Below are 72,089 nucleotides of genomic sequence, written 5' to 3' on the forward strand. Positions count from 1 at the left end.
TAAGAAGTCAAATTACCAGATTTAGATGAATAATCATTGGAGTAATTGGATAGTACAGAAACAATCTATTTACTCGAGCTTCTACAATTGTAAATCAATGAATTAGTTGAGATAGTTGGTCTTGTTTATTGATTCAATGAGCAGCAAATATATAATACAATGTCTGACTTCTCCTAAGCCTAGTCGAATACCACCAGCTAAAGCATGGGCAAGAAGATATATATGGGAAATAATATCCTAGAGAATCAAACTATATCCTAGATAATCAATCAAGTATTCACAAATCAAATACACTCCCAAATATTTTCCTAAAATATATCATTTTAATTAGAAACTACATTAAAAATTAAAAAAAAAAAATGCAATGAAATTAAATTGGGTGAAATTAAAGATACCTTGGGTGAGTAATGGGGAGGTTTTAGTTTTCTGAGAAGCAATTGTAGAACAAGTAAAATAGTAGGTTGAAATTGAAGCTGCCACCATTTTTGTGATTTATGGGTGCTTGGAAGAGTGAGTGTGTTGAAGATGGAGAAAGGTAATGATGTTTTTCGTATCCCAATGTACACCTTAGCTCTTTTTTTTTAGTTTTCATTTTTTTTTTTAGTTTTCATTTTTAATTGAAAAAAGGGGGAAACCAGGAATAGGCAATGGCCATTGGTATTCTTACCTACTATTGTGGGTTGAGTACTCTTTTCACACAAAAACAAACTTTAGTACTCTTTGTGCAACTTTCCCCAAACATTAGTACTCTCAATTGTATATAACTCGAAGTATATAGGGTAGTTTCATTGTCATTTTTCTTGTATATCATTGCGTTGTACATCATAGGAATTGAAGAATCAAACAAGATGAGTGGTCATCATCTTGAGAAATGGCGCCAGGCGGTTAAATTGGTGTTATGATATACATATAAGCTTAATTTCGGAGACTCTCTTCCAACGAGGGCTTGTGTTCAACTTAATAAAGTTTATCATGTTTTGTTTCTACTTCACACATTAGTTTATTGGTACTTGATAAGGGCAATAATATAGTTGAAATTCGATACCATGATTTGGGTATCACCTCTTAAGAATTTAACCAACTAAACTAGTTAACATATACACTAATACACGAACATCCCTTACATTCCACACATAATGAATTGTATCCGTTGTATAATACTCTGTGCATGTACTCGTATAACTTAATTTTGTGATGACGTTTACACAGAAAAAAATAGAGCGGCAGACTAGATCGCGAATATAAGTCATTTTGTTAGTGATAACATGCACATACAACACATCTTTGTACTTTTTTTTTCAAACACATTACTCTTTGTACTTCATTCCTTATCTTTGTACACTATTAAATCCTTTGATGTGTTAGGAATTCCCCTCGTGAGGGAGGAAGGGCCTGTTCTCATTGACTGAACTCAGCTGAACTGAACTGAACTAAACTGAACTCAGCTGAACTGAACTGAACTGAACTGAACTCAGCTGAACTGAACTGAACTAAACTGAACTCAGCTGAACTGAACTGAACTGAACTGAACTCAGCTGAACTGAACTGAACTGAACTGAACTCAGCTGAACTGAACTGAAATGAATATTATATAAGAGAAGGAAATTAGGAGCTGAGCTGAACTAAACTGAATTGAGCTGAACTGAACTGAACTGAACTCCGCTGAACTGAACTGAACTGAACTGAATTTCAACGTAAGAGAACAGACCCGAATTCTTAACGTTTTCCTTATTTTTCTTACTTTTAAAACAAATTAAGGCAGTTTTGTTAATTATAATTATAATCATTATTAAGATTTTCATAACTAATTATTCGTTACTTAAATGAATTCCGTTGTCTTCTAATTCTCAATCTTATTTTCCCTAATTTTATCATCTTCAATCTTGTCATCTTAATTCCAAATACGAAATGTTTGATTTTATTTTTTTATGCGAATGAGCCATAAAGACAATCAAATTACAAGTACGGGTGCAAAGAGTATAACGCAAGACAGTCCTTGTTACCCACAAGGCCAAGACTTCGTCAATTTCATGACATGTACGATTGTACGATAACTATTTAGAAATTCACATGTCACCCCTGCTCACCTCTACTTGATAACTATGTGAGATTAACAAAAGGCTTGGTACTCAAAAAACCATAGATAATAAAGGGTGTTTACTTTAAAAGGAAAGGTAGTTGATTAAGCGATAGATCACAAATCACGGCTTAGACAAAGGAGGTAGTGTGCGTTGAGTATTTGGCCTCTTTGATATTAAAAAAATAGTCATGCCATTATAGTTAATTTGATTAGTTTGTCCTCCTAAGTTATTATCGTGTAGGTAACGAAATTCAATAATTTGCAACATACAAGTATTCATTTTAGGGTTAAAATCTAATATATATATATAAAGGGGAGTTTTTTCCCGAGTTTTTAGAGAACCACGTAGGATCTAATTTTCTTAGCGCGCCATGTAGGATTATAAATCTTAGTAATAGCCAATTAAATAAGAGATTATTAATTTCTTTTAGAATTAAATAATTCAAATGCCACGTAAGCAAAATTGGCGAATGAGATTTTTAAGTTTAAAATAATTTAATATTAAATATTATTTTTTAATATTAGGAATTTTATCTAAATATATAACAAATTTTAGCTCATAGATACAAAAAAAAAAAAAAAAAAAAAATTAAACAAATCGTGCATCGCACGGGCTTCATCTAGTACTATTTTAAACTATAGTTTTCAAACAAATTTGTTGGTTGTTCAGCTTCAAGATGAACTCAACACTGGGTCAGCCTAATAGATTGATCCATATCAATTTTATCATGGGCTTTAATTTTTACTATGGTCAGGCCCAAAGGATGCTTCATTGTTGTAATGGTGTCATATACAAATTCTTGGCTGCATTCTAGTGCAGCCAAGCTAGCTGCAACAGCATGAAATATGAACATATAGGACGTTAAAATGAACATCAGTTTTTTTTTTTCTTCCTCATATCTTAATTCTCTTTCTTCTTCTTCTTCCTTAGCTCTAATATTTTTCTCTCTCTTCAGTTTTCGTCACAATTTAAAATTTTCTCTCTCCTCTTTACCTCACTTCCCTTCAATCTTTAAATTTTCCTTCTTATTTATATAAATTTTTGAGTTAGTAATTCGCGTTTTGATGGGTATACTCCTTTCTTTCTAAATTTATGAGTTTTAGATTCAATCATTTGGCTTTATCAAAGAGGAAAGGAAAAAATGGAGGAGAGAGAAAGTTGAGGTCAAAGAAAACAATGGAGGTTAGATTTTATCAATTTGTAATTGTTTTTTGTATGATTTCGTTGATCATGCATGATGACTTATTGTTTGATTATTTGAAATTATTATGAGTCTGTGATGAATATCAATTAAATTGCTTAATTAATTGTTAATGAATATCAATTGTATTGCTTAATTTGTAGTCATTTTCTCTCTCTCTCTCTCTTTTGATTTCTAATCATGTTACAAATCAATAATTATTTTCTCTATGATGAATCAAGATTAGATTTAAGGTGTATATTCAATTTTTTAGAGTTTCAATAATAACAATCGATCTTAAATATAACTTCTGTAAAAAAAAATGAATACGTAGGAATTTAAAAATGAACATCTTTTACAAAATGAGCATTTGGTACACCGAAATTGAATATTAAATACATAAAAAATGAACATATTTCAACAATTTAGTTTATCTTTATTTTTCATTAATAATTATGTACAATGAATTTGAACCTTTATGACAATCATGTTCATTTTAATATCCTAAATGTTCATAACTTTTTGTTACATGTTCATTTTATAAGTGTTCATTTTTTAATACTATATGTTCATTTTTATTAGGTTGAAAGTAAAATATAATACGTTGAAAATTAAACTATCTGAACATTTATTGTTGAAAATCTGAACAATTTATTATGAAAATATATATTTCGTCATTATTTACGAACATATCTGTTATTGATTAAGAACATATATGACATATAGAGTGATTATTATTTGTATTTTTAAGTATTGTATTGATGATTATATATTATGAACATTCTAAATAATTATTATGAACATATTTTGTGATGATTATGAAAATTTTGATTATTTGTTATATTTTAGTGAGTACTGATTAATTGTATTTGTAGAATACAAAGACTTTGAATTAGTGAAGAAACAAGTAAGAAGTGATGAAGAAGTATATGATATGTACAATGAATTTGCCTTTAAGTTGGAGAATTTCCGATGTATATGATCCCAATTTTATGATTGTATGATCAAGGTTCATTTCTAATATACTAAATGTTCATTTCTTTTTTTTCTGTTTTTTTTTTTTTAACATGTTCACTTTTTATTACTGAATGTTCATTTTTATTACTGAATGTTCATTTTTAAGGTCGTGGTCTAGCAAATTTATGATTATATGATAATCAGATTCATTTTTAATAAATGATCATTTCCTTATAACATGTTCATTTTTTAGTATTAAATGTTCATTTTTTTTACGTGTTCATTTTTTGTTATTACATTTTTTTTTCGTGTTCATATTTTTCAACTAAATGTTCATTTTTTATTTGGGCCGCTCGTTTTGGACCTCACTTGTTGTAGCTATCTTGGCTGCACTAGAGTGCAGCCAAGACCAATTGGGTGTCATAAGTCTCCTAACTGTGGGCCATACCCCAATACCTGTGATAGTGGAAGTTTTTTACCAGTATTTTTTTTGTATTAAGAGGTAAAAGTTATTCTTTAAAAAAATTGCATAGATTTTGAGTATAAGTAGTTTGGACCATTTTTATTTTTGTGTTTAGAGAGGCACAAGGGCGGGTGATGAGAATTGATCCCAAGATCTCTTGGAATCGGGAGGGGAGCTCTAACCACTTGAGCTATCCCTTACTCTCTCAGTAGTTTGGACTTTATAGTGTTGTGGATAGAAGTTGAAAAAAATTAAAAAAAAAAAAAAAAAAAAACTCTGCAGCTAATACTTTGTATATAAGATTATACCATATTTGTGTAGGTCTTTTTGCTTTACAAAGAGTTTCTACTTTTTGTACTTGTATTTTTAAGAAAGAGGGAATGTGAATCAAAAGTACAAAAGCCATGCTTTAGAGCTATATTGAGTCCTAATGATAACGATGTAAGGTGATATTTTCATTTTTGTAAGAAAAAATTGACTATTAGTTCATAACTTTTTGTTTCTCTAATGTATAGAAATGATTATGTAAGATTATATATGCAAATTAAAAATGCGAATGTTGTATGCTCCTTATATTGTTCATTATTTGTAAATTTGAAATAGTATGTATACGGCCTCTAGTATTTAATAATGATTTCTGAAAATTGTGACATTGACAAAATTGATTAGTATATTCTCAACAACAAGAAGTACGTGGTTGATGATACAAAAATATAGATATATGATATCATCATATCAAAAAGTCTACTATAAAAATGAAAGCGATCGTAACTTCCATAAGGAGTATATTAAATTTATTAATTTCATGGCATTTAATAATGTAGATGAAGAATTAAAGACCAAAAATGATGATATTGTACCATTTAACAAATAACAAGTAAAATACATTATTCAGTGGCATGCTATCATTATTGGGCACCAGTGGTCTAGTGGTAGAATAGTACCCTGCCACGGTACAGACCCGGGTTCGATTCCCGGCTGGTGCATTTTTTTTATGTCATCTACAATTGAGAAACGAAGAGAGAAAATTAGAAAAACCAGAAAATCGCAAGCACTAAAACTTTTTAGAATAGAACATTGTCAACATTTCAATAAGTTAGCTTATATTTAACACTTCTTTTTACAATATTATTTTGAAGTCAATTTTATCAAATGATCCATAAAATTTTTAATTATAATATCAATGTATTTGAAGTTTGTTTATCCACGTATAATTCAATTAGAAATATTATTATATTTCAGTAATAATTATGTTATACATCTCACTTGACCTTCTTTGTAATGTGGCTGTATACAATATACTGGAATTAAAATTAGTAAAATCGAATCATGAATTAGAACATAGTAGGAGTGAGTTAGCCACTAATTTGTTACTACTATGTTTTTCCTCTAATTTGTCGTCATTAGCATAAATTAAACATATAATTAGTAGTGACATAGGCATATAGCATATAATCATACTTATGTATATATATTATACACCTTATGTTAATTAATCCTATAAAGAATAATTAACTTTGGATAATAGTTTCGGTAGTACAATCAACATCTTAATTATGTTCCTAATACGGAGTACTAGGGATGTAATAGTACCCTACTTTTTGTCGTTTATTTAGGCATTATTACCTAAAAAAATACGACGAGAAACCAAACCTTGCCCACTGAATTTCATTTAATTTCCTCCAAGCTTGGAAACCATGAAAATGACATTACTTCCTCCTGTATTCGAAGAATCCTGGTTTTTCTTCATCTTTATCCTTTTACGAGTAGAATTCATTATGACTATTGGTATCAATTATTTTTGTCCATCATATACTTTGTACCACGTATATTATATCGTAATAATTGGGTAACTAACTCACAACTTTAATTATATATGTGTTCAATTATTTACGGATAAAGATTATAAAAAGTTGACATCTAAAAGTATACATCTAAAGATTTTATACATATTCAATAAGATTCCGATGGGTATATATATAACTAACCATATGCTAGCTTAACCTATCATAAGGATTTTATGTGAATAGACAATTAAAAAAAAATAGTAGTATAGTGTGACAATTGTTGGATGCATGTAGGTGTATGTTGCATAACATTATTACGTCAAATAATGACAATGGAGATAAAGCTAATCAAAATTCACTGGTCACTTGAGTCTGGCGTGGCAAGATAAGAGCAAACCTTATTTGACGTCAACATTAAATTGTGTTTTGGATTTATTAATACAAAGTATAATTAGTATATCGTATATGTCCAAGGAAAATATGAGAATTATTTGTCTGTCCGATAATCATAACACTAACTTTGTGGATCCATTTATGTTATGCAATGATTTTCCACCTTATCGTCTTAGTAAAGATTTGTACTAGTAGGTATATATGATTGAATGACTCATACATTCAACGTCGGATCAAGGAATAATCAAGATATAGATTAATTCATTAAAGTGCCTTTGCTTTTTATTACAATTAATTTAAAGTTTCTTTGATTAAGCTTTTTGAGATTTGTTGTCTAATTCAATATATAGTAATTGTAGTTTTTCTCCAAATAGTTGAACAACTAGGCAAATTATAAAGTATGCAAGTTGATTGATTGTATTAGATTGAAGATTTGAAATCAAATTTCATTTACATCATGCGTAGTCATTTATGGCTCAACCTCTTGAACCAAAAAATGTCAATTAGACCGAAACATAACTAAGTATATGTAGGGCAATACACAACCACGACTTTACACTAGTGTCATTAAGGCCCTGTTCTCTTACGTTGAAATTCAGTTCAGTTCAGCTCAACTCCTAATTTCCTTCTCTTATAAAATATTCAGTTCAGTTCAGTTCAGCTCAATTCAGTTCAATTCAATTCAATTCAACCGACTTCAGTCAATGAGAACATTTAAATTTGTTGTGAGTTGTTGACAAATTAAGCTAGTATGTAGGCAGTAGGCCAACTCATTTAAATTTGGCGTGATCCAGCATGACCTAGCACGAGGCAACAAGGAGTGGGCTATGAAATTGGATCCTAAAATATTCAGTTCAGTTCAGTTCAGTTCAGCTCAATTCAGTTCAATTCAATTCAATTCAGCTGACTTCGGTCAATGAGAACATTTAAATTTGTTGTGAGTTGTTGACAAATTAAGCTAGTATGTAGGCGGTAGGCCAACTCATTTAAATTTGGCGTGATCCAGCATGACCTAGCACGAGGCAACAAGGAGTGGGCTATGAAATTGGATCCTAAACAATAGCTTAAACAAGCCATCTTGAACCCTTAACAATTACCCAAAATCCTAAAGACTAATATTAATAGTATTGGCAATTTATTCCTAACGGCTAAATCTTTTAAGTAAAATGATGGCTAGGCCAACGAACTTACTAAACGTGGGAAAAAAGCAATAAACTTTAGGAGTTAGGACTATATATAGATCATATAACATAATGCTCGTAGACCATATATAAAGTGATGGCTAATTCATGGAGGTTCATTTTAGCCACCTTCCCAGCAATTAAGATTAACTTCTTAAGTAGGCCTCAAATTTTTTTAATCAACATAGATTTGTCCTTTTCTAATTTAATTGTAAAAAGATAAAGAGAAACAATTTATCATCATTATAGTAATGCCAACTTACTTGCTATAATAATTACTTCGTATATAATACTGCACACACACAAAAATTAAAAAAAAAGAACCAGCTATGTAATACCTATGAGTTTAATAAACTAGCTAATTAGCTCTATATAATACCTCCTAAATTAGATTAGAGCGCAAATTTTCATATGATCTACACATTACTTTCATTTTCTTTTCTTTTTAATTGCTTCATATTGAATTTTGCACTAGCAATTAATAATAATATTATGCTTCTTTTATAGTACGTACTATTATGACATTAGTGAGTAGGCATTAAAATTTGTTTTTTCACCACATAAATATATATATCATGAGTCCATGACTTATGGCTACCAAATCAATGACAATGAGTAAAAGAATATTGGGGTTTAACTATTGCTTATGAGTTAAGACTAATGTTAAGTTAATTGAACAATTTATAATGAATGTCAATTAGTTTAATTGGTTAAAATTTTAGGGTGATACTTAAAACCGAAGATCAAATCCCTGCTTTAATTTGTAACTTTTTTACACCCAAAACTGAAAATTGAATTAAAAATTCAAAATCAAATCTAAAATTGAATGTGATCATTATGCCGAACAGTTATAACGAGTACATAGTTTAAATTTATAAGAATTTTGAAAGGTGGTCACCTTGTTGTTACTTATTTAGATATCTTCATATTCCGTTCATATACTCTTTCATTTCATAGCTCATAAGTCATAAGACTCATAACTTCATATTCACAAAATTATTTTCATGATTTGTATGCCCACTTATATTAAAAATGAATTTGGTAACAATTTACTTGTTTTAGAGTAACTTTATCATATCATCTCATAATCAAATAGAGACTATATCCAAATTAATGTTTATATGAATATCACATTTCTAAAATCAAGTTATGACCTAAAGTATCTTTATATCATATAATTAATTAGGTTATTACAAATATCCTACAAAATATTGTGCAGAATTTGTGATGGTACTTGCAACCATATTGGGGTAGGTTGTAAGCTTGTAACCGAAAAGAAATGAGGTGGGAGGAATTAGGAGCTAAGGGGCCGGAGCAATTGTCTAAAATTATTATGTTTGGTAATCAACTAATCAAGTGTAGTTTATTTTGTTAATTGTTAATCTACTTCTTCTTCTTCTACTAGTACTACATTATGAGTTTAGCAAGACTATAGTTATAATCTTTAATTCTTTATGCATATACAATAAATTTACATTATTCTATTAATATCTACTATTATGCATCGCTAAAAATCATATATTATAATAAAAGTTACTTGTAATTAGTATTATGAAAATATACATCGCTACTTGGATAACAATCAAGGGTCTTATACTCTTAAATCCTTAATAAGACTGTATTAATTATACTATTCGTAATTAAGGCATCCTTTTTTAAAATCTATATGACACAATTCCACATTAAACATGAACGATTGGACACATTTAAATCTAAACATATGCAAGTGATCTCTAAAAAATGTGATAAGATTTGCAACTATATCTTGAATAGTTAAATATTTTAACATGTGCACTTTAAGAATTGTTTAAGCATGAATATTATGAATTGATTTGTTTGTAAAAAAAATTTGGAAAAATTATTTATATTTTTCATGTGGACTTAAATTCACGAAAATCTGCCCATCACTAGACTAAATAAAGGTTCAATAGCTTTCATAGCCATGTGGAAATATCAGAAATAATTAGGACAAATTTACACAATAATTGAGTTTAGTTAATTACTAAAATGCCCTCTTAACACGTGGAGGATGGAGATTAGATTTTGGCGTAATTTATTATTTGAGCATGGAGAATCAAATATGGAATTATTCAAAAAAAAAAGAAAAAAAAAAATAGGAAACATATTGGGCCCACAAATAGACAACAAAAATAAGTTGAGTTGGTACTAGTTACAAATACTAGCTCTTGACGCCGCGTATTTCTGACTAATCAAGAAATCTTCCCAACAACTCTATTATTTCTCCAAAATTACATTTTACTCGAAAATAAAATAAGCTATAAGTATACAATAAGCTACTGTATAAAATATGCGAAAAAGTTGTCAACCTAAGGCCCTGTTCTTTAGAGCTATCCTGCTGATCTATATTGTTCTACACTGCTGTGCTAAAATATGTTCTCCTCTGCTCTGCAATGTGTGGAAGCCTAACCCTGCTCTATTCTGCTGAAATCTGCTCTACTATGTTTTGTCCTACTCTGCTATGCCCAAAAGCTCAAAAGAACCGAGCTTGAATTAGTTTTGTTGGATTATCATTATCCCAAAATTTGAACCTCACCATTATTAGGACCCATCTCGCACTACTAAGTACTAAGAAAATCAATTCTAAATTGATCGATGGAGTACTGGTTGGAACATCTCTAAATCAAGTACGGAGTACTAGTAAGTAGTAGTATCAAGTACGGGTGCATGCAGCCTAGCCAGGTTGGGTTGAGTTGTGTTGTGATCTGGGTTCATATTATGGACAACTCACATGTGAGAGGAAGTGTTGAACCCATGAAAAAACACACATGTGAGTGAAAATGTTGTCCCACATTGAAGAGTTAATAAGTGAAGAGAAATATTGGGATATTGAAGAGTTAAAAAGTGAAGAGAAATATTGGGATGTGTATCCCATATTCATATTGAAGAAAAGAGAAAATTGTTTCCACCTTATAAGGCTAAGGGGTTATTCCCCTCATCGCCATATGGTTTTGAGGTGGAACTTCCTTGGTCGTATAAAGTAGACATTCGTGGCGGGTGTGGCCTAGACCCATTTAATATGGTATCAGGCTCGGTCCCACGGTACGGGACCCTAAATGGCTAAAGTTCACGCTAGGCTGAGAGTAGGTCCATGTGAGGGGAAGTAAAGATGCACTCTAACCCAAAGTTTATCTTTTCTTCAAGAAAGTTAAACTCTAATAAGTTTTTTTTTTTTTTTTTTTTTTTTTTTTTTTTTTTTTGACAGGAAGATTTAAGATTTCATTTATAAAATAGCCAAACGGCACTTACAATCAGTTTTTGAGAAATTTAAAATTCCAACAAAAATATATAAAACGCTAAAAATAACATCGCATAATCGATTGATAATAGTCTTAACAAAAAACTCTATCTGAAGCAATACAATCTGTGAGTTTGCTCTAATTCGGCATAAGATCTGCAGGTGCATAATTTTTTGGATGAATATCCTTCCGTGGTCTTCTAAACTCCGGTAGAAATTGCAAAACCTTCGATCATCAATCTTCAATAAACAAGTATTAAAATCCCTACCATGAACACCATCTTAAGGACGATATTTTTTTTAATTGAAAGCAATTAAAGAGATTTTGGGGCTTTCCACCGGTAAAAACCAGTGGAAGCCCCTACAAAATTCACAAATAAAAATCAAATCAAGAATGAAAGAGATGAAGAGAAGTAGGGAAAGATTGAAGAAAAACAAAAAAACCTTAGCTAGCAAAAGAGGTTAGGAAAAACCCTTCCAAGGGAAAACCCTAGAGGGAACTATCTCTCTCTAACTCTTATAAGTAATAACTATCTATTCAACTAAAATTTCCAATAATTTGCTTTAGCAATTTAACAATATAATGTCTAAGATAGTTTTTGGTTGCGAAAAATTTATCTTGTACATTTAAGTTTTAACCCCGAGATGTTAGAGAACTAATTAGTACAAACGATATTACTTAAAATAGTATAGTATTAAGTTTAATTTTTTATTTTTATTATTATTATTATTTTTTTTTTTTGACGGGAGTATTAAGTTTTAAATGTATGTGAAAATAAGTTTATTTTACTTTAATATTTTTTCAACTTTTGTTCTCTTATCTAACACCTCAAGGTGCTCGTTGGCTTTTGTTGTATAATAATTTTAAAGTAATCAAACTAGGTGGGATGATATTGAAATTAAATTTATTAAACTAATTTGATTTATTTCCATTAGCTAGATAGGATGATTTTGAAACTAATTTGACTAAGGGTCTGTTCACATTTACTTAATTTCAGTTTAGTTCAGTTTAGCTCCAATCAGTTCAGCTCTTAATTTTCTTTTCTCATAAAATATTCATTTTAGCTCCATTCAGTTCAGCTCCAATCAGTTCAGTTCAATTCAGTTCAGCTCCAATCAGTTCAGTTCAACTTAGTTCAGTAAATATAAACAGACTCTAATGAGTTTTAGATTTTTGGAACTAGTTATACTACCAAGTCAATCGCTCATACACTCAACCAAAAATACAGAAAAAGGATGAAATCATTTTTTGAAACAAAGAAAAAGGATGAAATCTATAATCATAAGATCCTTGAAAGAACAAAATTCTATAATCATAAGAGGTAGGAAAATGGTATTCGTGAAAAATAAGTAATGAGGTGAATTTATAGATGCCACGTACGAATAGAGAATAGAGAATAGAGAATAGAGAATAGAGAATAGAGAAATCTAGATGAGATCAAATCCTTGTTGGCAACCTTACTTCAAGTGGGTCCCTTTTCGCATGGTTGTTCTATAAACATACAGCATGCATTCACGAGAAAGACGCATTATATATTGTCACATAGGTCATCTGTATTGCTTGCAACTCTCCGGCTATGTTCATTTTCCTTCAATTGGAACAATACAATATTAATATTTGCTACCTTTAACAAACTACTCGGTATTATTTTAACAAAATTGCACGGAGTAGTAAATTATTTGCAACTATATATTTATTGTTATTGATTATTTATGGAGAGTAAGGGGTAGTAGATAACTTAATGGCAAAAAACAAAATTTTACACTGAAAATAATCTTGGATATTCTCTTTGCAAGAGAAATTCTCTTAGCATATACTTCCATTGCTTATACTATGTACGTAGTATCACTCGCTAAGTTGTTATACACATTGAGATGCACATTTTCTTTTTCTTTTTCTTTTTTTATGTGTTACATTTTGACTTTATACTATTTATACTCGAGTATCATGAAATTTTAAAATAGGTAAATTGATTTTTTTTTTCTTTTTGAAAAGATTGACTCGTGAGATTAACAATTAAGATTTTATTGACTAAGGGCCTGTTCTCATTGACTGAACTGAACTGAACTGAACTGAACTCAGCTGAACTGAACTGAACTGAACTCAGCTGAACTGAACTGAACTGAATATTTTATAAGAGAAGGAAATAAGAAGTTGAGCTGAACTGAACTGAACTGAACTGAATTTCAACGTAAGAGAACAGGCCCTAAGGGCCTGTTCATATTTACTTAATTTCAGTTCAGTTCAGTTCAGTTCAGCTCCAATCAGTTCAGTTAAGCTCCAATCAGTTCAGTTCAGTTCAGTTCAGCTCTTAATTTCCCTCTCACATAAAATATTCATTTTAGCTCAATTAAGTTCAGTTCAGTTCAGTTCCAATCAGTTCAGTTCAGTTTAGTTCAGTTCCAATCAGTTCAGTTTAGTTCAGTTCAGCTCCAATCAGTTCAGTTCAGTTCAGTTCAGCTCTTAATTTCCCTCTCACATAAAATATTCATTTTAGCTCAATTAAGTTCAGTTCAGTTCAGTTCCAATCAGTTCAGTTCAGTTCCAATCAGTTCAGTTCAGCTCAGTTCAGTAAATGTGAACAGGCCCTAAACAAATAAATAAACACAATTAAGCATTCTTTTGAGACATTTGTACAAGGGGATCCCTTTTTATTTATCTATTATACACCGAGTTATATTATGCACATGCTACAACATTACATATTACGTCCATTTAGAAAATTTCTTCAATAGAGTACTACAAATACAATTTTGTTACATCATACAAGAATGACAAGATCTACCATATAAATAACAATATTGTTATACCTCTGTTAGTTGTCCTTAATTAAACTTTGTAAGCCTTTAAAAATATTAAAAAAAAAACTTAGTAAAAATGCTATATATTCCTAGCATTTCTTAAAATATTCCAAAGTGGATTCCTCCCTAAAGCTAGAAGTACATAAAGAGGAATTAATAATGAAAGAGGATAAACCAAAGAAAAAATGAGAATATTCGAGCATATTATACAAGTATGAAGTATATTCAAAAAGTATCACAAATTCACAACCAAAAATAACAAGGTAAATTAAATTAAATTTTTGAGAAAATTATTGAACAAACAATAGTAACAATCTGACGTGGAACTTAGCTGTCTACTCCTAGTTCACCATATGCGCGGCGACTCGATGGTCCCATATTAATCCAAATTTGTGGGACCCATTTTTAAACATCATATATTCATTCGCCTTATAAATACTTCCTATAAAACCAACCCCTTGATATTCACATAAAACAACAAATACCATCAAATTTTGTGGTAACAAATATAAAACCTACTACTAGAATATCCCTCCCTTTCTTTCTTGTCCTACAACCTATACCACGTGTGATATCATTATATATATGGCTATCACCAGAGCACCGGGGAGGTTCCCGGCGGGTCGCCGCGTGTTGGCTTATAATAATTCGATGGGCGATGAGAAGTTGGAGTATTACGACGAGCTAGCGGTTAGCTCGTCGGATTCCGTGTTCGGGTTTTTAGAGGGGTCTATTGAGAGTACCACGAGTAATGAAGGGTATCATCAAGAGGGTGATGCTATATTTGATGAAGAGGAAGAAGGGGAGAATTCGGGGAATAGTTTTGAGGAAAATAAGACTTTTTGGGAAAATCAGCATAATCTTTTGCAGGTAACATTTTTTTTTTGTTTTGGGTTCTAAATTGATTAACTTTTTTGGGTTGTTTTTATGTTTGTCAATCATATTTATTTCATATAGTTAATTTCATGGGGTTTTCTCTAAGAAATATTTTCGGATTTTAAAGGGAAATCTCAAAACACCATTAAAAAAAAGTGAGAAATATGAAACAGAGGTGGTTGAATAAAGTTTCATACAAAATTGAAATGTTTCATGCAAAATTTTGTTTTATTTAATTTTTTGGTCCCGTTTAATTTCCAATATTTAAATTGTTGTACCAACTGATTTGATAATATGTATTGCTATTGAATGCATTTGGACATTTGGTAGTACTTGCCAAGTTTGTTAGGATTAATAACTTGGTCGCATAACTATGGTAATTTGGTAAATATTGTAGATGAGATATATGAGCTTTTGCATGAGATTGTCTCGAACTAATTTATTAATTATTAATTATTGAGTAATTTATTTGTTCGATAAATTACAGGCAACATTATGCCGGACGACATCTCTAGAAACGGGTATTAGACATGTGACAAAAGAAGCGTTGAAAGAGTTGCAAGATCAAGGGCATTATTGTAAATGCGGCAAAGCGGTAGCGGGAAACAATTGCCGAAGTTGCTTGATTAGAGAGGTATCTAGTAGGCTCCGAAATACCGGATATAATAGTGCAATTTGCCGAACCAAGTGGAGAAGTACACCAGAAATCCCTGCAGGTATAATTTTGAAATTGTTCATATCGTAAATAATATTATCTCCGTTATTTAAAATTATTTCCAATAAGATTTATGATATCATCTGTCCGTAATTAATAGTCACTTCGGAGTAATATTAATACGTATCAATTTAATGTTAATAGCTATCTATTCGTATAAAAATATGTATGATTGGCAACTGTCAATATGACATATTCTACATAAAACTAATATGATAAGGTGAAATAAATAAAAATTTCGTAGTTATCAAATTGCTTATTTTACACTGCTCAATCAATGGTCAAAAGTCTCAAAACTAATTTTGGAAGATTTTGTAGAGTATTCAAATAGATAGTTGTATGTGCTGGATCTGTGTCATTTGATAAGTATTTTGAGCGTTTTAGATCGAATTTATGGGTCTGCCTACCTTTAATTTCTTATACCTTTTCTTGTTTGTATTTTTTTAATCTCATTTATATGGTGGACAGTGGACTAATTTGAAAGTTGGTATAGATCTCATTCAATGATATGTACATGTAACTAGTATTTGGAAACATGTACTTTATTTAGTAAAAATAAAGTACCTCAAAATTTTATAACTGAAAGTTTGAAAGCTAAAAGTCGATGTTGATGTCAGCTAACTTACTAGATAATTTTAATTTTTTTATAAATTCGACAAATTTTTTTTTTTTTTTTTGATGTGAATTTCTTAATAAACACCTCTTGAAATAATACACTAGTTAATACTTCGTACTTCATATTTGGTTAAAATTTTAGCTAACTTACCACCTCTAATTGTTGCCGCTTCTTAAAAGTATTAATTTTTGTAGACGAAGTTGACTAACCTCACTATGAAATTTCTATTCATCATTTTTTTTTATTTTATTGCCCTTGCTTTGTCTTTACTTTCTTCATCAATATGTAGAAAGGAATCTGTTTCTCATATAAGGGGCAATAATGCAAGTTGTTTGTTGGTTACTCTACAATTAGATCTTTATGGACTTGGATCTAGATCCAGCCTAACTTAAGTGGGATTGAATTGACTATTGATCCATACTTTGATTTTGCTTAAATTAAAGGTGTAGCATTATAACTCCAAAATCCACTGGCCACTACACAATTAATTAGTAATTTACTAATATAAAGACGAAAATACTCAAGTGCAAAAAATAAAAAAATAAGAAACGAAAGTAGCATCCTGGTCAAACCGATTAAAAAATTTCATTGCCTTGGCTAGTTTTGGCGAATAAGTTTAATATATGTAGCCCTTAGGGATAAATAAAATTGAAAATGAATACGGAATCATAACTTTATTAGAGCGGACTATGATTAATGCTTAAATTTAATTATTTTACTGTTGGCTTTTCATAATTCCAATGCCGCTCTAAAGGCCTGTTCTCATTAACTAAACTGAGCTGAGCTGAATTGAAATGAATATTTTATAAGAGAAGGAAATTATGAACTGAGCTGAAGTGAACTGAAGTGAATTTCAACGTAAGAGAACAGGGCCTAAGACTTACATGTGTATCACAATGAGCTTGCATTATTACTATGAATTATACATCACAATGAGTTAGAATTTATAAGCTAAATGTTTACATATTTCTTCTATAGGTGAGCACACATTCATCGATGTAGTTGATAATTCAAGCTCAAAAAGAGGAGAAGTAAGGGTGATAGTTGAATTAAGTTTCAGAGCGGACTTTGAGATGGCAAGAGCAAGCGACGATTACAACAGATTAGTCAGTCGTTTGCCGGAGGTCTTTGTAGGGAAAGCCGAACGGCTAAAGGCCTTGATCAAGGTATTGTGCGCCGCAGCCAAGAAGTGTATGAAGGATAAGAAAATGCACATGGGACCTTGGAGGAAGCAAAAGTACCAGCAAGCAAAGTGGTTTAGCACTCCTTATGAGAGAAAAGAGGAGGCTAATGCACCAGCAAATCGCGCTAATTTGAATCAAATTAGCAAGCCAGCAAGGGCAGCTTCTATGCTAACAATAGCATTGATGGATATGCATAGGAAACCAGTTGCAGTTGTGTAAAATTACCTCCGTCTTGGAGGGTTTTCATCTTATTATTTTGTATTGTACGCGTTCATTGATCGTTTCTTTTGTTTAGCTCGAAGAGTGTATAGGAATTGCGGAATGTATTGCTAGTAGGTAGGAGTGTGTGCTATAGTTGTTACTTTAGATGCCAAAATTGGCTTGGCAACAGTGTTCAATCTTCGTTTCTTGTTAGTATTTGTCTTGTTAATTAGTTAATAGGTAATTAAGCTATCAATTTAATACTTCTATGTATTAAGTTTATATTGACTTTCACTGTTTTGAAGAGTGTATAGAAATTGCGTAATGTATTCAAATCTAATTATGTGGTATATTATTTAATATTCTAGTCTATAACATTTAGTAGATCTTTTACTATTGCGGTTTCCAATTGCATAAGACGGTATCGATTCTCACCAAACTCATTACGAACAATCTATTTTCAGCTTTGGAAGTAGAAGTATTGCTTTTCTTCCTCCCATATCCGATGACTTCCAAGTTCCTATAGACGAAAGGAAAGTGGTAATATCAAACCCACAAAGTTGTGCAGAACTGGCCCATTTGTTGGCCCATCTATATTAAACTTTGAGTCCCTGAATTAAGTTGAGCAAGAAGAATCCAGCAAGCTCTTTTATGAAATAGTAGAAGGCCAACAGCTCTACCAAACTTATTTTGTATAGGTTGGGCTAGTCCAGGAATAAATTGGGCTTGAATCGTTAAATAAAATACTATTAGAATTTGATCGATTAAAGGTGAATAAAAAATATACTTCGTAAGATAAATGAATTACTTTTAGTTGGTTAAAAATAAATAAAAAATTTGATAAAAGTAAAATGAGATTATATATGGAAAAAAAATCTAATAAAATGAGACTTTTATTTAGAGTATTAGTAGTTAATACATTTGTAATAATACTTTGTAGTTTAAATATATGTTCGACTAACAATACACATAAGTGAATAACTACTCCGTATTATAGTATTACGTAGTTAAAAAAAAAAAAAAAAAGTTACTAATGAGCTCTTGGCCCAGCAGTAAAGAGCCAAATATTTGAATGTTGTAATGCTATTGTGATTCATTCAAAAAAAGTTTTAAAAGTAATACGAGTAATAATAAAAAAAAAATCTAGAATATACTTAAACTAAAAGTATTACTGCATACCTAAAAGAAAATTTATGTGATATGATTCATATGATAATTATTATAGACTTATAGTCATAGAAAGAAAATTTAAGTCATAGAAAGAAAATTTAAATATCCAAAAAGCTATACTCGACTTATTAAAAAATTAAAAAACTGTATTTTTTAAAACGCTTTTTAATACTCCGTATATTTTTGCATATGGCATTATGGCGGGATTTAGAGCAATAAATACTTATAATCTATAGTACTCAAAGACATAAAAGTTTAACTGTTTCAACGACATTTTAGATATTTATAAAAGCATTCATAATTACAATATTACATACATTTGATTTGTTCATTCCATGACAAAGACGCAATATCATTCACGGAATTTGGAAGCATATTTGCGCCTTACTAAAGGAATTAGATACACGCAATAATTTAAGCGTCTTTTTCTCCTCACTTCATGTTTAATATGCTTAGCCCCCCTAGCTTCGTGGGGGACCCTTATTTCACTCTCCCTTCAAATTGGATATTCCGGTATTTTGTGACATACATTCTACCTTTTCTAGTTTTTTCTCTCTCATGATAGTTGTATATTGTAGGTGAGTCAGGCGTACAGGGATGACAATAGAGCGAGGCCGTAAGGGATGCGGAGAGTAGGTCTCCTGTATAAATAATATGTCAGTTTGATTACTGATTTGATCAATACATAATTTTGACTATCAATGTATATAATGGACTATTAATAAAAATTATAAAAAGTTAATACTAGTATATATAATCGGTTTTCATAGCCCAACATTTGTCCACTACTAGTCCTTATTAAGTCTACCACAGGATCGTTTAATTTGCACACTATTTTTTCCTTATTAACCTGTTATACTAAGCTCTATACATGGTGGCTGATCTCATAATTATTTTAAGGAGATAATTCTCGAACACATAACATATCATTTCAGCCCTCGTGTTTTTTAATTTGGTTCAATATTCACATACTGGGAAGTAAGAAGAAGAAGAGGTAAGAGAATCCAACTTTCAAGCATCTTTAAATGGTTATAATTTAAACCAAAATCTTTATTATCAATTTGTATAAGGTAAGATTTTACCAAGAGAGTCAAGTCTTATTTGACGAGTTTGTCTCACAATAGTTGATCAAAAAATAATACTTGATAAAAGTGTTTAGTAAGAACGTGTTTAATTTCACATACTTAATTATATTTTTCATAGACTTGTAAAGTTCATAAAGCAATTTTCTTAAAATATTTATGTTTTTTTTTTTTTTTTTTTTTTTTTTTTTTTTTTTTTGACATCTGCAAACACAAGACAAATTAAGTAGCAAAGCAAGTAAAGGTGGTTCTGCACTCATTTGCTCGTATGTGAGCCTTGTGAACTTGGTCCCTACCAACCTTCCATACTACGCAAGTATGGAGACTCTTAGCTTGTTTCCATATGTCCCTGATCGTCCATAAGCTCCCCATATTTCTACTTATGTTGGAGCATGAGGTAATCAACTAAATTAATGGTGAATTAGGTAAATAAAATATTCAATAAGTTTTATACAATACTCGTATGTTTTATCAATCAAATTAAACAAATTCTCAAAATTTCTACTTCCATTCGGTGAAGTTTAAAAAATATTAAAGTTATATGAGCTTATAATCCATAGTCTTTTATATATATTCTTTTTTGACAAGCATAGTCCACATTGTTTTATGGCATTATGAAAACTATACATTAAAGAATGGGATTTAACATGGAATTATAGAGTGATCTCATGAATACTTTAATTTGTAACACACTACGGACATTGTTAAATTAACCTTATGTTAGTTTTGAGTTTTTGACCTAGAGGAAGTGTTTGCAGCTCATCACAAGAGTCATAACCTTATGTTAGTTTTCAGATCAAACTCTTAAGGGGTTTGAAATTCGATGGATTTAAAAATACGAGCTACATTATGATGATAAAAAAAAAAAAAAAAAAAAAAAAAAAAAAAAAAAAAAAAAAAACGTTCCCTGAAAGAATTTCCAACAAAATAAGGTCCAAATGACAATAGAAGCTTCTTAAATCAACCTTCGACATTTACATGATACCTCGATAAGAGGTTATAACATCTAAATATCTCTTCAACATCTAAACATGTGGCCAAAATTCAAATTTCACCGGACTCATGTTAAAAGGAATTTTAAGGAATGTTAGTGGGATAGGTTTAAATGGAAACTAGTTAGTGACCCGGGCAATGCCCCGGGCTTGTTTCTCTTCTTCATATTCAATTACATGACAAATAATTACATGCATTATATGATTATATCGTTTTTTTTTTTTAAAAAAAAGATGTAATATCATTTTCAAATTGGATGCACAAATGAATCATCAAATCAATATTCAACCATTGAGCATAAATAGTGAGTAATAAAAAAAAATTACACGCACTAACTTTTGAGTGAATTATATATAAAGAAAATCAACCAATGGAATCTCGTATTAATATATAGCAAATCCTGCATATTACACAATCATCAAACCAAAATGCTAGTTATAGCAAATCCTACATATTGCACCATCATCAGGCCATAATTAATTTAGGGTGATTTATTAAATGTGTAAAAAATATGAGTTAAGTATGCAAAATATATCCATTGCATGCCATGTAAGGTAGAGTAAACAAATACTCACCTAACACAATACTGACCCAGTAATAAAATGTTTCTCCAAGAGGTTTAGAATGTTTAGTGTATCATTTCTTGGGATAGTTAATTTATAGGGATAAAATATATTGAATACATATTGGTTACATATTTTACAAATTAAATGGGTCAAAGCAATTTAAAAATATTTTAATTATTCAATTATGACAAAACTAATTACTAATAATGGCTAGTCTATTGGTTTGCAAGTAACATCTTCTCTTTCTTTAAAGTTGAAATCAATATTTCAATTGATCATTATTCTAAGGTGTAAATTAAATCAAGCATATTTAACTACAATAGCAAAAGTGACGTGGCAAAAATATAAAGTGATGTGGCGAAATAACAAAAAAGAAAGAACAAATGGCAAAATGACACTCCTTGTCTTGGAGTTTTAATAATAATATAGATCTGCCCCACATTCACTTCATTTAGATGTATACGGGTGAAGGCTTGATGGGTAATTGGGTGAGGATTTACTTACCCCTTACCAGCCTACTTATTTTAAATATAATAGTACAATTTTTCTTAAAAATCAATTTTTATGTCCGTATAAGGGCCTGTTCACTTCAGCTTAATTTTAGTTCACTTCAGTTCCAATCAGTTCAGTTTAGTTCAGTCCAACTCTAATCCGTTCAGTTCCTAATTTTCTTCTCTCATAAAATATTCATTTCAGCTCTGTTCAGTGCAGTTCAATTCAGTATAGCTCCAATCAGTTCAGTTCAGTTCAATAAATGTGAACATGCCCTAAATCAAGTCAATAGATTTTACAGCGAATAAAATAGGTATTAAGATGAATAAAAAATGAATATTATTATGTATATAACGAACATCCAAATATGGTGATTGGACAGTCATAAATAAAATTTTGCACCTGATATGATCGATGATGAATTTTGTGCCCGTCATGGGTGATCAAGCAAAGATCATGAAAATATAGGGAAATGATTTTGGCATACTTCTATGTAAGAGCACATTTTTCCATACTCTTATCATATAAGGGTATGTCAAAATCAATTAGTGGTGTGCCAAAATCGATTCTCGAAAATATAGGCACCGGTGAAAATGGATTAGCAACATTCGCATCCGACTGGCTCCATTTCCCCTTCTAACCACTAAATTACGTAAAAAGACATTCAAATACAGAGTACTCCGTAGTACTTTTCCCAAATATTCACATTTGTCGCTTTCTTTAGCATCGTATACAATTCGTATACTATTAAAGGATTACTTTTTATTAAATTAATATAAAAGCTTTTAGGACACCTTGCTCATACTTTTCAGAATTTTGGGAGATTAATTTCTCCTTCATTCTCCTTCCTATGCCCCTCAAATGATAGATCCTGTCCTTCATCCTCTCTAATTCCTGTTTCAAGAGGAGAGAGAAAATTAAAATCTTTTTCTTTTTGTCAAACTTCAAAAACATTATGCTTTTGACTTTCTCCAAATTAATTCTTCTGGTATGTTTTATTTTGGGTTGATTTTTGTGATTTTATATTCATTTGTGGTTCTGGGTATGCCTTATTTTTTTTAGTTATAATACATTATTTGTTGTTGCTGTTGATGATGCTGTTCTTCATTGATTTCTTGCAATAATTTGCCTTATTTTATTGTTTATTTTTTTGGGTTGTTTATGAATTTTGATAAATTAGCTTAATTATGTCTTTCTTTGTTTATTTGATTGCTAATTTAGTCGTCTATACCTGTCGTTTTCTGGGGTTTTAATCGAATTGTTTATGCATCTTATCTGAGTTGGGATTTTAAAGGGCTTTTAGGATTGGTATTATTTGACTTTTGCTTTTAATTTTCTTTGTGAAAGTTATTTTCTTTTTGTGGGTGTGAAAATGGGTTTTGTTCAATTATTGCAGGCTTAAGATTTCTGAAAATCGATTCGATTTCTGGGGATTAATTGGTTTCTGGGTATTCAGAAATTTTGGGGGTGAAGAAGCTCTATCTTGGGTTGTAAATACATAGTGTAATTAGGGTGATGGATGTGATTTCAGGTTCTGGTGTTGATAGTTTGGGGTTTATGTTTTGATGGAGGAGTTTGTATATTTGGGTACAAGTAGATTTTTGATCATCAAATTTTGTAGTTTTTAAGGGTTTTGAATTTGTTGGAGGCCAATGGATGAGGAGTCTTCTTCCTGGATTAGGAGAGCTAAGTACTCACACACCGTGTGTCATCGACTTGATTCATCTAAATTGGCCTCCGTTCCATTAAGATTTCGTACAGCTGAAATTCCGAAATTTAAGCCTAAGGAGCCTGATACCGTCCCTGTACGCAAGGTTGGAGAGCCTTATCAGCCTCAGATTCAAAAGAATCCGTTGACGAATAAACAAAGAGCTGTATCACCTCTGCCGGAAACTGTTGTTTCGGATACATTTAAGGAAGCTCGGTTGGAGAAAAAGAGATCGTCTACTCCTCTTCCGAGAAGGAAGGAGCCTGATAAGAAATCAATTGATTTTTCTTTTAGTTTCAATTCTCCAGACGGCAGGAAATCCAATGGGAGGAATACTAGTCCATTGAGGAATTTCTCTCCTATGAAGAGTTTCGGTAGATTGAAGCAGAAGAAGGATACTGGTTGGGCAAAATACTTTGATCATGGAGGAGGAAAAGTTACATCTGTAGAAGCTGCTGATGATTACATGGTCGATCTTTCGCAATTGTTTCTTGGGCTTAGGTTTGCTCATGGAGCTCATAGTCGGCTTTACCATGGAATATACAAGGATGAACCTGTTGCTGTGAAAATTATTCGAATACCAGATGATGACGAAAATGGAAGCTTGGCTTCTCGATTAGAGAAGCAGTTTAATAGAGAAGTTTCTCTTCTATCACGCCTCCACCATCCTAATGTAATTAAGGTAAATTTGCTTTCCTCCATTTGTGTCTTCATAGGGAAGGGGGTTTCTTTTTATTTAAGGTATCCTGTATCATCTTTGTTGCATATTTTCCATTATTTGCAGCTGGTTCTTCCTGTTTTTAATTTAGAGTTGAACTTCTAGTATTATTTTAGATATACTACGTTTATGTGTTCATGGGGTTGTTTTCAATCTTTTCATCATTCACTGTTGGTATCATCCAGGATACGTAGTATTGATCTTTTTTTGGGAAGTGATATTAGGATTTTGTTGTTAAATTGTATTGTAGTTGCAAACCATTTACTATATCTCATATTGAATGTGGTGATAACAATAATTTGGCTTCCTTATATAATGAATTATTAAACCCATATTTATTATCATCTACAATTTTGTTTGTACCAGTTTGTGGCAGCATGTAGGCAACCACCAGTATTTTGCATCGTTGCCGAATACTTGTCAGAGGGTTCTTTGAGGTCATATTTACACAAGCTTGAAAATGAAACACTTCCTTTACAGAAATTAATCCCTATAGCACTCGATATTGCTCGTGGAATGGATTATGTGCACTCTCAAGGTGTCATTCATCGGGATCTCAAACCTGAAAATGTTTTGATTGATCAATCTTTTCGCATGAAAATTGCTGATTTTGGGATTGCTTGTGAGGAAGTACATTGTGATCCTTTCGCTGATGATCCTGGAACATATCGCTGGATGGCTCCTGAGATGATTAGACATAAACCTTATGGAAGGAAAGTCGATGTATACAGTTTTGGACTCATGTTATGGGAAATGGTATCAGGAAATATTCCTTATGAGGACATGACCCCTATCCAGGCTGCTTATGCTGTTGTTAATAAGGTTTGTTTGTGATTAGTTGATTACTAGTCAGTGGTTTTGCTAGTATGTGTTTGCTTGTATATTATAAGTTGCATGTGTCTAACATGTGGGAACTTCCTTTGGATGGATCCAACTTGCCTATTTTGCACTTATTTACAATTAATATTTAATGTTAATTGTAAGATACGCTACCATGCCACGTGTCACTCTTAGTTGGCTTTAATTTCAAATATTATCCCTTTTCATTTAAAAAACGTGTCTAATAAGATTTGAATCTTAAGCTTTGGTTATGTGTGAAGAACTTACCACCTAATATACAACAAGTTTGTGTTTATTAAACCACCTAACCTTTAATATCTTGTATCTGAAGACAAGAGAAACTTTTCCAATTATAAAAAACAAATAATGTATCTAAACAATGTTAAAATTTTATGCAACTAATTTTTTTTCTTTTTTAATGTATATTCTCTTTTATATTAAAATTCATTTCTTATCAACAATTACATCAATTTTAAAATATTGACCTCATATTACCTGCTTCGGCCTAGAGCATCGCCTTGGCTGATAACTAGTTTGAGATTATGCTTTAAAATTGATATTTTTAAAGTTTAGGTTAAGCTCCTGTCGAAATTCACTTTTAAGTGGTTTAACTGTAATTTGAATGTACTAGCTTACACTGTTACAAGTCTAATGATTTTGTTAAGCGTAATATAACTAGGCTGCAAGCTGTGCAAATATAATTTTATTTATTTCTTCTGATTTTGTATCACATACTTGATTCAGGAAGCAAGCAATCTTGGTATTTTTCCAAAATTCAAAGCTATCTCATACCTCGGACTGAGGAATTGAGGATAGTATTGTTGTCTATAATGGAAGCATTTGATATTGATATTTAGCTACAAGTTTGCAGATTAGTCTTTTCGAACTGTTGTCAGTGTCTTCCTTTTTTAAATCTTGTAAATAAGATGCAAAATTAGCTAATATCTGACTCAAAAACCATCTGAGATTGCAGAATTTGCGGCCTGCTTTCCCAAAGAGCTGTCCTCCTGCCATGAGAGCTTTGATTGAACAATGCTGGTCTGCACAGCCAGAGAAGAGGCCTGAGTTTTGGCAGGTCGTGAAAGTTCTTGAGCAGTTTGAATCTTCACTTGCCCAAGATGGGACCTTGAAGTCGGTACAGAATTCTATTTTTCAAGATCATAGGAAGGGATTTCTTCATTGGATACAAAAGCTTGGTCCCCCTCATTCTAATTCCAAGTCAATGCCTAAACCTAAGTTCAACTGATTCTCCTTATGGCCTTGCTTTTGTAGTTCAATCAGATTACCTTGTAATTAATAGGCTTATTTTTAGTCTTTGTTGGTTGTATTACTATTTCACATCAATGCAAGTGGAATCAGTAGAATAGTGGGCATGCTCTGAGTTTGAACGCTTCTTTTACACACTACATGAGTACATGCACCAATATACTTTTAAATATTGGAAAAGAGGTGGTTGATTTTGATTGCAATATCGTTAGTTTTTATGGGGCATAATTTTGGATGGCCTTTAAAAATTGAAGTATATTTTCTTCTGAAATTTCTTTCCATTGGAGATTAGTCAATTAGTTATTGGCTGTCAATAACATGTATGATGAAAGCTTTGTGATCTTAGAAGAGTTGTTGACAGGGGCTATGTTTCAAGCTATTCGATAGTTAATGTGTGTCTGTGTTTATTTGAAATGCAAAGTTTGCATGCTGTTAATATTTGTTACATGGAGATTATGTTTTTCAACTTGAATCTTAATTTATCACTGAAAGTGACTGGAAGAGAAACAGTGTATCTGATAGTGCTTGATGAGTGAATGTTTGCTGCTTCAGCCTCCTGCATTTGAAGGGTCACTTGCATGTGTAACTAAAGCAGGTAAAACTCCCTTTATTTCTTTAAGAGATCTTTTTGTGTAAATAGAATTCTCCTACTTTCTAAGCCTCTGTTTTTTTTCATGTCGATAGTAAGATGTTTATTCATTTGGTCCACTTATCCTGTTCCTCCTGCAGACATTACTGGACTTTGCTCTGTCCACCCAAGTTCTTTCAGGTGAGATCTTAAATAAGGATGGATGGGGGCCCTAAAATTCCTTTGCAAGTTCTTCCATCGTCAGTTCTTATACATCAAGGTCTTGATTTGTGTTTTATTGGGCATGATCCGTCATTGAATGAGTGTTAATTGTTTGTTTTTAGGGGGAGTGGGGTTTTAGGCGTCAACTATAGGGAGGGGTGTTATTGGTAACGTAGCATAACTTGTTTAGCTTGGAGAGAAAGCAAATAGTTAGCTCTATACATAGAAGAGATCTGTGAAAGGAAGGCATGGAAATAGTAACTAGTGTTTCATTTTATTTTCGTTGTATTTAGGAGAAAATTAAGTGTTTTGTAAGCTTGAATATTATAACCTTTTCTGTACTTCTCATATTATCAATCCAATTCTTCATCATCATCTTCTTTTGTTACTTTCTGGCCAAAATTCAGTTCATTGTTTTTTGGGGTGTGGGGGGGTGTGTGTGTGTGTGAGAGAGAGAGAGGGGTGGGGGCTCCCTTGATGAGTCAACTTAGAGGCAGCTAATATAGCTTGTAATTAATCTTGATAATACCTTAGCTATATTAACATAATACATTCATTTAATCTAGGAAGACACAAAGGGTTGGATGTAGAATGAAGTTATTCTCCATGTCTTGGGTATCACCTGCTATAGATTTGTTGACATCTGATGAGCATTTTACTTTTGATTTGTAAATGCGTCGCTGGTCCTCTTCTAGGCGCCCGGCATCTTTTGGACTAGTGGATTACTAAAATCCAACTTTTAGAGCCTGTCTTCATGAGGAGTATCTAATTATCTATAGGTGGTGTAATCTCATATATACAAGGCTTTAGCAATTTTCAAGTGATTTAGTGTAATGGTGTTGTTTGCTGTTCTGAACAATAATGCTATGGATTTCCTGTAAAGCTTTAGTTTTATTTTTATTGGAGTCTGATATGCTTTGATATTGCCCTAATCTGCTAGCCTTTGTTGAGCAGTGCTGAATTGCTGAGCACTGAGCAGTTTGTGCTGGTCCAGTTGTCTTAGTAATATTTTTGTTTCTGCTGTCATAACCTGATGTGAAGCACTCTTCTAACATTGTCTAAATAGAAATAGATGTGGCCATAATTTGCTTTACATTGTGGAATTGCTTGCAGTGTGCATCTTTCTCATAAAGATAGAACATGTACATTTTATTTATATGAATTTACAGAATTAATTAGAGCTGCTAGGTTAACATTGATTTTATTCATGTTATTTTTTATGAATTAACAGAACCAAGAAGGGTTGCTAGAATTTCTCTGTAATTAGTGGTCGTTCTGTCCCTGCATGCCTACATGGCTGGCATCATATGCTTTTTTATTGCCTTGACTATCTTGAAGACTATGGAGAGCTTCTGCAATGTGGATTCGTAACTATAGAAAGGTGGAGCATATAGGTAAGTCGTCTGATTTATATTTTCAGCATGGCAAAGAACAAACATCTTCTCGTTAATGCCCCCTCTATTTGTGAATATTGTGATCACCTTTATATCTTGTGGAATTAGTGTGGCATAGAGGCATAGTGCATCTGGAATTTGAGAGCTTCAACTCTCCATTTTAGTTTTTATGTTTTGCCATATTGTCTCTCAACAATAATCTGTTTTGAGTGGTGTATTTTTTTTTTTTTTTGACATTCAAATGGTGTGATATTTTCGCGGACACATTACAAACAGGCTCATAAGTAGCTCATTTTGCGATTGCTGTATATGGTGGTGATGAAGTTTTGTGTGTGGGCAGAATACTAGAATGTTGGTACATGAAGGGCTTTGTAATGTTAAGCCATCGAATTATACTGTTTGGTAAAACGTAGCTGTTCTACTAGTTGCAACCTTTAGACAAACTTTACTGGCATTTTTATTTGAAAATTGCCAGTAGTTATTGATAATGGAAAACATGTATGTTTCTGAATTTTGTTTGAGCTAGTGGGATGCTTTAGTTATCATAGAAGTATTAATATCATATACGAAGTACTATTTATATTATCAGGAGTTATCATAAGTAGATAAGATGTGTACTGTAAAAGATGTTTTCATGACATCCAAAAGTAGTACTGCTTCCTCCGTTTATTTTTTTTATTTTTTTAAAAACTTTTAATACTTTCACTTTTGCGTTATTCATTAACTCCATTTAATTAGCCTTGTGTAGGTTTAAAGTTAAAGAGAAATATAATCATGTTTGATCTTGTTAGATTCGTCACGATTTATACTTTCATAATATCAATTTTTTTTTTTACTTTTTGCATCTTAGTAATTATAGATATTAACGATTGAAATAATGCATTGACAAACGTAAAATAATAAGTGTTGTAAATAAATAAAAATAGAAGAAGTATATGTTACTAATTTAGGGATAAAGGGTTTGCCCAAACAGTAAATGTCATGGAAGCCATGGTAGGGTTAGTGGGTTACTGTCTTACTAATGATCCATATTGTGCAAAGGCCATGCTAATCAATGATTAGCCTTTTGATAGCTGATCACTTTTGCAGACTACTTTTGTCCAGTAAATTTGCAACCACATATTTAATTGGCTGATATTATTGAGCTAAATGAAAACATTAATTTTGATGTTTTAACCTTGCATTGTGTATTTGTGTTCCAGAGGTTTCAGAAAATACAGTGTACTAGTGTAGTGTGTAACGACTATTGTATTTCCCATCATCACCTTTTCTTTGTTGGAGGGAGGGACGATGTGATCAAGAACTTGTTACGCTGTTGCAGTGATCTTGAAGAGTTTTTCCACGGGGTGTATTAGCTTTCTCCTGGAAGAGTGGTGTGGAAATGAGTTGTATGATGAGGTTCCGTTGATAGTGTTGGCAAGATGGGCGAGGAAGAGAAGAGAGGAGGTGGAGATATTTAGGTCACGGCTTGAAGAAGATGATAACTTCCTTGAACACAATCTAGCAAGTAGTAAGTGAGGGTTGATTTCACAGACAAGGGTGTTCTAATATGGTTAACAATCACAATTCACAATTAGTTTTTTTTTTTTTTCCAATCACAATTAGTGCAATTCTTAATTCTTAGTCAAGAGGTAGAAATCAACTTAGATTAAAAAGAAAATCTGAATTTAGATTTTTAGTCCGAATTCAATTCAAAGCTTTTAAAATTCAAGGTCGGTTTGTTTCATCTAATTTTAGATAATTAGGTTTAGATAGAACACAACTTCAATCCAATTGGACAAATTTAGAAATGATTGGATCAGACTTAGGACTTTCTGCCCACCTATAATACCCCCTAGAAGGCTAGAGGCATACATAGAAATTTTTTTGGGATGGGGTGAATGATTAAACATATACTTGTATATCATATCCTAACCATTCGAACCATTTCTGGAATTGGCCCTTTTTTTTTTTTTTTTTTTTTGGTGTTTACTGTTTAGAAAGCCACAAGAGCAGGTGATGAGAATCGATCTTAAGATCTTTTGAAATCGGAAAAGGAGTTCTAACCACTTGAGCTATGCCTCATAAAGAAATGGGACAATTGGTAGTTCATTTTTTCATTATGAACCATAAAAATAGAAAAACAAATGATTGTACATTTACAACAGTAGCAACCCAGGGCAACGCCCGGGCTACTCACTAATTTAGTAGTTAAAAGGTATCCGGGGCAATCTTAAAGATATACAGGCAAACAGTTCCTCTAACACAACTTTAGATGCGTTTGATACCAACAACAATTTGGTCTCGACGATGTGGTATTATTAAGCCAATGATAGTGGGTTCCAACTTCCAAGATTCAAGACATGTCTAATAAAGTTGTATGCAGAAATCATACCCACAACCCACCTAAAGAAAGTTTGTTAAAGGCAGAGTACCATTATTCTTATATATTCTGTTGCCTGCTATAACAATCATATGCTTTGATCAATTATATTAAAGTAAGATTTACAAGTAATTATTAATACTCTTACAACATAAGTAAATGCTTGGAAACGTGGATCATTTACAACTACACAAATGTTTTTACGAATAGGATCCCGTTAGCATATTAGCCGTAATAACTTGTTGAAGCTTCATTGTTGTTCACACGTGAGTTGTCCTACATAAAGAGAAAAGAATGTACCACGTACGAGTACTTTATAAGTGTGAACTGTTGATTCTACTAGGTTGATAAGTGAACCAAATTCCACTACTAATAGTGCGTATTTGGATTGCTCATGAGTTATGACATTCGTATGCTCCTTAATCTAACACAACTATGAGGCATTATTCTCAATCTATACCCAATACGGTTTTCTTTTTTTTCTTATATATATATATATATATATATATATATATATATATATATATATATATATATATATATATATATATATATATATTATGATTGAATTTCTTCTTTTCTAAGTTTTTTAATAATTAAATAGAAGTACGGGATATTTGATGCTGTAACAAAATTATTTAAGATTAGATGAAAAAAGTAATATAAATATTCGATAGAATTCTAGAAAGGAGGAGAAAATGTTAGTGCCTTATTTCCCTTAAAAATAATTAGTCTCTCTCTTCATTTTAGTCGACCGATATATGCAAACTGTTACTATTACGAGTAGATTATGGTAATAGTAGCTAAAAGAAAACATTTAAAATTACCCATTTATACATTTATTAATCAACTTGATTTGATCCAATAACTTAGGGCTCAATTAGCTCACAAGGATACTTGCTCAATCATCACCTACAATCTTATGAGAGTTTTTTTATATTTGGAAAGATGAAAGAAATCAATTATATATCTTCATAAACATGTTTATTTCACTTAGCCTGTTTATATAAAAGTGTTTTGATTAGTACACCTTCTTGCGGTTTGGAACTTATTCGAGAAAGAACTTTTGCTATCTTATAAACGTTATATATTATGATTATTGTCGTTCAACCTACCTCCAAACCGTATCACGTTGCTCTAGCGTAAGAGTTTGGTTGTTTCGATTTAGGGTTGTAATGTTTTTGATGACTAAAAGATCTTTATCTTGAACTTAATTTTAGTAAAAAATATCCCCCAATAAAACCCTCAATAAAACCCCAAAAACCAGATCTATTAGGGGCTGTCATGGATGGAAAAATTCATGGTAAGCCCAAAGGCCCCAAATCCCCTCTTTAGTCTATAGTTTATGTAGGTTTTTAGTAGTTTATTAGTCAATAAGTGAGTCTTTGTGAGTCTCTCTTTATGAGAGTTGTTTCTCCCCTTTTATGGGGTTTTTCTGTTTTCTTTTTCTATTTCGGGGACCATGGGTCAAGAGAGACAAAGATAGCAAATCTTCGATGAAGAACTGTTCTTTCTCCTTTGATACTGCACGAATTTATGAGATGGCTGTATTTTGGGAAGACACAAGGACGTCATCAATGGTTAACAGCCTGTTCTTCAGTGGAGAAGTTAGTAAATTAGGAGAAAAATATGTTCTTGATGTGAGATATGTTCTTTGCAGTCTTTACTTGATTTCTGTAAGTATCGTTTGACTTGTTTAATTTATGTTATTTCCATGATTTCCCTTCAAAAAAAAAAAACTTTATCATAGAGTGCGTGCAAAATCTCACTAAGCTTACTCAAACTTTGACCAGAATCAAACTCACACTCTTGATAACAATAGGCAAGAGTGCGCCTTCTCAATTCAATATCTCTATGATCTTGTGCTTGTTGCACTTATGCAAACCCTATTGCTACCTCAATTAGATTTTTATAACCTTGATGCCATAAGGTAAGAGTCTGTTGCACGATTTAAGTGTCATAACATTATTGAACTATGAGTCTATGATTTTATGTTACAATTCAAACATGCGAATTCCGAACTTTTTAATTCAATTTGAATAGTAAGTTGAATAGTTTAACTCGTCAAGGTATCACATCCCTCAAGGTTGTTTAAAGTCGGTCTAATCCAATGTTACAACAAAGCTAAGAGACTTACCCTATTTTATTAATGAGATTGTGCTAACATCATCAATTGTTAGCCCTACCATCCCTTTTAAACCTTTTGCTTTCTCTAATTCATTCTTTGCCTCTATCTATAATCAATTATATTGCTCCACATTTTTGCTTTTACTATTATATGTTCAGTCCTTTTCTTTCACTCATCAAATAGCTATTTTTGGTTTGGATAGATCGGATAAACTAAACATATATGAATTGGTACACAAGAAATTAGGGCACACATCCCAAATCAATTAGCACTCAAAAAATAATCATGGAAACTAGCTCATCAAAGCCTCCCACTACAAAAATAGATAGAAAAACCATTGAGAAAAACAGAAGAAACCACATGAAATACCTTCAATCCCAACTCAACTCCCTTGTTCATCATGGTTCCTCTTCTTCTAAGGTCTCTTTCTCCACTCATAATTAAATTTTAGTTTCATCTAACGTACAAACAAGGTTAATTAATGATCGATGCATTTTCTTTATTCCGCAGGAGAGCTTAACATTGTCGGATCAACTCGAAGAAGCTACAAAATACATCAAGAACTTAGAAGAGAACGTGTCGAATTTGAAACGAAAGAAGGAGAGTTTGCTTGCTGTAAATGAGAGTTATTGTCGTAGTAGCAGTAGCAAAACAAGTTATTCCTTAAAATCGCCGGTCCAAATTGAGGTACATGACAAGGAGAAAAATGCTATAGAAGTGATTTTGGTAACTGGTTTGGAGTGTCAATTTGTTTTTACCGAAGTTATTCGTATTCTCCATCAAGAACTTGCTGAGATTGTCAATGCTAGTTATTCCGTTGTTGGGAACACTGTTTTTCATAGCATTCATGCCAAGGTAAGTATAACCTACGTACAAGTTAATCTCAACCCGTCTTCTTATATTAATCGCAACTTTTGATTATTCTGAATGGTGGAACCCCTCTTCTTACAGTAATCCCAACTTTTGATTATTTAAAGTGGTAGAGGGAGAATTCGAACTTATAACTAACCGTACATATGCTTTTCATTTTTGTTAATAGATCAAGATCTCATTTGTAAATTAAATTAGGTATAATATATGATTATTAAATTGATGATTCGAAAATTACCTATTAATTAATTATATGATTATGTTTGTGTAGATTAGGGAGGATGCAACAAGCCATGGAGTCGCAAGGATCACTGAGAGGTTGAAGATGTATGCCCTTTGATTGATAATTCATGCTCCTACGACATACAATTGAAATCAAGGTTTGAATACAAACATGGATCACCCACATTTAACTACTTATTAGTATATAGTAGCAGATTTTCTTATGTATTGAATGCATGGTACAGTTATAAATACTACTTTGAGTGGTTGCATGTTTGAATACAACCATTATTTGTACTAGGATGTTTAGATTAGTTGCAATTTATCAATTTGATGTAAACAAAAGAAGGGAAAAAGCTAAAGTTTTCTGTGGTGAAAATATCCTAATAAAAAAAAAAAAATTGACATTTCTTTGGTCATTTGGTGTAATGAATACAAATACACAAAAAACATACATGTGGTAGAAGTAATAAACAAAAGTCCCCTTTCGGTGTGCTAAAGGTGAAAATAACTTAATATGTATTGTCTACGTATGAGGTTGAGGCGATGAAGTAGTGACATCGCTCCCCACCTCGTATTCCTAAGATTTAAAATCAAAACCCTTCCTCAAATGAGCCCCGACCTTCTTACCAATAATTTTAAAAAAGTAGTGTATACGTATTTTCAATGGTAATACATTTGCAACGTTAGTTGGAAGTATACTTGCAATTCAATGCCATTGTTCATTATATATTTTAAAAGTATCTTTTATTATATTTTAGTTAAATTGTACTTAATATTGTGAAAATATGTATTAAGATGAATCTTACAAAACTTAGATAATTATGTTTTTTTTTAAAAAATAAAAATTATAAAAATTAATAAAAAAAGAGAATGTGAATCTGTACCTTTTAAAAGTTTAAAAGATAGTTTCTTAACTTGAATCCGAGTTATCAACATCAATTTATCATCATTAATGTTATATTAATTGCATATTTTGAACTATTAAGAATAGTAATAGTATGCGGACAAGTACATTTGTAGCTCTAAATTTATTTGTTTATTACATAATTTTCCTCATTAATACAACCAACAACTAAAATTCTGATATGAGATCAAAGTGAAAAAGCTCCCTGATCATGGCTAGCTAGCTAGCTATAACATGCATCATACGCATTAACCGTTCTATTAGTATAATTGCAACGAACATATCACCTCTTAGATGACAAGGTGTCACATCATGCATATTGACCTGACAATTGTTTCTTAATTAGATGTAATTTAATTTCCAATACCCGCATTTCATATTTTTTGTAATGATTTGACATAAAGTGTGAGTAGAAATGACTAAGCGTTATAAATAATAATATGAAACAGAGGTATCATTTTCTACACCAATATCTCCAATATCTCCTCTTTCTAGCTTTGTTGAATGTGAAAATATCTACTACGTACGTATCTTTGGATGTGGTCAAGGTGGAAATACTTATCTTGTAATGTAGTCATACTTGCATATCAGAGTAACCAAGAATGTATGTTTAGTGGAGTTGGCGAGGCATTCACCATGTGACTTTGAAGTCACAAGTTCGAGCCCAATCCGATCAAGAGCGTCAACTACATTCATTTGATCGTGATTATTAAGGGGATTCCTTTACCTCCCTCCTCTACTTTCAAGAATTCAAGTAACTATTGAAAGTGTAACAGAAGGAATGTTCTAAACACTTGATCTATCCATCAGTACTATTTCTTATCTTTAGTAAATACTACCTCTGTCCCTATATGATGTGCTTGTATATCTAAAATTGCAATAAGTCTACGTTTATAGCATGCTACTTCTATAAACTTTGCGATACAATACCTGAAAACTAAGAAAATCTACCCCAAGCAAACCACTTCACCAGCAAATCCTAGATAGATAGATGCATACATAAAGAATCACAAAGGAAATAGAGATATTTCATAGGACTTTTGTCCAATTATATCAGCAAAATAAAGTAAAGTACGTACTACCTCTATTAATTGTTATGTGCAACTTTGGGGTATTATTTGTGAGATATAAAAAATTCCAAAGTTGCACATAATATTTAACGGAGGTAGTAATTTAATTTAAACTCAGATGCAAATTTGAAGAATATTTTCTTTATCAGGAAATAGGAAAAAACAAAGCCATGAATCCTTTTTTGGTTTATCAAAGTGATCCAAATGGAGTATTTTTTTAGACGATTAAGCATGGTGACGACAATGATGACAATATGACGAAACGTCATAAAGGAACGTCATAAAAAGTTAACGAATCTTATCGTTTGGGTATTACACTTCCTTATGTGTGTGTATCAAGTTCTATCTTGCGACATATTGAAAGATAAAACTCGGGATGTGTGTGTCTGACTGTTATGAGAACAATAATGTTAATGTCATTACTATTTTTAAACTTATAGTTGTCTGATTAATTAACACAATTTACAAATAGAGATGATGTATGTTCTATTTAGGGGAAATGATTTTGGCATACCATAAGTTGAGGTAAATACAAGTTTATATCAGATATCAACAAAACTTGTTAATATCAAGGTTTAAATTGTAAATTTAGCTATCACACTAAGGGTAATATTGTAATTTTAGCAACCACACCCTCTTTCTCTCCCCTCTATCACCACGTGCAACCTCTACTACCACCCACATCACCACCTTTACCTTCACGAATTCGACCCCTGCCCGACCACCAATCGACTCCAGCCGACCACCACACGGCCGCCGCACCAACATTCGACCGCCGCAACACCACTAGCTACCGCCCACATCACCACCTTTAGCTTCACTAGCCTTTACGAATCGACCCTAGCCGACCACCACAGGCCGCTGCACCAACATTCGACCGCCGCAACACCACTACTACGAGCAAATCCCTTTCCCTAAAGGGTTTGTATGGCCCCAATTTTCATAAATTAATACTAGGGTGTCGTTTTTTTGGCCGGCCGGCCGGCCGCTGTAGATCCGACCTTAGGCATGGGATTGGAGGAGAGAGAAGGAAGTAGTTGCCATGGGAATGGAGGAGAGAGAAAGAAAAAAGGGTCATGTGAGGAGAGGAGAGAGAAAAATTGGTGATATTAACAAAAGTTTGTTGATAACTGTTATCAACAGGGTCTGGCTCCTATAAGTTAAGATGTGCCAATATCAATAAAGGGTGTGTCAAGATTAATTTCCTCTATTTGGGGTTGTGAACTTGTGATTGTATGAAGTAGAAAAGTGAAAATCAGATGGTTAAACCCAAATATGTTTGATGAGAATTAAAGGTTAAAGTGTACTTTATAAAGTTACTACTCTGCCGAAAAAAAAGTTACTACTCTGTAGTGTATAGTACTTGTACAAATTTACTACTCGTATGTAAAGGTAATACTAGTATGTGAACAGAGAGAAAACGTGACACACATGTATTGTATATTTGTGTACATTGAACGTGGCATTATCATCGATAATAGTGGTCAGAGCGTCAGAGGTGACATACAAATATACAATTCATTCGAAGTGGACGAAGTCCAGCTATTTTAAGAGAATAGCTCATAGCTGGGTCAAAAAAAAAAAAAATAAAAAAAAAATAATGAGAATAGCTCATAGTCTCATAGAGTATTGGATCTTGATCAAATTTATTGGGAGGGTTAAGATATGAACTCTAAACAACCTCTCTTTTAAAGTATGCCAGAATAATTTAGACGTAATAGCACTATATTTTAAGTTAAATTTAATAACTAATTAATCTAAAAATTTAGTTGGAATCAGGTTGTGGTTCGCCTTTATTAAATTAATAGAGCAAGTAATAAAAGACAAAGGGGATACAAAACTAGCTATATGGACTATGATGGTGAGGTGTTCCAAATGGAGGGTTGTGAGACAATAAAATTATATATGTCCCGCAAGGGCAATGTAGGCATTTCAGACGACATTTTAGAGATGTCTAAAATTTCAGTGGAATAAATATAGACTAGTGGTGATGGTCCCGTTAAATTTTTGTCCGTTTTACACATGAAGTGAGACCCACACCACCTTTTTCACTCTTCCTATCTCTCTCCTTATTTTTCTCTCTTCATTGTACCTTTTTATTTTATTTTAATACTTCCTTCGTTAACTATTATTTGCAACAAAAGGGGTGTTTGTGGACTCCTAAGCAAAAATTTGTTTGTGAGAAGAGAAAAAGTTGGGTGTATGTGATGAGGAGAGAAATACAAAGAAATTAAATGATTACCTAAAAAGGAAAGAAAACATTTATTGCACATAATAGTTAGCATCCATTTATAGTATATGTTGCAAAAAATAGTTAACGGAGAAAGTAGTTGTGAGACATTTCACTATGTCTCACAATATTCATTTATACTTCCTCGGACTACGATTGGAATAGTGCATTCATGCTTTGTAGGAGTATATAATAATTAGGAAAAAATCGTACTCCATAGAGCTAGCATTAAGTTAGAAATGAATATGTTGTACAACGATTTATGAATATACATTAAACTAGTGTTTAGCCCGAGTGGCAATGCTCAGGTCGATCTATACGTTAAATATTCTTTACTTCGTATCATAGTTTTCATGTATTATAATAATCTTAAATACTTTTTATTATAGATTAAGAAAATAATTTCCCGTCAAAAAAAAAAAGATTAATAAAATAATTTGTACAGAAGAAAAAAAAAAAAAAAAAAACTTGTGCCCTATATTAACTATATTTAGGAAGAATAATAAGCAAATGATTAAATAACAAAGATGCCAAGATGGTAATGGCTTCTAATTTATTTTCTAATGGACCCAAATTCTATTCTTGACGTAAACATATTTAAATTGACATGTTGTACCAATTCTCTTTGATGACATACTGATATGGCATCTTCTTAGTGGTAGAGATCGATGAGTATACCAAGTACTATATAGTCAATCTGATTAATAACAATGGATCCGAGAAGTCGAAATCATATCCACATAACGTGTATTTGATAGTGAAAGCCCTACCATTCTTTACTTTTAACCTTTTCTTCATCAATCACAAATTCTTTGCCTCAATTACTTCATTTTTGTGCTTTCACTTTGTACAATCTTTTTCCTACAAATAATTCACTACACCAAAGGCTAGTTAGGGCACATAATAATCTTTTTAGCATCGCACATTCGCACTAGCTAGAACAATCATGAACACTAACACATCTAATCCTCCCTCCACCAAAATAGACAGAAAAACCATTGAAAGAAATAGAAGAAATCACATGAAATGCCTTTACTCTCAACTCAACTCCCTTGTTCATCATGATTCCTCTTCTTCAAAGGTCTTTTTCTCGAACCTACTTTATTTTATTTCGTTCTACTTCAATTCGTAAATGATTTCAATTCATGTATATTAATACGGTATGAAATTATATATTATTCATGACTTTTTTATATATATATGCAGGAGACATTACCCTTGACTGAGCAAATAGATGAAGCCATAAAATACATAGGAAGGTTGAACGATAATGTTACGGAATTGAAGCGAAAGAAAGAAAGTTTGCCTGAGGTTGATCTGAATTACAGTAGTAATTCTAGCAGAAGAGGTTTGTCCTTAAATTCTCCGGTCCAAATAGAAGTACACGATAAGGGAAGTGCTATAGAGGTGACTTTGGTAACGGGTTTGGAGTGTCAATTTGTTTTCACCGAAGCAATTCGGATTCTTCATGAAGAACATACTGAGGTTGTTAATGCTAGTTATTCTGTTGTTGGGAGTACTGTTTTTCACAGCATTCATGCACAGGTAAGTTAACCAGTTGAAGGATTTCATATTCATCCAAAATTAATTGTCACGTTATCCTATCCGGCCTATTAACTGAGTGATTTTTTTTTTTAATTATATAACCAATTAATTATAAATTTATAATACTGAGTACTATATATTTCTTTTTTTTTAAAGAAAAGGAAAATACAAATCGAAATATTCAAATAGGTTCAATCAGTCAAAATAATCCGGTTCAATTTTGGTTAGATTGTTAATGAGTCAAGCTTGAGATTATTCAATAATTATAGTTCAATATAGAACGATTAAACTCAAATTTTATGGTATTTGGTTAGTTGGGGAGTTCTATTCTATGATAATGATGGTTTACATGAGATTATTGCATATTCTTTACCCCACTGCCTAGATTATCAATTGACAAAGATGGAAGAATTTTTTAACATGACTATTCAAGACAAATTATTTTTATTTAGTTAAGTTAAATTAACCAAAACATTGATTATATATGAATCATACAATTTGTACATAATTAATAATTGAAACATATTTTTATTGAGCAGATGTGAATCCAACCGATGCTAATTTAGAAATCTGTTAGAGATATGATATCATCAATATCGGAAATATTTATATTTTTTTTTCTGATATCGATGATATCATGTCTCTAACAAAATTACGTGTGTTACGTTTCGTATCTTGTTAGTGAGAATCTGTGAATTGTGAGATTGATTTTTTTTTATTTATTTATTTTTTTTTTGGTAGATTGGGGAGAATGCAACAAGCCATGGACTCGTAAGGATTACTGAGAGGCTAAAGAAGTTTGCTCTTTAGTTGGTGTTTTTTTTATGGATCAATAATTGTAAAACTTTTGTTTCTATGATAATATTTCAACCCACACTTCTTATTTTTTTCAAATGAAAGTCATGGACTCATGGTTGAGTATCTTAGAGATCATTAGATGGCTTAGCTTAGAACATTTTGTAGTGGAAATCTAAAACCTAATCACACTTTAAGGTAATCCTCTTAGTAACGACTTTCACAAGGCCGCCAACAAATTCATCATTGTCTCATTAATGTTATCTCGAAATTCACAAGACCGACAAGATATGAGAGAGTGAGGGATAGCTCAAGTGGTTAGAGCTTCCTTCTCGGTTCTAAAGCATCCTGGGATCGATTCTCATCATCTGCCCTTGTGGCTCTCTAAACACAAAAAAAAAAGGACGACAAGATATATATCACGTAAACTATTTACTACGTACTATTAATAGAGATCAAATTAGTGTCGTGGAATTTGTATCAACTTTATCTAATATTTTTGTAAAGTCTACTAGCGATGGGTTATCTACCTATTGGATGTATGTAGCAATCTCTGATAATTTCACCTTTACTTATCATAAATTTGAGCGCTAACCATCATTAAAAGGAAGATTAGGAGCCAACCAACGCATCAACCAACAATTTGTGGTTCTTCTACATTTTAGTCCAAAATACTAATCAATAATTAATGAACATGAAAATATAGTTGACAATGCAAGGCTAAAAACTTGAAGCAACAACATTGAACCAACTAAGGGCTTGTTCACTTCAGCTCAATTTCAGTTCAGTTTTGTTCAGCTCAGTTTAGCTCCAATTAGTTCATTTCAGTTCAGTTCAGTTCCAATCAGTTCAGTTTAGTTCAGCTCCTAATTTCCTTTTCTCATAAAATATTCATTTTAGCTCTATTAAATTAAGTTCAGCTCCAATCAATTCAGTTCAATTCAGCTCAGTTCAGCTCAGTAAATGTGAACAGGCCCTAACAGTAGAGAGAATAAATTTGAGCGATAAATATATATAGATGATAGAGTAATAACCAATTAGACAACTCATAAAGATTGACAAGGAAGTCAGTATGTATTGAGTTAATTACATATAAAATATGCAAGTGAAAAAAATATCACCACATAATCATATATAATATTAGGTTAGTTCCCGTGACATGCATGGTAAGTTTCAATAATCATTATTAAACTATTATTATAATTGGTTTTTATAAACAAAAAAAAAAATCTAAGAATATAGTTGACAAATTTTGATCAAAGTACCGAATTACAAAAGATATGTTAGGTATAAAATGATGTAGAAAATAATCAAAACTATGTTAAGAAAGTTTTTTTTTTTTTTAATTTTTATAACTATATAAAATTTGTGTTAAAGATATATGTCGAATCTTTTTATTTTTAGTAATTATATTTTATAACATTAGGGAATTATTTTGTGTAGAATTTGTTTCTTTAATATAATTTCATTTGAAAAAAAAAACCCTAAGGACACACCAGGAGATGACACGTGTCATTACTGGTGTATCTCTTAGTATATTGTTATTGATTGATTGATTGTGTGATCAAAATCTAAGCACTTTGGAAATGGTCATATGGAGGATTACCTTACCCTTCCCTCCTACTATCCCAAAAGGTCAAGTCTGATAACCTAGATCGAATTGAAGTGTGAAAGATGTTAGGCCGGATCTATGTACCAAAAAAATGTGAAAAATTAACAATTTCTCACTTTTTCTCACATTAGAATCCTCCCTTTTACTCAATAAATAAAACTCTCTTTTAAATTAGAGTACATAAAAAATAAAAGTTTTTATGTATTTTGGAATTTACCATCCCTAAAAACTTATGTTTTAGCCATCTCCTTTTAATTTTTTTTTTTCATTTAATCATCTAAAAAAAACCCAAAAAAAAAAAAAAAAATTCACCATTATTTAATAGTTTCCATCGATAAAAAAAAAACCAATAAAAAATCTCGATTTCTGTATGTATGTTCTTTAAAGTTAATAGGGGTCCTTTTAGCCTTGTGGAACTGATTTGAGAACAATTTTGACAAAAAAAATGTATTAAAAATGCCTCAATTTGCATAATATAAAATACTCAATTGGCATGGATTTTGATAATATTTGTGTTAGTTTGACAATAAATCAAACCCTACCTATAAGACCAAATGACCTTCCAAAACAGCCTTAATAATAACAGGAGGCGTCAGGAGCTGCAATAAAAAAATCTAATTAACCAACCTTATATGAGTATAATTGGGAATATATACGAATAATTATTCATTTTTTAGGTTACATTTTTACTAATTTATTACATAATTTCATTAAAGTTTAATCCCCTTGAGAAATGAGAGCTTTACATCGACGAATGATAAATATAATTGGAGACCGCATCAATGCAAAGTGAGTAAAATGAGTCGAACTTTCAGATACAGGGAGAGTATATATAATTGTATATATAGTATTTTGTACGAGTATTGAATTTGCTAAGGAATCAAATTTTTTATTTTTTATTTTATTTTATTTTATTTTTTTTTATGAAAGAAATGGAAAAAGCTTATGACAACATATCCAATAAAATGCGTCAAAAAATGTGGTGTACTGTTAATATGTCATTGGACCAGTCTGTTAAAATTGGGTCCCAAATTAAGTAGCACCATACAAAAACGGGTACATTTCTTTTTTTTGAAGATAAGTTTTTGTTTTGTTTGTTTGTATTTTTCTTTTTTTTTTTTTTTTACAAAGAGATAAGTTGAAGATAAGTTGAACATACTACATGTCTATATTGCCAACATTACTACATACTTGGTCCATGATAATAGTTACAGTACTTTTTTTTTGGAAACAAATAATAGTTACAGGCCTTACAGCACGTCAGTACTGCGTATAATCGTACATCTCCAACACGGCAATACTTTAACTCTTTTACTCTGTATTTCTGTAACATCTTCGTGGACATGTGGTTGCATCTTTTTCTCAACCAACTTACCAAATTAGGATAAGGGCCATCACTAAATTTAGAAATATCATTGGGACAAAGGATTCTAACATTTCAACAATTTTAAAAAAAAACCCTAATATGATAGAGCTTTTTTTTGTTATAAAAATAGGGAAAATTTGTTAATTACTACCTCAAAAAAGGGGTCTTTGTGAATTACTACCCGTAAAAAAAAAGTTGTTAATACTACCCTAAAACTGATGAATTGTATAGATTGCTACCCTTTTCCCTAATCAGCCCCTAATTAGGTGATTTAATCTACTAATGATATCATTATCCGGCTAATTTATAATTAGTTACTTTTAAGGCATGATTAATTAATTGAACCCTAACACCACCTCTAAACCACCACTAAACCACCTCCGGCAGCCCCCTTACTCTATCCCCACCATCTCCGGCAGCCTACCCTCGCCCCGGCATCCACCCCACCTCTAAACCACCCATTGCACCACCTCTAAACCCCCCAACAATCCCTCCAACCCTCGAAAAAATCCCTCCTCTCCACCCACTAGCCACCCTAGCCCCCTCCCCCTTGCTAGAGAACTCTATTAAGCCCTCCCTAAGCCTCCTCCACCCCCTTCCCCCCCTTTAATCACCACCCTAATGTTCCAAAATTAAAACCCTAAAGCCCTAAAATTGGAACCCTAGGGTGGTGATTAGGGGGGAAGGGGATATAGGAAGATTAGGGTTGGTTGAGCAAGGATTTCCGGCGAGGGGTAAGGGGTCAGGGCCGCCACGGGTAGGGGATGGGGGTATCGTAAAAAGGGGTGGGAATTGTGTGTTGGGGAAGCAGAATCGAGGTGGTAATCGTGGTGGGGGGAACAAGAATAGGGTGGATCTTGTGGTGGGGGAGGGTGGGTTTCGTGGTGGGGGATTGAGTGCGGGGAGTGGGTTTCATGGTGGAGGAGCTATCGGATGTGTTAAAGGGCCAAAGGGGGGCCGCCGGAGGTGGTGCAATGGTGGTGGGAAGGTGGTGCTAGGGTTTACCTAATTAATTAAGGTTTAAGAGCTACTAATTAGTAATTAGATGAATAATAATATCATTAAGAGCTTAAGTATGCTGATTAGTAAAAAACGTAGTAGTTGCTAAAATTAATCAGTTTTAGGGTAGTAATTAACAACTTTTTTTTTTACGGGTAGTAATTCACAAAGACCCCTTTTTTGAGGTAGTAATTAACAAATTTTCCTAAAAATAGATTGATTTTATGGTAGTCATCTCAAAAAACTAAATTGACTTTCATATTATTTTTTATTGGTTGATTTTTTTTAAAAGCAAAATTTAATTCAAATCAATTGGACTTAAAATACTATATTTTTCTGGTTTTCAAAAAAAAAAAAATACTATATTTTTCTAATAATTTTTTTTATTTTTAGATTATCTTATCTTAATTGATAGTCTTTAATCGTTTTGTGGAGACGCTAAACCCTAACGCTCTCTCTCTCTCCCCCCAAAAAACCCAACCGTCTCTCCCAAATCGCTCCGGCCATGAGGCTCGCCGGCGGGTGTGTGGCTCACCGCCCATGCCACAACGTCGGCGAGCCTCCGATCTACCTCCGTAGGGTGTTTCTTTCTTTTTTTCGCTTTGGTTTCTTGTCCGGTCGACCTAGCTTTTTGCGCTCCCCCCCCTTTCCGGCAGCCGCTATTCCTCACCAGCCTTGTTGCCGGCTTGTTGCCGCTCTTATTTTTCGCGTCCCCGCCGTGTCTCTGCTCCACTGCCTTGGCCGTCGTCGCGACGTTTTGCAGGAGAACGGGGAGGGAGAGTTATCTCCCTCTGAGTCCCTCGCGTAGGGCCGTTCTCAATCTGGTGTTTCCAGCCGTCGTTGCCCCGGTTAAGGGTTGCGTGGGGTTTGGGCTTCTCGGGCGGGTCCCTGCGGGTCAAGCTTTCCTGTACGGTGGTATGTGGGTTGGGTTGGTGAACCTCGGTGCTTGGATGGCGGTACTCGGTTTGGCTGCGGGGTCGTTTGCTAGGGTTTCGTTTGTAGTTCTTGTTTTTAATTTTCTGTCTGTTTCTTATTTTAGTCATTGTGTGTGTTGTTCTTTAGGGTTTGTTATTTTTTCTTCTTGTGTGGTGTGTTTGTGTGCTATGGGGTGTGCAGATCGGTGTGCCGATCTTCTGGTGCAGGATTTGAACTGGGTTTTTTTGGCTATGGGGCTTTGGTTTGATCTTCTGTTGGTTTGGGCTGAAGGGTTATGCTTCCAAGCTGGGTCCGTGTTTGAATCAGAGTTGGTATTGTCAATGGTGAAGTGTACGACACCAAGTTTGATTTCAGGTCGAGGAGTACGGGATTCTGAGTCAATGAAGATTCACATCAGAAACTACAACATATTGCCAGACCCCCTTGCAAGAGGCTGCATAGGACAGCGTTATATGAGCCAAGGGTATTTCAGAAAGTCATTTTGCGCGTGCAATTGTAGTTTCCTTTATTTCGAACTTGTAATTGGTTCTTTTGTCTTTGTATTGTTCGATTACGATTTCTTATGTAAGTGCTGTACGACTTATTATTAATGAATTTTAATCTCCCCCCTTCAAAAAAAAATTGATAGTCTTTATAGATTAATATACATAAAGATCAAATTAGAAGAAACATCTTTAGTAATGTCTTCTTAATAGATGGGTCTGGGCCACTTCCGTCAAAATTATCCATTTTACATGACCAAGGAGGTTCCACCTCAAAATCTTATGGCAATGAGGGGAGTAGCCTCTTAGCCTTATAAAGTAGACACAATTTTCCTGTTTCTTCAATGTGGGATACATTTCTCATCAACACTTTTATACTCTTTTAATGTTTCACTCATATGTGGGTTTGCTCATGAATTTAACACTGCTACAAGTATAACTAAGGGCCTGTTCTCATTGATTGAACTCAGCTGAACGGAACTGAACTAAACTGAATTGAACTCAGCTGATCGAACTGAACTGAATTGAACTGAACTGAACTGAAATGAATATTTTATAAGAGAAGGAAATAGGAGCTGAACTGAGCTGAGCTGAACTGAATTGAGCTAAACTGAACTGAATTTCAACGTAAGAGAACAGGCCCTAAGTGTATCTACTATATAGTTTCTCAAAAAAAAAAAAAAAAAAGTATCTACTACATACAGTGTATGTGTTCTCTAACTGTGATAGCCTGATAGGAAGTTTTAAAGGTTTCTATTAAAAAAAAAGGAAAAACAAGTTTTGAAAAGATATTTGTTTCAGGATAGATTCCCCCCCCCCCCCTCCTTGAGATCATAATTATTACCGTACTTTTTAGTTTTCAAAAATTTTTTCTCACTAATTTATGATTTGAACTAGATTATTAAGATCACCTCTATTTTAATGATTGCATGAGAATGAGTTATTAAAATGGAGTTTTATGAATTGTGCCTCTTTATTCTCTTGATTTTGCTTGTGTCTAATAGGATGCATGAGAATGATCCTAATTAGCATAGACCTCTTTCATTGATTTGCCTAGACTATTGCATGAGAATGAATTGTTTAGGAAGGATCTTGTGTTCTTTGGCATGTTCTTCATGACAACTATCATTATTCCCCTTCTTCTAATCATGTTTGACACCCCCGTATCCCTAGCATTCTTTTCTCTTGATTCTATTTGTCTTTATCTTTGCTTATTCGTAGTTTTAGTGCTTTTTATTCAAGTTAATCAACAAAATTATCCTTTCCTTGACTCTTGCTTAGTGAATTTAATGTTTAGCTTGCGTGCTTCCTTTTGAGTTCGACCCTATACTTACTACTATACTTGTATCAGGGTAGTTTAGGTTATAAATAATTAATTTGATTAGGGTTAGTAGACCAACGACACTACCTAATCCCTTATCAAATTTTACTATTATTAATCTATTGTTACTTGTATGATTTTTTTCAGTTTACAAATTTACCTCCTAACCCCAAAACGATCTACGTTTTTGCTCCTAGCGTGTTTTTTGTGTGGGTGGCCATACTGTGTATAGCTGATTAACACACACCAAAACACTGACCGAGTTACCCCAAACTCGTATTAAAATGTAAATAATGTACCCCGATCCACCGGGTCACTGTAGAATGAAGTTAGAGTATACATGCATATGTGGACGTTAGCTTAGGCCCGTTCACATGAGCAAACGTTGTTCTTGCCCATACGAGTGATTGCGGCTGCAATGCCAACGAATATGTGGGGATGCGAATTCAAAGCAGATTCTACAAATTGAAACTAATTTGAGAACCTTCCAATAAGAAATGTGGATGATATGATGACTGGTAATATGGAAACAATCTCACTTATTCTAGTGAGTATCACTCATCTCTTTCCAACCATACATCTACAAGTCTACAACTTCTCAAATAACTATAATATTTACGTAGTAGTGTCGCACATTGATAAAATAAGAAAGAGCTAAAACACTTTATAATGCTAGGGGGATATTCTCTGCTCTTGTTGATATATGGATTTGAGATCTCTCTTGATGATGAACTCGGCACATTACATTCACTTTATATAATTTTTCAATACCATACTCTTAAGATAAATATTATACAATTTTGATTAAGTAAAAGTGATGGGCCAATTTTTAGGAATAAAGTAACGTTTAGTCAAGTTCTTCAAGTTAAAATCAAAATAAGATCAAATAATTTAATTTAGGAAAATTTATAAATTACCACCCAAAAAGGGGTCCTAATTTGAAATTACCACCCATTAAAACTTTTATTTTAAATAACCATCTATAAAATTAAAAGAATGTTCAGATTACCACCTTTTTATGTTTTCCGGTGGAATTTCCGATTGTGGGCCCCACCTTATTAACTTCCCTTTTTTTTTCCTTCTTTTTTTCGACCTAACATTCTGACTGAGGCAATGATCTAAAAACTTCATCTCTCCTCAATTCCTCCACTTCATATTCAAGGTCAACAACAAAACTCAAATACTTAAATCTGAAAATGTACCTATTCTCCTCCATTTCTACAAAACATAATCCAAAAACAAAAAAAGAACAAGCTTACAACTTCATGCAACTATGAATAATTCAAATCTTTCAATCGCAAAACACAGCACATAAGATACAATTACTCAACATAGCAAACAATCATTCAACAAATTTGGACAACATCAACTCTAATTAGCAGAATTCTAACAAAATCGCACAATTAATTGCAACCAAATAACCTAATTGCAAAAAAAACCCCAATTTAATTGACTCATGAACCCTAATTCCTAAATTGGCGAAAAAACCCTAAATTGTGAAGTAGTTGAATTATACCTTTGATGCAAATTGAGTGTACAATCTTCAGCAGATAACTTCTTTTCACAGTAGCAGTTGAAATTTGAGAAATTTTGATTGAAATTTGGGGCAAAATTTGTGACTTGAAGTTGTACAACTTATAAACAACAAAAATCGGGGAGAGAGAGAGAGTCAAAATAGTGAAATTAGTCATTTATAGCCGTTATGTGGGGCCCTCAAACGGAATTTCCACCAGAAAACATAAAAAGGTGGTAATCTGAAATTTTTTCAAATTTGGGTGGTAATTTAAAATAAATTTTTTAATGGGTGGTAATATCAAAACATGACCTTTTTTTGGGTGGTAATTTACAAATTTTCCTTTAATTTAATAATTTTTTGTTAAAATATTGTAGTATACTACCACTAACCATAGCTCCCCCTAGACGACCTAATTTTCCGACGTTGATCAACCTTAAAACACCACAATAACCATCGCTTTCATGCATTCCCAAAACCAACACAATCCGCTTGAAACTTCCTCCACCACCCCCGGCCCAAAACTACCCTTTAACGCCAAAACCACCACCTCTTACCCAAAATCACCGCTTCTTGCCCAAAACTCCCCGCACCAATCAACTTTAAATTGAATATCCTCCAACTACCCTGTAAATAATTTTACCACCTTGAAAACCAACCCTTGCGGTGGTTTAAGGGATGTTTTGAGGTGGATCAATGCCAGAAAATTGGGTCAGGAATTGAAATCCAGCTTAAGGCGGTAGAATTTTATAATATTTTACCATTTATTAAGTAGTTTTTCACAATAATTTTTTTAATTAGGTAGTTTCTCACAAAATCTTTGTTTTATATTAAATATTTTTTGGCAAAAAAAATCCTTCGTTGTAAGAAAATGTGTATTGATAAGTGAAAATTAAGTATTTATAAGCATCCTCAAGTTACATTTATAACTCATAAGTATTTTATAAATTTTAAAATAAACATTTTATCACCATTGTTAGAAAAGTCTGATCATAAAAAAAAAAAATAAAAAAAAAAAAACCGTTATTAGATAGAAGAACAAAAATAATTAGTCTTCTAAGGGAGGATGCTATAGGTGTGGCATGGCCACGGTTTGTAGCTTGATATGCTTGTTTTTTTTTTTTTCCTTTAATAAAGGGTTCTATCCCACATTTGCATCAAAAAAATAATAATAATAATAATTTTTTTTTTTTTTAAAAAAAACCCTTGTATCATAGAGTAACTACATGGTACGAGTACACATTAATTTGAATATTCTGCTGTCGCTCCTAAAGATTCAATGAGTGTGAATGTCATAATTTATGTTTAAAGCATTTACGGAAAGGACCTTTTTGCAATTTTACCTTGCTTTAATTTGTTCTCTTGCACAGTGTGATGATGTTGTTGACGTGTTAACGAATATTGTCTTATCCAATTTCGTGTTTCACGTTTTGGTCAACAAGGTGTTCGACCAGTCAAAATTTAGGTTTTGTGCTGTATGAATAGCCTAACGAGTAACGACGATAAATAACATACTTCAACTACAAAACATTTGCTATGACCACCTCGGAAGTTCTTTAGGTCTGGTTCATTTCACCTTTAAAAAAATATACAAATTCTTAATTAAGCAGGTTTTTTTTAAGTTACAGTCCATCTTATGTGCGGCCGGTTACACCATGTGGCCACTTGTAAAACAATAAAGTAATTCCTATACTATAACATTGAACAATACCGACTGAGTAACCCCTATAATATTTACCGAATTAGATTAATCATATTAGCTTTCAAATCATATATTTATTAGGATTACACATTAAAATACAATCAAATTTATAAAACTTAGAAGTTACCCTTAATGGGGTTAAAGTTATCATAAAAATTGTTAATGTTACCCTTAAATTGTCCGTCTTATAATAAAATTCACGTAACTCCGCCTTACACAAGACTATTTGAGAAAAATTATATCAAGTAAAAGTAATATCAAGTTCAGCAAAAATAATTTCAATTTAGTAAAAATAAGTTCAGTTTAGTAATTCATTTTTGTTAAAAATTAAAAACAATAACTTTAGAGAAAAAAAATAATAATTGGAAATCAATAAAAAAAATAAGTTCAGTTTAGTAATATAAGAAGATGAAGTGAACAAGGCCTTAGTCTCAAATATCAATATTGTCATGAACTTTTCTGTTTAAGGAGAGTTTGGTCTACAAAAAAGGCCAAAAGAGGTTTCATACTAAAACCAATTGGTGATAGTAGGAGTAACTCTTCTACCTTACAAAGTAGAAAAATTTCTTCATCTTTTTCTCCAATGTAGAGCACTCATAAATGGCCAAGTTTACAATTAGACTTGTCAATTTTCGACCCGACTCGTTTTTCTAGGTCTTGAACAAAGTTTTTTGACCCGTAACCCGATATAACCTGAAATCGTTTAACCCGTAAATTTATGGGTCAAACTCGACCATTTTTTTTTTGGATAAATACATTTATTTGAAAATTAATATTAGTTTATTGATTAAGTTTGATTGTTTGTCTACCATCGGGCATTCATTTTATCTCTTTCACATTTATCTATCTCATATAACTCTTGTTTAAATCCACACCGATGACCTCTTACACCAATTATCGACCTACACTAATTGCATCCGTATCCACATCACCGTCATACCAGGGATAGATAGGTCTACTAAGTTTATGTCAAAAGATATTATACTCCACATATATAATTATGTTGGTCTCTTCTTTAAATTTTAGGATATTATCAAAAGTTTTATTTTTAATTTTATTATCTATTTTTATTAGTTAGGAGTTGATGAGCTTTGGTGGAATGGTGACGATTTAAATAATGTCGTATGTAATGTCTAAAAATAATATTGTGAAAATAATGTTCGATTAAAAAATTGGAAAAAAAAAAGCAAAGTAAGCTTGAAAAATCATAAATTTTTAAAAATAAGGCAAAAAAATTAAATAAAAAATTGTTTAAACCCGTTGGATTAACCCGAATCCGAAACTTTGGGTTGTGATTGAGCATTTCTCGACCCGTAATCCGAAGTGACTAGACCCGAAATAACCTGTGATCCGGAGCAACCCGGACCAAACCCGACTCAACCGACCCGATTGACAGGTCTATTTACAATAGATTAACATTTAATTATTTGAAATAGTTGAACCCGGATTAAATTCAACCCCGGATTCAACATGTGATAAATCATACTCCGTAGTTAAATTAACACATATATTCGTTTTCCAATCGATTTCAAGTGCCTCGTAGCTAGTCCAATGTGGAAATAAATCTAGTTGTAGTCTGCAAGAGCATACGTTGAGTGATATAAAGTCTGATAGGGAAGGGCTAGTATTGTTAGCTGAGAGATGGATTTGCTAAGGAAGAAAGTACATTTTTAATTATGGTCAAAGATTTCAAGTGTTTAAAGGGTTTTTGCGATTAGAGTACAATGAATAAAAGACGTTATGTACATATCATAATTTTTCTTAAATAAAATGTCCTTGAGTTTTCTAATCACACCGTAATAGCTAGAATACTAGCTACTCAATAGTAATGAACGTGAAGAAGATGGAGTGTTGTGCTGAAATTTTTGGTTTCAAAATTTTCGTAGCTTCCTATACTTTAAATTTGAGGTATCCATTCAACATTATAATACCATGAAAATTTTACAAGTGATGGCATTTGATACATACAATGAAAAATACCAATTTTACCCTCAGAAATGAAAAAGCTTTAATTCTATTGTTGTTGTTAAGATGAACGTTTTCCACCTAGCTTGATTCGGTAAATCCTATACTGTGAATTTCAATTCATAAACATTCGAACGTGAAGTAATTATGAATTATGCCCTATTATAATAAAAGACAATGTTAGATAAGGTAGTTATAAACTGTCAGTATATTGAATTTATACCATGTAAACACATTAGCCTAATATTGGACTAATAATATGTAGAGGGCATGATCTGTAACACGTTGTTAGCCAGGGGTTGCAAACTTGCGCGAATGATCTTTAACACGTTGTTAGCCGGGGCTTGCAAACTTGCACGAATGATATGTAACACGTTGTTTTGCTACCGTTGTAAGGAGGGTGTTTCCATCGTAGGGGATCCTTCTCCTTAGATGCCCATGACCCTTTAGAAGCTTAGGACTTTACACTTGTTAGGGTGTATTAGGATTTGAATTCCTGACTGTTTGGGAGACCTTGAATTAGAAATGATTCTATCATACACGCTTTTTTGTAAGAAACAAGTAGGAGTCGCCAATGAGCTTTAGGAAAACCCATAAACCCCGTTCATGCCTTTCTCCCAAGTAGAGTTCAAGGAATATTTAGCATGAATCATAAGTTTACCCATGCTCAAATTGGTCGATAAACCAGAAATGAGTTCGGGAGCGAGGGTACCAAGATAACGTTCCCTTTAGAGGGGAATCGCGATCCTAGTCCTAGTGCGGCCTCTACTAGCTCTTCCTTTTGCAGAATTTCATCACCAAACAATTTATGCAACGTGATACCTAAAAACTAAGTTAGTTGATTTTATTTACACACATTAATCATATAGGATTTACATTGCAAAAGTCTTTATTCTTATTTAATCAAATTCGTGAAAAGAACAAGAAATAAACAATATTCGCCTTGTCTTAAGTGATAAAACAATCAATTAATTATTCAAATTCTAGTCTTGATTAACGAAAGAGTACTATGTGAATTAATTAATTAAAATTTTGTTTAGAGTGATCAAACAACACTAATTAATCAATTAAAGTTATTTAAACAATAAAATAAAAGTGATTTATCTAAGTGCTCAGGAAACTAACCGTTCTTCTTTTACGTTAAATCTCTGTTTAATGCGTTTATGGACTTTCTTTCTTCTTCGTACCTTCAAGAGCTTCAATGGATGGATTAGGGTTGAAGAGTAGTTGAGAAGAAAGAGGAAAAAGTAGGAGGGTTTGAGAGATTAAGGATTTTAGAAATTTAGGGTTTTTAATTCTGATTTTCTGTGTTCTTAGAGCTGTGCAAAGACCCCTTTTTAAAGGCGTAGGAATCTCGGTTTAGGGTTTTAGAACCGCGCCATCAGGTGGCGCGCACAACTCTCTGAGTCGCACTGGGGTGCCGCGCGCATCTCAACGCGCAACTGATTGAGTTGCGACGGTTTGCAGTTTGCCTTATACGAAAACGCATTTTTAAAAATTTCATAACTTTTGATTGCAAAGTTGGATTTAGACGTGTGAGATATCATTGGAAAGCTCTGGAAGTATACTTTCCAATTTCGTTAGAATTGGGTTAAAATCTGTTGTGGATCAAAAGTTATGGCCGTTGGAGTGCAAGGATGTCGGTTTTTGGCCCGATTTAGTGTTTTGATCATAACTTCTTCGTTTTGGCTCGGAATTGGGCTTATGATATACTGTTGGAAAGTTCTTTGAAAGGTTTATCCATCCGTATAGGTATTAAATGGGAGAATAATGGTTGTTTTATCTTTTTGGCTCGATTTTCAACAATGTAGGTTCCATTGGATCCAATCATTGCATTTGACGCATTTGGGTCCGTTATTAATCAAGTTTAAACATGTGTGAACACGTTTTAGGCCTAATTAGTAATTGGACAAGGATCTAAGATAACTTGGTCTCAAATATGAGTTTTAACTTACTTCAGAATGCTTTTCGTAGTCCATAAACACTTCAACTTTGATCAAGCATGAAGAACGAGTTTTTGTAACATCATCGCACTTCCTTTTTGGGACAAGAGGCCAAAAGTAGGTGTCTACAACCGTAATTACTACTCGTATTGATATAGTAATAACTTTACATTATGACACAATACACTTATGTGACCAACACCAAGTCATAGCTCGTACGCGCGATAAGCAAGGTTTGAGCAAATATAAGTGAAATGCATGAACATTCATTTCTATAAAGTTAACAATAAATCTTCTCAAGTATTTTTAATGTTGATTTAAGCCCATCCTCTAGCCGCTAGGGTTTTGAGGGTCGTGGCAGGGTTGGGCGGCGGTTTTACGGGGATAGGGAGGGGTTTCTAGGGTTTTGCGTGGGCTGTTGGATGTTTTTGCGAGGGAGGGGAGATGTGTGAGGGCGTGAGGAGCGACGATGAGGGGCAAGGGAGGTGCGGCGGTGTTCGGCGATTGGTGGAGGAGGCGCGACGAGTGATGGAGTGGTTGGGTGGTGGCTGAAAATTGTGGGAAGTGAAGCAATGTGGTGGTGGTGTGGTGGTTGGACTGGTGGCCGCTGTGTTTCCTTTGTTATTCAAAACAAACAACACCCCAAATTTTGAGGATTTTCATTACATTCCAATTCTTTTCCTTTGTTCATTCCATTCTGATAACCCTCTGCAAACCAAACGGCCCCTAATAAGACAATTGGAAACATCACGGTTGGAAATTATAATTTAATTGTAATTTGTTAACTTTGGCTCTGTTTGGCAACTCATTATAGTCGGCTCGGGCTATGCTTGGATTGAGGGTAATATATGCGCCCGAGTGTATATCACAATTTCTATTAGTTGTTCCATGAAAAAAATAGAGAAATGAAGGAATTATTACCTACCCACCCACTAGTGTAACTATTAACCCCAAAATAAATCTCTTTCTCTCCTCAAACCATACCATCACTACATAATTTTTCTTGCAATCACACCACCACTATCACCTCCTTCCCTATTTTCCATCGAAAATGTTATATTTTTCGACAGATATAAAATTTGTCGAAAATTTCCGACAAAAATTAATTCTGTTGGAAGTTTCCGACGGAATTTAGTGAAAAAAAACCCAAAACCCTAATTAAAACGGTGCCCTCCCCCTTTCATTTCACATTTCTCTCTCCTCCGCCTCTCTTTTGCTTCTCTCTCCTCTCCTCTCTTCCTCTCATCTTCTCTTTCTTTCTCCTCTCCTCCCCCCCTTCTCTTCTCACGCCCCTTCTCTTCTCCTCTTCTCTGATTTTTTCTCATGCTCATCTCCTGTCCTCTTTTCTGATGGTGGGTTAAAGTCATTTATGGTGATGGTTTAAAACAAATTAATGGTTTTTAAGGTAAAATTTGACCATAAAAATGCTAGATCTAGGGTTTTCATGGTCGAATTTGGCCTTATTATACCAAGTTCGAGGTGAGATTCGAAGTTTTTTTTTTAAGGTACATTTTAATGTTTTTATTTTTGTTTTTGATTTTTTTTATTTAATTTTTGGGCTATGCTGTTGGTTTGTCGTTCGTGTGGATGGTTTAAGGTGGGTGGGTTTGAGAGTTTGAGTGTCGGTTCGGTCAGGGTTTTGGTGTGTTAGGTGGGTGGATCTGAGTTTGGGTTCGATGGTGGTGGCCTTTCGTGTTGAGGGTTTTAGGTGGGTCGGTCTGAGTGTAGGTTCGGTTAGGGTTTAGGTGTTTTAGGTGGGTAGATCTGGGCTTGGTGAGGGTTCGGTCAGGGTTTGGGTTAGGTGGGTCTGGGTTTGGGTTCGTTGGTTGTGGTCGTTCGTGTTGATGGTGGTCTGGGCTTAAGGTTAGGGACTAGTTGAGGTTCGGCAGTTAGGGGTGTCCATTATTCGGATAGAAAACGAAATCCAATCCAATCCAAACCGAATTATCAATTCGGATCGGATCCAAACTTTAAATCAGATCGGATTTTCAGATCGGATCGGATTGACTTTGTTCGGATCCAATAAACCAAAATAACCGAATTATGAAAGCGTTATTTTTCAAAAAATATTGTTAATGTTAATCATATTAAAATATGTTTATGATTATAATATTAATATAATATTAATCATGTAAACCTATGTTTTCAATTCTTGTATAAATCATGTACTACTATACTTTCAATAATTGAAATTTTATTATTGTAATTTTATTTTTATAATCGCATTAGACCTAAAAAAATTAGCGACATATTTTTAATTCGGATTTTCGGATTGGATACAAATAACTGAATTATAATTGGATTGGATTGGATCGGATTGGATTTGATAAGTAATTCGGATCGGATTGGATTTGAAAATTAAACCAAAATTTATTTCGAATCGAATTGGATTTGAGCTTAATGTTAGGGGGGAGGAAATGACTGGCATAAATCCTCCCCCTTTTTTCATAGCTAACTCTAGAGACTTAGATTTAACTATATATGATTTGTATGGAAAAAACCTACCTATGTGCGTAGACTTGTAGACCCATCAAATGCACATCTCATAGCTAGACATAATCTTTAGCTAATGGAATTAGTGTAAATATATTAATAATACACGTACATACATTTTTTAAAAAAAATAAAAGTATGGAAAAGAAAAGAATTAGGAGTCCCACGAAGAGGAACTCTTAATGCATCAATTACTAGCTTAGATTAATCTTTTACAAGGAAAAATATGAAAATCTTAAAAACAAATGTTCAATATTTACAATTTAATCTGCTGCCCTATTTTCTTCATGATAAATATGACAAATTAAGAATAGAGTAAAAATTAGAGATAAATGATGATGTATAATATCTCCTTGTAATACATTATAAATGAGAGTACCTCAAATTGTTGAGTGACCTCTAACATAACCGTCCAAATATATACGTACATAATTTCATAAATGAGCACATACATGTGTTACTTAAACATGCAAATATATATATACACTCAGTCAAATAATTTCTAATTTATGTCAATTTCAATCATTAATAACAAATCATCAATCATTCATCGATCTGAGTCAATGGAAGGAAGTGTAATTTTGACCATAATAGAAGTTAGTTCCCATGTACTAATTCTAAGAATTAAAGCTCATTGGACGTCCCCACTCCCCATGGATAGCAAAACATCCAACATTAAGTTTTTATTTCGGCTATGTTGAATAACGTTGATGTAATACAAGGAGACCAACAGACCACAATTCATAATTATCCCTATAATTTTAAGTGTGAAACATAAATTATTACCCTTTTAACTTGTTCCCATTATGTCTATTAATTCGTTATATCTCGATGTTACGTATACATAGTTCGTACTTTCCTTTCTGTTATGTGAAAACTACAACTATATTATATTATTTTGTTATATAGTTTTTATATATTTCGTCACATTGATGATGCATATATTTAGTCAAGAGTCGTCAACAAAGATTTGTCAAAAGCTAGAATATATGCGCAACCCCACTCCCTTAAGCTTTTTGGACCTTAAACTTTTGCTTTCTTCATTTATTCCCTCTATTATTAGGTAATTACTCCCTTCATACTACTAGTATAATCTTAATACTTTTTTTTTTTTTTTTTTTTGGTCTTTTCTGCCCTTCTATTTTCTTATAAATACCTAGTTAGTGTAGTGACATGAAATAAAAAAAAACACACACACACTCACTTTAAGTATTAAGTGTTCTATTACTCAGTGTTAGTATTTTCTTGCAAACTAGCTCATCAATTCAATAACCATGAAAAGATCTTCGAACTCTTCTTCATCCAAAAGAGATAGGAAAACCATGGAGAAACAACGAAGAGAACAGATGAAGAACCTTTGTTCCCAACTCAACTCCCTTGTCCCTCATGATCCTTCCTCCTATCCAAGGGTCTCTCTCTCTCTCGATCAAACGATATTATATTTTTTTTTATGTGTTTTACGTTATTAGTATTGCATTATACTATTTTGTGATATTGTGCATCATAATATTGCCTCAGTTTACGTTACTAGTACTGCATTATACTGTTTTGTGATATTGTGCATCATAAAACTACCTCAGCTTAAATTTAGTTATAGTCATCACTAGTAAAAATTATACTATATATATGATTCTAAATGAAAGTCTCACATATACGAAGTATATCTTTAAAACCCTAAGCTACTTCCACGTTGTGAGAGGTGGGAGATAAAGCGTAGTTTAATTATATCACTAACCTGAAATGGAGCTGTTGATTTGTTCATATAATTATTAAGATGCATTTTAGTGTAACAATATAATTTAGCGTTATATAGTTTGATGAAACATCCGAAATCAAGTTTTTCATTATTTTTTGCATGCTCTAGCTTCAAAACCCTACTTTTATCTTCTGAAAGGTGGGAGGTTTGAACTTGAGGTTGGTTCGTTATAAAAAAAAAAACTAACTACTAATTAAATAATTCACCCTTACCACAATAAAATGGTGCAACAGTACAATTTAAGAACAAAGGATTATTTGGCTTTTTCATAACTACTTATATATGATCATAATTATGGTTCTAAGTAACATCTATCTTTATTTTCAATTAATAAATACTAGTACTACGTATGCATATATATATATAAACAGTGGAGATTGATGATGGTATATGTATATGAATTATGTAGGCGGTTCCTGATCAGATTGAAGACGCGACAAACTACATAAGGCAGCTGCAATCAAACGTGGAAAACTTGAGGCAAACTAGGGATGAGCTGCAGGGTGGCGGAGGATCAAGTGGGAGTGGAGGGGGCTACTCCACGAATTCGCCGGTCCAAATAGAAGTGACTGAAAATGGGAGTGCCTTAGAGGTGACTGTGGTAACTGGATTGGAGTGCCAGTTTGTATTCACTGAGGCGGTCCGTATTCTGCATGAGGAAAATGCTGAAGTTGTGAATGCAAGTTATTCTGTTGCTGAAAATATTGTCTTTCACACCATCCATGCACAGGTATATATATATGTATTACGTAGTTTATTATCAATAAACAAACAATTTATCATAAATACTACTATACTATATTTCAAGATGGATAAAATAAATGAAAAAATTAGGGATGTGGGTTAATTATACACTTTGAACAAAGGGATGAGGGTTAATTAAATATAGGGTAATTTGTCAAAATAAAAAAATAAAAATAAAAAAGAAGAAAGAAAGAAAAGAGTGAGAGTTTCTAAATAGTTAATTTCTAAATATCTTTATTTAATTTTAGTTATGTTGGTTTCTTAGTATAGTCCGATCAGGGGCTCAGGGCATGCTCTTGCTTGCTAACTGATTTTGACTAAACTAAAATTAGGTTTTACTAATTTTAAAATGAATTTTCAAAAGATTGATTTTCTCGTTGATTAAAATAGATATTTTTTTAGTATATTTAAATTTAATAATAACAATATGATTATGATGATTATAAGGTCACAAAGCCAAATTAAACCACTACTTATTATTAACTTGCACGGGGTACATGTTTGGTAGCAAAATTGAACAACCACCACATTTAAGCCTCCTCGTATGAAATTAATATGATATCTTATTAATGCAATTTATTCTATATTATAATTCTATAAAGTGAACAAATTTTTTTTATGTATATAAATAATTGCAAGAAAAATACAGTCCTATACAATACTAATTGTTACACCATCCTTAATAATAAGAGTGATTAGAGTGGTAATTACGTTTTTAAGAAAACAGTCTAATTAGGCTTTTGTTTTTTTTTAAGTAATATTTGATTAACAAAACTATTTTCATTTGCTGATCAAGATTGATCGAATGCCACTAATCAATCGCAAATACCCTTGATTGATTCTTTGTTCTTAACAGTGGAATTGATTTTTATCAATTAAAACGGAGTACAGTCTTAACAGTGGAATTGATTTTCTTTAAAAAAAAAGGAACCCTAACTTGATGGGGTTTTGTTATGAAACCTATATTATGAAACAAATCAACAATTCCTACCTTGTACGTCTTACCAGATTGGAATATATATATTTTGAAAGTTGAAAAATAACATTGATTTTATATTCTTTTGTAGTTGGGTGAAGCTGCATCAAGCAATGCCGTTGCAAGGATCACTCAGAGGTTGAAGAACTTTGAGCTCTAAGTGTTGGGTTTGGATATTTACTGATTAACCTAGGCATGATGAAAGTTTATGACCTAGGATCCTTAATATATGGGTTTTATAAGTAACGTCGATCATTAGATCTTGATGTAATAATTTCAAGTCGTTCTTATGTGTTTTACATGGTGATGGATGTCATCTATCTACTGATATAAGCTAGTGATTGTCTTGTAATACTGTTATGTTTCTGATTCGACGTAATCAGCTTATGTAATATATGAAGAGCTTGCAAAAAAAAAAAATGTCGTTTGTGACAACTTTGTATGGTTAATCATGTCCCTTGTTAACATTGTCTCATGTTTTTATAATATTTGTAAGCAATGTTATCGTCATGAATCATGATGCATGTTATCGAGAGCACACAAGATACCAAATCATTGTTACTTCGACTATGAATTAACTATCTTTATTTGACAAGTTGGATATAGGCATATGGTTAGTTGTTGTAGTAGGTTCGTGATGACCAGTACATAAAACTTTGTCACATCCATGAGCATGAGACACAATGTTTCTATAACATTCCCTACCAAACTACATTAACCACTTTGTCTTAGGTCATATCTTGTCCTGGTCTCAGTGGTCTGATAATTATGCAAGATTTATTAGATTGTCGTTCCAAAGTAGTAAACCACATCGCCTGATAGTCATGAAAAAGAAGAAAGGGCGTTTGGATTGTAGAAATAAAGGTAAGAAATCGAGGTATCGAGGAAGAGCGTGAAGCCTAGCTAGCTAATTAATGATTGATTCAAGTATATTGTATAAGGGACTCTTAATATAAGTTGTGGTGCTTGGGACAAGCTAAGTCAAGATTGAATAAAAATGGAGTTGGTAGCTTATTAATACTATGTAGTTGAGGTTAGTTTATCGATTGATTGTAGTGATAGCTTTATGATGATACACGAGGACGGTTTAAATTTGTTTAGCAAAAAATTAAACCTACTTTGATTGAGTTAAAATAGCTCTGAAAAATACATACGCTAAGATAAACATAAGCCATTGATTATTTCTACTTCAGAAAAATCCGGCTGCATGCTTCTCCTTTTGCCTTGGATCATAGCTCATTGAAGTACACAACTTATCGATCTTTGTTACTTCGTATGTAGCTAGTGTTAAGTGCACTACAAAAGTAGATGGTATGTAAATATATATGTGAAGATAGATGATGTTGAGAAGTTCTTTGTTATATATTGACTGAATATTGGTCGGAGACGCGTTGGTGAGGAGAGTGCAGTGGGCTGCTATGGGGTTGTGTAGTGAAGGATAAGAGGATGGTGTGGTGTAGGTTAGTTGGATGTAGGCGGGAGAAAAGCAGTGACATAAATTTCAATTTTAAATAAAATTATGATCTAAAAAATGTTTAATAAACAACTGTACTACTGTTTGGCTTTGAACTGTTGGTAGGCAAAGACGTTTCCTCTCGCTGTGGAAAAAGGTGGATAAAAGAAGTGAGAATTGTAAAAAGGCAGAAAGACTTGCGTGGATCTGTGGACCCGAGATTTATACACACGTAATTGACATTATATTAAACATAATGACCCTTATTTTTAACATAGTAAACCTTATTTTTAACATATTAACCTTTATTAAAACTTGTATAACGTTTAACATTATTGTGAACTTTAATACAACGTTATGACCCTATTTTAACATAGTGACCTTTATTATTCATAGTGACCAATATTAAAAAAAAATTCATTAAATAGCCTATATATTACCAAAATGACTTTTATTTCAACATAGTGACCTTATTTTTATTATAGCGACCTTTTTATTTATTAATAAAACAACCATAGTTTCTCTAATATTAGTGGTCCACAATAAATTAATGTGAACCAGGTTCATTTAAGAATATGCATAAACCACATGTATATATATGTTGATGAAGTGGAAACTATAGAGATAAAACATACTTGTATAAACTATACATACATAGTACATGAATCTAATCCACACATTCTCAATTAACATTTTAAAATTTTGCCTTTAATTATGACAACTAAGGGCCTGTTCACTTCAGCTTAATTTCAGTTCAGTTCAGTTCAGCTTCAATCAGTCCAGTTTAGTTCAGCTCAGTTCAGTTCAGCTCCTATTTCCTTCTCTCATAAAATATTCATTTCAGCTCTATTCATTTCAGTTCAGCTCAAATCAGTTTAGTTCACCTCCAATCAGTTCAGTTCAATTCAGCTCAGTTCAGTAAATGTGAACAGACCTTAAACATCGTAAATTTAAGTAATTCTCACCTTCAGTTATCTTTCTTCAATTTAATTAAGATCGGTTCTCATAAGTATACCATTTAAATGGTAAGGTTAACTTTGTAGGAAGGCTTAAATTAAAATCTTATTGATTAATAAAAAATACTCCATCGAATCTTGAAGGAGACAATTAAGTAGGTAAGCATAGTGAAAGATAAACTAATATGAATTTATTAAGATTAAATCTTCGTTTTGAGAAATTTTTTTATTATATTTTAATCACATGTACTTAAGGAGCTAATTAAATAAGTAGACATACAACAAAAGAGAAGGCACGACATCAGTAACTTTGGCAAGAATTAATTATATAAGTTAAAAGATAGGAAAAGAGGAAGATTTCATTGAATTTGGCAAAATGTATAAAAAAAATTTACCCTTAAAAAAAAGTATAAAAAAATTTTACACCAATTTTGGCTAACTACGTGTAAGGTGTTGGTGAAAAGCATTAATGGATATGCTTCCAATATGACAAATAAACTGTCAAAAATCAGCCCATGGAGTTTTGTTTTTTTTTTTAAAAATTTAATTTGGTAATAATAATACTCCCTCCGTATTTAAACTGAAGTGTGTATTATCGCAATTTATATTATAAACTTGGATCACTATCACATTAATACTTTTCACACATAATATGCTCCTACATGACAAACCATAACTATAACTTTTTTTTTTTTTTTTTTTGAGGAACCAACACTATAACTTATTAAAACTAGAGCAGCCAAAACACCTTTAATTTGACTGTACTTGTTACATAATAATAATGGTTGAAAATTAAAGGTGATCTGAGAGGCCGTGCGAGGTGGTCTCAGGTGAATTGCCACATTATAGAAATTGAATGCACTATCTTCATCAATCACGTACCAAAAAGCTAGCCACCAAGCCTTTTTCTTTTCTTTAATTTGCATGGCTAACCAGCCTAAGAAACCATCTTATATATACCTAGGCTATGATCCCATCTACACTACGTATGATTTTGTGCTTAGGACTTAAAACCAACTTAGCCACATTAATATTGACAATTTAATAAATCAACTAATAATAAATGGCATGCTAGTTTGCATGTATACGGAGTATTATATTTATTATTTTAACTCCAAACACATTCTGTATAGTATTTCACATACTTACATATTGATGGAGAATAATTACTCCATAAATTATCGTATATTATTAAATGGAGTCGAGTCATAGATGGGTTAGAGAATTATAACTTAACGTATGTATTAGCATATCCACAATATGGGTAGAACAAGACCAATTAATTGATCTGATCTCGTTATCTTGTTTAGATACTTGTAATTAAGTTTTGTCGGAATCCATCAACATATTATTTGTCGTTATACATGTGTGAACCTTAGCTTTTACTACATGAGTCTTTAAATATGACCTAATTCAACCCTTATAAATCTGTTCCCATTATACATACATACATCTATAAGTATCTTTGTGATACAAACAAGCTACACTCATTGTTTTTATGTGAAAACTACTCAAGTAAATAATTTTTTAATACATTTTTTGACACATGCTTCATACATATAAAGTCAATCGTTATCAACGAAGCCACGAAGAAATACATTTTGTCAAATATGCATCCCCACACGGCCACGCACATTAGCCATAAATTATTTGCATTGCTTTCCAACTTTGGAAACCTTTATATGTGGTATATCCCTACCTTATATTAATTTATTCATAAATGTGTTTTTACATTTCTACCCTTCTTACTACTTATAAATATCTAATGAACTAGATTGAATTGGCATGCTTTGCTAGGAAAAAGTATTTGTATTTTATGCTCACATCAAAAACAATGATAAGCAACTTCGCTAAGTCTACTAAGTCTTCCTCAACCAAAAGAGATAGGAAAACCGTAGAGAAAGACCGAAGAAACACATTGAAAATGCTATATGCAGAACTCAACTCCCTTATTCCTCGCGATGATGCATCCTCTCCAAAGGTCTCTCTATCTCTGTCTCACGTTAATATCTTTGACTATACTCTGTCTGTCTCTATAAGTTCTTCCTAGGTTATCACTATCAAAATAGTAATAACTTCTAGAAAACGAGGGAGTAATGTATTATACATACAATACCTTTGTCTCGATGCAAAATATTTCACTTATATCAACATGACAATTATTACAAATAGAGGGCATATTAGTTACTGCCTCTCCTTTGTTTGAATTTAATTGTTACATAGTCGATATATTATGTTACACCATTAACGTGTCATTGACGATGATTGTGTACATATGTATATGCAGGCAATTCCGGATCAAATAGATGACGCCACAAACTACATCAAACAACTACAAAGGAATATCGAAAATTTGAAGCAAACAAGGGATAATATGCAGGGAGTTGGAAGAGTATCAAGTAGTAGAACAAGTTATTATTCGAAGAATTCGCCGGTCCAAATTGAAGTGAGAGTAAATGGAAGCGCCCTAGTAGTGACTTTGGTTACGGGGTTGGAGTGCCAGTTTGTTTTTACTGAGGCAATTCGAATTCTTCATGAAGAAAATGTTGAAGTTGTCAATGCTAATTATTGTGTTACCGTAAATATTGTCCTTCACACCATTCACGCACAGGTTTGTACCCTATTTATAGCTAAGTCGATAATAAATAGTGGTAATGTTAACATGTTTAAATTATACTCCGTACTAGTAATATCGTATTATATATTAAATAAAATAGTCAATGTGGAAAAGTTTTGAATTGAGTTTGTTTAAATGTCAAAATTTAAATTTTGCTGAATGAGTGGATATTCTTACCGACAAAATAAGATTATCATAAAATTCTTTATGTAATGAAAAGTGATTATATTTATCAAATGAATTTTTTAAGTTATGTTCCTTATATTATCATAAAATTCTTTATGAATTTTTTAGATTATCATAAAAGTCTAGGTACAGATAATGCTCCTTAGACCTTGGAATTTAAAGCAGTACACGTGTATCAAATCGCAAATCTAATAATAAAATAGTGATTAAGCAAACCTAATAATACAGTGTTGAAAAGTACACGTAATATTTCATCTGTCGTTTTCCATTAACTAAATAATATTATTAAGTAGATAAACAAAATTATCTTTCTTGTATCTAAAAAGGGAATTAAATTTATGTTCTTACACTTGTGTAGATTGGTGAGACTGCGACAACGGATACTGTTGCAAGGATTACTGAGAGGTTAAAGAAATTTGAGCTGTGACGACTAATCTACTTAAGCATTGGTTAATGGTTTTGGATTACCTACTTAAGCTTTATTTGATGGAAGATTAATTGGTTTGAAGCTTAATTAAGGACATAAGTTAGTTATATGGGAGCATCTTTTACTAGCGATAATCTTGTGTATTGTTATGTTGTTGTTATAGGACCAACTCAACCAAAAGTTTAAGCTAATACCCAAGATTTTATTTGTTGATGTCATCATCACAATTTGTATTGAATTGTATAATACATTATTCAAATTTATTTGTCACATTAATGGTTCAAATTACATTATTGTCAATGTTATTATTTACTTTAGCTGGCAAAGTCATGTATATATAAGTGGATTAGTTCGTTCCTTCCATAGATTGGAGCTTGTTGTAGGTGTGTAATTCGTGGACTTGTGGTAGTGCAATTTCCAAAACTATGATCATCTGTCAATAAATTTCATTCTATACAACTAAAATAAGTTTAAAAAGGTCTAATAGGTTCAAATAAGTTCAAGTAATTTCAAATAAGTTTAGATAAGTTAAGATAAGATTAGATCAGTAAAAATCAAATAAATAAAACACACTCTAATGCATTTTAGTGCCTTACAATCAACAAGTAATCGTGATAACTCCTTTATTTTTTTTGCTTAAAAAAATGAAACTAGATATTTCACAAATCATCAATATGAGCGTAATGCACGGCCTACGCCAACCCACTTTATGTTTTTTGAACATATAAAACTATTATTTGCATGTGATGCATAATAATTATAGCATGAAAAAATTGCATAAAGAATTTAAAGTGACATTTGAGTTGCTAATAATATTATTATTATCTCCATGACTCTAATCCATACATATGCATGAGGATATATATGTCATCCGATTTCCTATTCTTTTCATTGTATAATTTGTTTCTAACCGTAATTTGGTAAACATTAATTTTCTAGAAAAGCATGTTAATTAACTAATAAGATTAAAAAAAATGACTTGATTACATGGGTATGGTAACAAGTGAAACTAAAGGTTAGCAGAAATATCGTTGTAATAAGGATGAAGTATTGAAGCCTTGAAGGTTTCTATGAAGTAATAAGAGAAGGTTGGTAACTATTGTTACCCATTGTGAGAGAAATACTACTCTTATTTATCATCCTTTTTTTCTTTACCAAAACTATTTTTTATTCCTTTTGTTCTTGTCATAAAATCTTGTCAATATTGTGAAGTAGGGGAAAAGGAGAAGAAATTAAATAAAGTTCACTTCTTTTTAAGATATAATTTTTTTTTTAAGAAAAAGGAGAAAATTAGAATATGTAGTGCAAAATCAAACTATTGTAATAGTGCAATACTAGAATCGGAGAAAATACTACATTTAAATTTTAAGCGTTTTAGTTTGTTAATTAAGAGAATACTAAGTGAACAAAAGAGCAATTCAATAACAATGAGATTGTATGGTGTACATAGTACAATTGCTTGTACCATAAGTACGCTGGTTACAACTGAGTCGGAGTAGCTTTAAATACGACCAGGCCTGATCCTACACCTAACCCATCACAGTACGAGCCGAGCACAAGTGCACAATGATAACCCATCATGTTTAAGCCATGTTGTGTCATAAATCATGATGTGCTGACCTGCTGAGGTTGATGAGGTATGATTTGTTGTTTGGAATTTAATAAGCTCGAAAAAATTGATAGTAACACAATTTAACACGGGAAGGATTGAAGGATGGTCCAACGGAAAAGCTATATGAGTATTTGTTAAATATACATGGGCCGTGAATTCGAGTGTGGTCATCCTTATTTGGACACGGCCTAGTGCCAAGCTTATCTATCACTGGAATATATTGGAATATACTTTATCTATTACAAAGAAGTGATGCATACTAGTACGTGCGTAACTAAGTAATCTGTATAATTTCTAACTTCCTTTGTTTTTTTCTAAGAGACCCGATTTAATTTTTGTATTATTCATATACATCACTTTAGTGTTATATATATAATACAGTATAAAAAGTTCAATGTTGCGTTATTTCAAATGTTTTTAACCAAAACTTCAAACTATGCGCTTTCACGTACAGCCTTAGTTCGAATTGGATTCACGGCATTCACCCCTGTAGTCCTGCAGATGGGGAGGTCTCATAGGTAATACGGTAATGTCGTGGATATCCCGCCGCCTTTACGTGTCACGCACTCACGCCTCGGATGATGGGGCTGGTTAGAGGTCATTGATTTCCATTTTTCTTTAGAAAGCAATGCACAAGAGTTTTATACGTCAGGTGCAAAATATGAGGAGAAAATCAAGCCAGAGTATTAGCTAAGATATTGATGTAGTAACCTAAGTTTTAAGTTAACTACAAGATTACAACAGAAAATTTAGCAAGTATAGAATAGTATACAATAATAATAATATCCATGCAGCAGATAACAAGGAGCTTATCATATGTTTGACCATTTTCCCTCCTGTTTATGTATGTTACGTAACATGCATTTTTAAATTTTTACGCACTTCTTAGTGTCATAATACCTTGAGACAAGTTTGATTTCTCATATTTGCTCCACAATGATAATTTTACTCTATAGGTACTCTAAGTTCATTTACTGAGGTTTTTTTTTTTTTTTTTTTTTTTTTTTTTTTTTTTTTTTTTTTTTTTTTTTTTTTGTGTGTGTGTGTGTGTGTGTAAAACACTTCACTTGTACTTTAAATCACCAAGAATTGCACACACGTGTTTGCGTGCATCTCTAAACTGAAAGGAAAAATAATGGAGCAAATTGAACGTTAATTTGCACATTTTCTACATAAACTGAAATATATTCAAGCCTTTAAATATGCTAATGATAGTACTGATAGAAATACTAGAGATGTAAATTAGAGTAGGAAACCACTAACATTACAAGTAACAATGAACGTGAGAAACAAAAACACTAACTAGACTCTAAACTTAGTAAAACCCACCACATTACTTAATTAAAAGCATGAAACTAATGCATTTTTAATGATAAGGTAACAACCACACTCAACTTGAAAGCATTACTCAACACAGGATTCGGAGAATCAATAGTTGAATCAAAGCGCTGTTCTTTTGAGCTTCTGAGCAGAGCAGAACAGATTTTGACATAGCATATTAGCATAGCATAGCAGACCACAACAACTCAAAATAAAGAATATGGTCTAAGTAAGGTTGCAATTACATATCTCATCACTCCATATAATTTTCCACAAAATAAAAAAGGTTGCAATAAACAGGTAATTCAGGGTATAATTGCTTGGTAATATTTCCAAAGTGTGTTGCATACCCATAGAATAAATTAGTGGCCTGAAATTCTAGAATTTATGATTTAAGAAATTATTTTGATAGGTTTAGCTTTGGAATCATCTATTTACAAATTGCAATTGCATGGCCAATTTGCCGTTAATGCTACAATTGCAAAAAGTTAAGTTGCTCCAAGCAATTTGTATTTATAGTAACGTTTGGTTGGCAAGAAGCCAAGAACCATGCATTAGCTCCTTATAAGATGTAGCCTTTTTGACACAAAGCTCTATGATTTAATTCTAACGCAATGTCTTAAGTATATTACAATTAGTCTAACTGCTAAAATTATACTTGATAATATTAATAGAACAAAACAAAAAATTTGTTTTGCATAAAAATATTAAAATAAGAAATTATATCAACATTCAACACTATAAGTAGTAACCACTGAATTTTGTCGCGCAATGATTTGGTCCGAGTTGGGCACTTTAATTAAGTTTAATTAGAATAACTTTTTTACTATGAGTGATCATTATGGTCATGTTGGCATTTTCGGCAATACTAGAAAGTTCTTAATATAAACTCAATCGATTGATGAACTGAGGTACAAAACAAAGCATTTGAGTGTCATCTTATACTACGCTATTTTTAGTTCAGTTTATATTCGTATTCACTAATTCCTGAATATAAATTATTTAAAAAAAAAAATCATGAAGACTTTTAAATTTCACGATTATAAGAAATAGATTTGGGTAACCCAAACAAGGAAGAGTAAGAGTTTGGCCCACAAAGAAGGTCGAAAGAGTATCTACACTAAAGCCAATTGGTAAACGTAGGAGAAACTCATCTACCTTATAAAGTGGAATTTTCTCTCATCTTTCTCTAATGTAGAACAATAAATGAGCTTACAATGGCCATGGGTTTCAACAAAGACTAACATCAACTTATTTAATTATTTTCTTCTTAAAGATTGCATATATAAAGTCATACTTCCTGCGTTTCATGTTAGATGACACATTTTAACTAGGCACATCATTTACCAAAATACTTATTTCTAGTGTTATTATCCTTGATTACACCTTAGTAAAAATTATAAAAAATTGATATTTGAAAAATAGATGTTGAGACTAATCTAACAAAACCTCACATAACTATTTTTGTCTTTACAGAAATAAATAAAAAAAAAAAACAGAGTCAAAGTAAGTTATGTGCATAATGCATAAAGTCAAACTGTGTCATCTAATTTGAAACGGAAAAAGTATTAAATTAAGAAATCAGATCATTCTTTTAAAAGAGGAATCACAAAATTTTAATCTTTTCCCTATAAAAAAAGCGTTGTCTAAAGTTGGACATGAGTCAAGTTAGTATTTGCAAAATGGTGCCTAAGCACAACCTGACCCATGTGTTGTGGACTTGTGGTGATGGATGACTCTAGAAATTAACCTATTTTTGCATCTCCTTGACTAAATCCACCCACATTAGGATTACTCGATGAGTGAAATAATACACAACATGCTTAGCCTGTGTTGTTTTTTCAAAGTTAATGTTTATGCACAACCTATCTCGTGTGCCTCACGGACTGCCTCAGGTCTAGCAATACTGACTTATTACGCCAAGTTGCCAACCTTCATAATCGATCTTTGTAGCTAGACAGCTAGTAAACCATAGTTTTCTATTTGACATGTTAAGTGATTAGTCATTTAGCGCAGGATTAATATGGAACAAATTACCCCATATATCCGAACTTGTCTCAAGTCATTATTGGTCACTCTCAAATGTAACCTCCTTGTACGTGAAAATTCGACAATGTCTTGAATCCTAGTGAAAGTGTGCAACAACAAATAACTGAGTATGGACCTATGGTGATTGGTGACTTGGTGAGTATGGTCAGCAAGTCATAATTAAAGAAGGTGTACATGTACTGTACAATTTTATCGTGAACCAAATCATGAAAAAAAACTTAACCCGAAGGGCAAAAAAAAAAAAAAAAAAAAAAAAAAACTGTTAAAAAGATTGATCCAATGACCTGTTAACCCTTAGCACATAGCTATTATTGTTTAGCAAACATATATATATATATGATGGAAAAATGTATCACTACATGCATAATAGGTGATAGGTGGTAAATATATTGGGAAAAATACTCGACTTATAGAATGGTAAAAAGTATCATTACATGCATATTTGTACACAAGAAGTATTATTAAGACAATTTATATTTTAATGGTACATTATACATGTATAAAAATACATATATATACCACTGTACAGTGAGCTTTTTTTCAAAAACTTGCTAAATTTACATTTTTTATCCTCCTATATGCTTGATAAATACAGCTATGCGCTGAGATACACTCCCAAGGACCCATCTAAATATGCTGAAACAATGTCACAAATCCCACTCTTTTACCACAGTTCAATTTATCCTCCCCAACTTCACTTAAACCCTTCTACTATAAATAATCCACCACTCCACTCTACTCCTCCAAATTCACTCCCTTTCTCTCCTCACAAAATCATGGGCAACATCTCTCTTCCCCATGCATTCTTTCTCTCTCTTCTT

General features: G+C 32.3%; 7 protein-coding genes and 1 non-coding gene across 8 annotated transcripts in view; all 8 read left to right on the plus strand.

Annotated features, from left to right (window-relative positions):
• The first annotated feature begins 5,596 nt into the window (after nucleotides 1-5,596).
• Nucleotides 5,597-5,667, plus strand: TRNAG-GCC (transfer RNA glycine (anticodon GCC)). Its single transcript has one exon. It is a non-coding gene; the product is annotated as a tRNA-Gly (tRNA).
• An 8,910-nt stretch (nucleotides 5,668-14,577) lies between these two features.
• Nucleotides 14,578-18,032, plus strand: LOC145611478 (uncharacterized). Its single transcript, XM_081666808.1, has 3 exons — nucleotides 14,578-14,970; nucleotides 15,464-15,692; nucleotides 17,286-18,032. The coding sequence occupies exons 1-3, from the start codon at nucleotides 14,686-14,688 to the stop codon at nucleotides 17,708-17,710; spliced, it is 939 nt and encodes a 312-aa protein (XP_081522934.1). The 5' UTR covers nucleotides 14,578-14,685; the 3' UTR covers nucleotides 17,711-18,032.
• A 4,756-nt stretch (nucleotides 18,033-22,788) lies between these two features.
• On the plus strand, nucleotides 22,789-26,724 carry LOC145611854 (serine/threonine/tyrosine-protein kinase HT1-like). Its single transcript, XM_081667235.1, has 4 exons — nucleotides 22,789-22,983; nucleotides 23,392-24,385; nucleotides 24,788-25,243; nucleotides 26,235-26,724. Exons 2-4 carry the CDS (start codon nucleotides 23,648-23,650, stop codon nucleotides 26,505-26,507), a joined length of 1,467 nt encoding a protein of 488 aa, XP_081523361.1. The 5' UTR covers nucleotides 22,789-22,983; nucleotides 23,392-23,647; the 3' UTR covers nucleotides 26,508-26,724.
• Nucleotides 26,725-33,486: 6,762 nt separating this feature from the next.
• Nucleotides 33,487-34,499, plus strand: LOC145612780 (transcription factor bHLH162-like). The gene is made up of 3 exons (XM_081668068.1): nucleotides 33,487-33,621; nucleotides 33,712-34,056; nucleotides 34,343-34,499. Exons 1-3 carry the CDS (start codon nucleotides 33,487-33,489, stop codon nucleotides 34,409-34,411), a joined length of 549 nt encoding a protein of 182 aa, XP_081524194.1. The 3' UTR covers nucleotides 34,412-34,499.
• Nucleotides 34,500-39,335: 4,836 nt separating this feature from the next.
• Nucleotides 39,336-40,921, plus strand: LOC145612210 (transcription factor bHLH162-like). Its single transcript, XM_081667591.1, has 3 exons — nucleotides 39,336-39,581; nucleotides 39,707-40,045; nucleotides 40,787-40,921. Exons 1-3 carry the CDS (start codon nucleotides 39,447-39,449, stop codon nucleotides 40,853-40,855), a joined length of 543 nt encoding a protein of 180 aa, XP_081523717.1. The 5' UTR covers nucleotides 39,336-39,446; the 3' UTR covers nucleotides 40,856-40,921.
• Nucleotides 40,922-58,446: 17,525 nt separating this feature from the next.
• Nucleotides 58,447-60,808, plus strand: LOC145612615 (transcription factor bHLH162-like). The gene is made up of 4 exons (XM_081667952.1): nucleotides 58,447-58,581; nucleotides 58,770-58,778; nucleotides 59,338-59,658; nucleotides 60,740-60,808. Exons 1-4 carry the CDS (start codon nucleotides 58,447-58,449, stop codon nucleotides 60,806-60,808), a joined length of 534 nt encoding a protein of 177 aa, XP_081524078.1.
• A 4,083-nt stretch (nucleotides 60,809-64,891) lies between these two features.
• Nucleotides 64,892-66,287, plus strand: LOC145612647 (transcription factor bHLH162-like). The gene is made up of 3 exons (XM_081667974.1): nucleotides 64,892-65,038; nucleotides 65,345-65,668; nucleotides 66,219-66,287. The coding sequence occupies exons 1-3, from the start codon at nucleotides 64,892-64,894 to the stop codon at nucleotides 66,285-66,287; spliced, it is 540 nt and encodes a 179-aa protein (XP_081524100.1).
• A 5,615-nt stretch (nucleotides 66,288-71,902) lies between these two features.
• Nucleotides 71,903-72,089, plus strand: part of LOC145612129 (uncharacterized) — a 1,978-nt gene continuing 1,791 nt past the window's right edge. Inside the window, exon 1 of the mRNA XM_081667500.1 lies at nucleotides 71,903-72,089. This exon is cut by the window's right edge and continues 472 nt beyond it. Coding sequence (XP_081523626.1) covers nucleotides 71,913-72,089 — 177 coding nt within the window. The 5' untranslated portion in view covers nucleotides 71,903-71,912.

The sequence above is a fragment of the Chenopodium album genome, chromosome 24 (assembly GCF_948465745.1).
Source record: "Chenopodium album chromosome 24, dcCheAlbu1.1, whole genome shotgun sequence".
Lineage (NCBI taxonomy): Eukaryota > Viridiplantae > Streptophyta > Magnoliopsida > Caryophyllales > Amaranthaceae > Chenopodium > Chenopodium album.

Coding starts and splice junctions, on each gene's coding strand:
- LOC145611478 (XM_081666808.1), top strand. CDS start 14,686: ATGGCTATCACCAGAGCACCGGGGAGGTTCCCGGCGGGTCGCCGCGTG. Junction 14,971..15,463: donor ATCAGCATAATCTTTTGCAG/GTAACATTTTTT, acceptor GATAAATTACAG/GCAACATTATGCCGGACGAC. Junction 15,693..17,285: donor TACACCAGAAATCCCTGCAG/GTATAATTTTGA, acceptor TTTCTTCTATAG/GTGAGCACACATTCATCGAT.
- LOC145612615 (XM_081667952.1), top strand. CDS start 58,447: ATGAAAAGATCTTCGAACTCTTCTTCATCCAAAAGAGATAGGAAAACC. Junction 59,659..60,739: donor TTCACACCATCCATGCACAG/GTATATATATAT, acceptor ATTCTTTTGTAG/TTGGGTGAAGCTGCATCAAG.
- LOC145612647 (XM_081667974.1), top strand. CDS start 64,892: ATGATAAGCAACTTCGCTAAGTCTACTAAGTCTTCCTCAACCAAAAGA. Junction 65,039..65,344: donor ATGATGCATCCTCTCCAAAG/GTCTCTCTATCT, acceptor ATGTATATGCAG/GCAATTCCGGATCAAATAGA. Junction 65,669..66,218: donor TTCACACCATTCACGCACAG/GTTTGTACCCTA, acceptor ACACTTGTGTAG/ATTGGTGAGACTGCGACAAC.
- LOC145611854 (XM_081667235.1), top strand. CDS start 23,648: ATGGATGAGGAGTCTTCTTCCTGGATTAGGAGAGCTAAGTACTCACAC. Junction 24,386..24,787: donor ACCATCCTAATGTAATTAAG/GTAAATTTGCTT, acceptor TGTTTGTACCAG/TTTGTGGCAGCATGTAGGCA. Junction 25,244..26,234: donor CTTATGCTGTTGTTAATAAG/GTTTGTTTGTGA, acceptor CTGAGATTGCAG/AATTTGCGGCCTGCTTTCCC.
- LOC145612780 (XM_081668068.1), top strand. CDS start 33,487: ATGGAAACTAGCTCATCAAAGCCTCCCACTACAAAAATAGATAGAAAA. Junction 33,622..33,711: donor ATGGTTCCTCTTCTTCTAAG/GTCTCTTTCTCC, acceptor TTTATTCCGCAG/GAGAGCTTAACATTGTCGGA. Junction 34,057..34,342: donor TTCATAGCATTCATGCCAAG/GTAAGTATAACC, acceptor ATGTTTGTGTAG/ATTAGGGAGGATGCAACAAG.
- LOC145612210 (XM_081667591.1), top strand. CDS start 39,447: ATGAACACTAACACATCTAATCCTCCCTCCACCAAAATAGACAGAAAA. Junction 39,582..39,706: donor ATGATTCCTCTTCTTCAAAG/GTCTTTTTCTCG, acceptor ATATATATGCAG/GAGACATTACCCTTGACTGA. Junction 40,046..40,786: donor TTCACAGCATTCATGCACAG/GTAAGTTAACCA, acceptor TTTTTTTGGTAG/ATTGGGGAGAATGCAACAAG.